Source organism: Molothrus aeneus, chromosome 18 (genome assembly GCF_037042795.1).
Source record: "Molothrus aeneus isolate 106 chromosome 18, BPBGC_Maene_1.0, whole genome shotgun sequence".
In the NCBI taxonomy this organism is placed as follows: Eukaryota; Metazoa; Chordata; class Aves; order Passeriformes; family Icteridae; genus Molothrus; species Molothrus aeneus.
The window spans coordinates 5,529,621-5,590,141 of NC_089663.1; the positions used below are offsets into that span (position 1 = coordinate 5,529,621).

At 46.2% G+C, this 60,521-nt stretch overlaps 2 protein-coding genes across 4 annotated transcripts; both read right to left on the reverse strand.

The window, feature by feature from the left end:
• Positions 1–1,747: 1,747 nt before the first annotated feature.
• LOC136564337 (carbonic anhydrase 15-like) lies at positions 1,748–8,550 on the reverse strand. 2 transcript variants are annotated; one of them, XM_066562230.1, is made up of 8 exons: positions 8,402–8,550; positions 6,792–6,827; positions 4,657–4,827; positions 4,291–4,451; positions 3,546–3,638; positions 3,198–3,264; positions 2,820–2,986; positions 1,748–2,202 (listed from the first exon to the last, which is right to left on the reverse strand). In XM_066562230.1, exons 1-8 carry the CDS (start codon positions 8,466–8,468, stop codon positions 1,984–1,986), a joined length of 981 nt encoding a protein of 326 aa, XP_066418327.1. In that variant the 5' UTR covers positions 8,469–8,550; the 3' UTR covers positions 1,748–1,983. The 2 variants fall into 2 exon arrangements, with proteins under 2 accessions (XP_066418327.1, XP_066418326.1); XM_066562229.1 differs by lacking the exons at positions 6,792–6,827; positions 8,402–8,550 and having other exon boundaries at positions 4,657–5,998.
• Positions 8,551–12,387: 3,837 nt separating this feature from the next.
• DGCR2 (DiGeorge syndrome critical region gene 2) lies at positions 12,388–57,840 on the reverse strand. 2 transcript variants are annotated; one of them, XM_066561969.1, is made up of 10 exons: positions 57,651–57,840; positions 37,599–37,721; positions 29,301–29,428; positions 27,934–28,151; positions 26,932–27,008; positions 24,881–25,057; positions 23,673–23,876; positions 18,781–18,933; positions 18,103–18,339; positions 12,388–17,318 (listed from the first exon to the last, which is right to left on the reverse strand). In XM_066561969.1, exons 1-10 carry the CDS (start codon positions 57,727–57,729, stop codon positions 17,077–17,079), a joined length of 1,638 nt encoding a protein of 545 aa, XP_066418066.1. In that variant the 5' UTR covers positions 57,730–57,840; the 3' UTR covers positions 12,388–17,076. The 2 variants fall into 2 exon arrangements, with proteins under 2 accessions (XP_066418066.1, XP_066418067.1); XM_066561970.1 differs by having other exon boundaries at positions 27,934–28,144; positions 29,303–29,428; positions 57,651–57,839.
• Positions 57,841–60,521: the final 2,681 nt, after the last annotated feature.

Consider the following 60,521-nt stretch of genomic DNA (forward strand, 5'->3'; position numbering starts at 1 on the left):
GCTAGGGACACCACAGTGAGCCAGGACAGGTCCCCCAGGTGATGGGGACCCTGTGGAGTCTCTGCTCCCAGAGCTACTGCCCAACATTTTGGTCCCCAATCTTTGGGAGCCACAGCCTGTGCCTTCCATGGTCCCCCTGGGCAGGCATCTGGTCCCACTGCCTGGGTGCCCCTCACACACTGGCCTGGCACTGGCCTGGACTGGGGGGCTGTAGCCACTTGGATCTCACCATGGCTGCCTGGGCCCCCAATTCTCACCAGTTGGGGCTGGGCCCACCCTGGGCTGGACCTGGGCACGTCCATGGGGCAGCTGCCCTGTGGCCTTTGGGCACAAGGGGCTGGAGCTGGGCAGTGCAGCTGGGAATGGTGGGACATGGGTGGACATGAGGGAACAGGCAGAATAGAGGACATGGGAACACAGAGGGGCAGGGAACACAGGGGGGCATGGTGGGACACGGGTGGAAGAGAGGGCACAGCAGGGAGGGTGGTAGGGCAGAGGGACCAGTGGAACACTGAGGCCAGGGACATGATGACACAGGGCACAATAGTATCCAGACGTGGGGGCCAGGGGCAAGAAGCCAGGGGTGCCAGTGGCACATGGGACACCGGGTCTGGGGTCATGGAGACACAAGGGACAGCAGCAGGAGAACATGGGGTACAGGGGCATGAGGACACAGGGGACAAGAACATATGAAACAGGGCAGAGGGGAAAAGAGAATGAGGACACAAAGGGATAAGGGCCCAGGGGACAGGGGCCAAAGGACACAAAGGAAAGGGCCCCAAGGACATGGGGACAGGAGGACACAGGCAGGACAGAAGGACACAGGTACATTGACACATGACGCAGATGGCAGAGATGAGGACACAAGAACAAGGGACACAGGGACACGATGGGGACAGAAGCACACGGGGCACGGGTGGCGGTGTCGGGGCCGTGCAGAGGGCGCCCCCTGGCGGCCGCCAAGCCGCTGCGGGCTCCTCTCCCTGCGCGTGCCCGCGGCGCCCCCGCGTGTCCGGCCTGTCCCCGTGTCCCGCTGCTCCAGCCCTCAGCTCCGGGGGGATCACAGAGCCACATCCCCCCGGCGTGAGCATCAGGGATCTAGGACGGGATCCCCTCCGCCCACGGAGAGCCTCGTGCAGCGAGGGTTTACCCCAGGAGCCTCACACGGGGGATGCTCGGGACCCACGGGTGGGGCGGCCACCACAGGGGCTGGGGGCTGGAGCCCGGCACTGGCAGCGGTTCCCTCCAGAAATGATGAAAAACCTCAGCCTGCCCCCTCTTCTCTCGGATAACGGCCTGTGCTCTCCACCCATAATTCAGGAGAAGATGGGAACATGCCTGGAGCTCCAGTACATTAATTATGAAGCACCCCGCTCACACAGCCCTGCCCTGGCAGCTGCAGTTATTCCTGCCAGCACAAAATGAGCTCCGTGGAAAGATCCCTGTGTCCTGCACAAGGGCACTGCAGGTGCTGTGCTCCCAGTGACACCTTCACCCCTCCAACAGGCAGCCCCAATCCTGGGGAGGGTGACAGGGCAGCGTCTGCAGCACAGGGACTGCATGCGGGGCCTGCATCCCGAGCCAGGGCCGGGATTTGGCTCTTTCCTCCTGCCTGCACCACCACGCAGGGAATATCCCTGAATGCCACCCAGACAGCAGCCTCAGCTCCCTCCACACTGACCCCGCAGTGCACTTGCCCCACCTGGTGAAGGGACACAGAGCCAGCAAAAAAGAGGCAGCAACCCACTGACGGGATCTTGGCTTTATTCCAGTCAATACAACATCCCCCTCCCAGCAGCTCCCACTGCCCATCTACAGGGGCAGCCCAGGGCAGCTCCAGGCTTGCAGAGATTCACCTCTGCAGAGATGCAGGTTCACAAAATCTTCACCCAGCCAAGGTTTCAAGGTGCTTTTTTTTCCTTGTTTCCCATTTCCCATGAACAAGATGCATCACCTCCATCTCCGCTGCAGCAGGGCCAGACCCTATGGGGCTGGTGAGAAGAGGCTGAGCAGGGCCAGGGGGAGCAGGGGTGAGAGGAGCTGGTGGTGGTCCCCGTGCAGGGACCCCCCGCTGGCTGTGGCCCCCCGGGAGGCAAAGACCTTGCGGCTGCGGAGGGGCTGCGGCGGGCGGAAGTTGTTGATCATTTTTAGGAGCGTGGATCCCTCGAGTGGGAAGTGCGGGGTGCTGACGAATGCCTTCAGCTGTGCAGGGAGAGAGGGAGGGTGGGCAGCTGCAGTGCCAGGCACCCCAGGCCCCTGCCCACTGCCAGCAGCACAGGACCCGGGGCATGGCCCCACACCAGGGGGTGTCCTCCCACCACCACCCAGTGCTCTGCTGAAGCCAGACCCAGGACCCTGCACAGAGCAGGTCCTTACAAGGATCAGGTCTTTATTTTCAAAGGAGCTAATTGTGTTTTGGTGCCAACAGTGAGCACTTAGAGAGTGGCTGGCCCATGACTCTCTCAAGAAAATACATCTACTAAAATGCTTGAGCAGCAGAGGAGAACTCCTTCCTTCCATGCATCCATCCATCTCCTTGGAACCTCTACTGAGCTTCAATGGATTCACTCCCATTTCTCTTTCTGAATGCCAAGGCTGGGCAGGAGTGCAGTATGGATGGGATTTCTCCCCACTGGCAGGTGGCCATATCTCCATTACTTAACCTTCATAAAATTAATTAATTGCCAAGTTGCCAGGAGCATTATTATAGAGATGACCTTCCCTGTGCTCTTGCTCTAGGGTCAGGAAGGACAAGGAGAGAGGTCACCCTGGGACCCAGCCTGTCGGGTGCTGGCACATGGGGCTGTGCATGCCAGTACCTGTTCCCGGCCGATCTCCACTGGCTCCTCAAACACAGTCCAGACCACGGCCTCGCTGCAGTCGGGGGTGGTCAGGGAGCCCTGGTAGCGGTAGTAGCCCGAGAGGCGGGCAGCAGGCGGCAGCAGCGTGCTCAGGCGGAACGTGGAGGCCAAATCCACAGAGTCCCCTGTGGGGCAAGCCAGGGGCACTCAGCCTGTCCCCTGCCAGGGATGTGGTGGGGACAACAGGGCCGTTCCCATCAATTTCCCCTCAGCAGGCGATCCCAGATGAGCTCAGAGACTGGCAGGTTCCCCCATCCAACCCACTGGGGTGCATCCCTGCCCTCCCACTGCAGGGTCTCCCCTTTCCTGCCCTGCCCTGATGAGGAGGTGACTCACCAGCATGGGAGACATTCCTCAGCCCTGCCACGATGGTGTTGTAGTTGGTGTTAGTGGTTTCAGAGACCTGTGTCCGGGGAGAATAAGTGGTTGAAGTCAGGCAGAGCCCAAGCAGGGCAGAGCTGGGTCATCCTGTCCTGCCAAGCAACCACAGGCAGAGCCAGCCTCCCCTGTTGCAGAGCAGTGGGGAAGGTTCCCAGCCAGGTTCTCTTGCAGTCAGTGGGTTCCCCAGCCTCTCCTGGCCTTGACCCAGCCTTCCTGCCCCTTCTCACTTCTTCAGGACACCCATACAACATTCACCTGGCTGCACCACCAGCACCCAGACCTAGGGGGCCCCTGCAGACCCACCTGGAAGAAGAAGCCGAGGACAGCCAGCCCATTGGGATGTCCCTTGGCCTCTGCCAGTGTCTGGTACTTGGCATTCATGTGGACAATGTGCATCTGAGGAAAGCACAGAGGAGGCAGATGTGCACAGCTGCCCCCAGCCAACACCCTGGCAGCAGGACATTCTGCTGTGGATCCTTCCAGCCAGCTTGGCCAGACTCTGAGCCACCCTCTCCCAGTAAAGCCCTTCTGGTCCTATTGGGACTTGTGTGGGGTGGGTGCTTGGAGGATCAAAGCACCCCAGTGAAGCAAGCATCCTTTGAAGGGTGTGCAAAAGGGGGCCAGCAGTCCCGGGGTGCTCGCCAGACACAGAACATAAATTCTGCTTTCCTCTGGCAGTTAATGAATATTTTAGAGGCGCAGAGCCTCTTTCATCCAGAAGGATCCCAATGTGCTTAGCACAGCACGCTCCTGCTTGCTCTCGCTTGCACTCACTAGCTCAGTGTGTGGTCCCAGCAGGGCACAGAGCCCCCAAACCCCACTGAGTGCCTTGGACGAAGCAGCTTGACCCATGCATGGTAAAGAAGCACCTCGAGTCTCACATCAGCTGCTTTTTCACCAGCCAGGTGCCTGTGCAGGAGCACAGTGCAGAGTCACAGAGCCCCATCACCTGCTGCACAACAGCCTTGGGGTGCCCCAGCATCTCCCCTTCCCACCTCACCAAGGGCTTGGGCAACCCAGAATGTGCTGGAGGGTTTTTCTCACATACCTCCATGGGGAGCTGGCGCCCATCGAGGGTGTGCTCGGAGCCGTTCCCAGCCGGGCTGCCCCAGTGGAAGTGGAGCTGGAGCGCACGGTACCGGCCGGGGAGGCCCCCCCCGCTGACGGCGATGTGCTCAGAGGCCGACTCGCCCGCCAGGCTCAGCATCACTGCAAGGGCAGCAGGACAGGCTGAGGGCAGGCTCGGGGTGGGGAACAGCCCTGGCACAGCTCCTTCCCCCCCGGCTTCATCCCAGCACTAACATTCACCTGCATGGGATCCTGCAGCACCCAGGAGTGGCGCCAGAGCCAGGCCCCAGTCAGGATGGTGCCTGGGGAACTGGGACAGGGGAAGGTGCCCAGCTTCAGCACGCACCTGTGTGCCCGTTGTTTGTCAGCCTCCACTTGCCAGGGGGAGCCTGGTCATAACCCTCGAAGAGGATGTCCCCGAGGCCACCATCCCGCTGCAGCCGGCGCCTGTCGATGTTCACAGGGGACTGCCTGTCGCCACCACACGTGGCTTTCAGCTCCTTCCAGTGGCTGGGCCCTGCAGAGGAGGAGCAGGGGCACCACGGGCAGCCACCAAACCACCGCTGCCCCCAGAAGGGGACACAAGCCCAGAGGTGGCTGTGTCCCCAACCAGCTCTGCTGTCCCTGCCAGCCCAGCCTTGCATCCCATGGGAACTGCTCTCCTGCCTGGCTAAGTTTCCTTCCTATTGATGAGCAGGGGCTTATTGCAGCCTCATCCATAATTCAGCAGGATTTCCTCGAGGGGCTGGGGGCTATATTTAGCCTGGCAGCAGCGTCCACATTGACGCTGGTGAGGGGCAGGCTTTTCTCCCTGCCCCTTCTGCCTTTTGTAGTATGTTCAACCTACTCACACTGGTTCTGTTCAGCTGTGACAGGGGACAGTGCAACTTGGCCACACAACTCATCCTGGGACAAATCCTACACATGTTCCAGAGCGACCACACGATGCCCATCAGCAGCTCCTGGGGTGGGGGGGTTAACCTTGGCAGGAGCTGGCAGGGGACACAGCAGTGCTGGCAGCTGACTGCACCCACTGCAAACCCACAGTGCTGACTGGGGGCTGTGAGCAGGGTCCCCATGGCTGCCACCACAGCCAGACCACACAACCAACCCATATATGTGGCTTGTCCCCATTGCCCCAGCATCATCTCTTCTTGCAACCCTTGTGGCAGCCCACAGCTGTAGGATGTAGCCAGCCAGCCACCCTGTTGTTCACTGCTCCAGTGTGGCTGCCATGGCACACCAGTCCTCCTCCTGGTGCAGCCCAGGACTGAGGTGTCAGCACTGGGCACAATTAGTATCTGTACTCAGTCCCAGCTGGGGAACAGGAGCTCCCTCAGTGTCTCCAGCCCTGTCCTCCCAGGGCATCTCCATTCCCAGGGGAGCTCAGCACATCCCAGCAGGCGCTGTTGGCTCTCCTCACACAGACATTCATGGCTTTGCCTTCAACCAGGATTTGGGGAACTGCTCCCCCAGCAGTGCCCCAGTGTTCAGCTCTGACATTTACCTTCCTCTTGGGCAGACAAAACCACAGACACTTGTGGGCTGTATCCCACCTCCTGCGCCCCTGGGCTCAGCCCTTACCCTTTATGTTCTCCTCTCATTACTCCAGGCAACTTTTTGCCTGGCAGCCCTGGGAGCTGCAGCCTGGCCATGCCACCATCCCACCGGGTTCCTGGCACGGTGTAACTGGGTGGCCCCACAGGTTCCCAGGTGCCTTCAGTGGGGGGGGGGGGGGGGGGGGGGGCGAGGGAACACTCCACATGGCCCTGCTGCAGGCACACAGCCGGCTCCACGTTGCTCCAGCCACTTCCCACCAGCCCCTCTGCCCTGCCAAAACCTGCCCTCGCTGCCAGCCCAGCAGCGTTGAACCGGGTGAGACCGAGCCCAGCAATCCAGGCTCAGCAGCCACAGGGCATGGAAACCCAAGAGCTATAAAACAGCTGGGCCGTAACAGCTGATTAAATGCTTGATGATCTTTAATTAACCTTTTACAAGCTATTTGTAATTTGTATTTATGTGTTTTGAGACAAAGTGCCTCCAGCCATACTTCCCTCCCCATCCAGGCAGGGCTGCTCAAAGGGATCTGTCCCTCCTCAGTTGGGCCCCTGGACCCTCAGGCCCCAATGCTGCCTACACTGCCTGGGGTTTCTAATAGAGTATTTTAAAGCCTGGACTTAATTTGTTTCAGGTGGAAGGAGGAAAGCTGGTGCTGTCCCAGGAGCACCTGGACCTGGCTGAGGTGAGGGGTGGGGCTGACTTGCTCCAAGGGGCTCAGGTGTTTGTCAAGTCTCTACAGCAACACCCCCGAAACTGAAGCTCCTCTAACCATTCCCATGGGGGGATTTACCCTCTTCCATGCCCCGCTCCCCACTGGGCCTTGCTGATGCTGCCCAGGGTGCTCTCAGCTGGGCACTGTGGGGAGGCAGGAGGGTCTGAGCCCCGCCCAGCCCCAACACACCCACACTTGGCACCACTCACCGCATCGGGGGTCCTGTGAGTCGTAACACCACTGCCCTGTGAGAGAAAGGAGAGCTCAGGGCAGGTGATGGAGACAGGCACCCTTTCCCAAACACACCTATGGCCATGCCCAACCCCCCGACAGTGAGGACATCCCCCAGTGCAGCCCGGGGTCCCGCCAACACTTGTGTTCATCACGGTTATTTTTGGCGCCAGTGTTTTCACACCCTCCCTGCCTCCCCCACACGCTTCACAGGGAAACCTCCCTCAGTATCGCTGCTCCAAGGCAGCCAAACCTCCTGCTCACTGTGCTCCTTCCCCAGCTCTCGAGGAGCCATCCCCCCTTTTCCATCCTGGGGAGCCAAGGCTCACCCCACGGCAGGGGCGAGCGGGAGCCGAGGGGAGCAGCCACAGCCGTGCCCGGTGTCCCTCCCCTCTGTGCCCCGTGTCCCTTTCCCCTGTGCCCGCTGTCCCTCCCCGCCGTGCCCGGTGTCCCCGTGGCTCCCGGGGGGCTGGCAGCGGCAGCAGGGGGCGGTGGGCAGGCCCAAGCCCACGCTGTGGAGATGGTGACCGGCCCCGTCACTCAGGGCCACCTCAGCCAGAGCTGCCGAGCTCCCACCAGTGCTCGGGTGGCGCTGGGTACCACGGGCTCCATGACAAGGGCTGGCGCAGCAGGTGCAGGGACACCGAGGGGATGCCGAGCAAGCCCCGCTCCTGCTCTGCTGGCTGCACACCCACCCAGGGCCATCAGCTCTGCAGAGGGGATGGAGTGCACCCCTTCCCTCCTCAGCTCCCCGCTCTGCTCCTGGCAGGAGGCCCAGAAGAGCCGGTGCAGCCCGGGCCCAGCCCACGGGAAGGGTCCCCGCTGGTGGCCAAGGGCGATGCCAGCGGGCCGGCTGCAGGCAAGCCGAGCCACGCTCTCGTGCCAGCCACAGCCGCTCGGAGCAGCAGGACAAAGGCAGCCCTGCCGGCCTCCACCTGTGCTGCTCAAGGCCCCAGCCTGCGGCACTGCATCCACAGTCTCACTGGAGTGGTACAGGAGACACCAGCCCCCGAGGAGAACTGCGAGTGGGACAGAGCAGGCAGGACTCTGACGGTTCTCAGAGCAGGGATCTTGGGGTCCAGGGGCAAGAAGAACTCCTGAGAAATCCTCAGACCTGCACGCACCAGCCCTCGAGCATCCTCCGGCAGGAGCCATGGTAGCGCTGGGCGCCGCAGCCTGGCCCGGATGCAGGTGAGCACCCAGCGCCCCGGGACGGCGGCGCCCGTTCGCTCCGAGGTTTCGTCCTCATTGGTGCTTCCCGGTGGTGCAGGTCTGTGGGGTGGATGGGCTGAAGCCCAAGACCCCACTGTCCCAAGGGGGCCCTGGCCCAACCACCTCGAGCCCCCCCGAGGCCGGCAGCACTCAGGGCCATCCAGCAGCGGGAGGGGCCGGTGGGAGGGCAGGAGAGGGTCCTAGGACAGACTAGGTCCCCCAGTCCCTGCTGCCAACCCCTCAGCCCGCATGACCCCTCGACACGTGGGAAGGGAATGGAGAAAGCGGCGCCCCCCAGCCCCAAGCCCCCCAGCCCCAAGCCCCCGTCCTCTCCGCCCGCGGGACCCCCGGCCCCGCCGCCCCGGGCGCAGCTCACCTCCCGCGGCCGCTCGCACGACGAGGGGCAGTGCCAGGAAAGTTATGCCGAGCCCGGTGGGGCCCATGGCGGCGCGGGGCAGCGGGGGGACCCCCGCACCTCCCCGTCCCGTCCCGTCCCTCCGCAGTGCGCCCGGTGCCGGGCTGGGGCGGGCGGCAGCGCTGGCAGCGCCCGCAGCCCGGGAGATGCTCGGCTCCAGCCTGGGCTCTGCTCTTACATATTCATCACCCGGGCTGAGTTTTTAACTCCTCGGCTGCTAGGAGGGAGCGGGGAGAGCCCGGCCCCCGGCCAGCCCCTCGCGGCCGCCGGGTCCCTGCCCGCGGTGACAGGGACAGGGACAGGCGGGGAGCGGGGGCTGGCGGAGCCCACGGGTGCGGCGCTCCCCGCCCCGCTCCCCAGCCCCAAAGCTGGAGGTCGGCAGCATCCCCGCTGTGCCCCGGCCCGCCCCCGCACAGTGTGTGGGACTACAGATGGACTGCAGGGGCCTGCCAGGAGGCAGATCGGGCTGGGGACAGCAGCTTTGGCCCGTCCCCTCCCCATTCTTTGCAGACACAGGCTGTGGGACATATCCTCCCCCCAGCTTTGGGAACTCCCCAGCCAGCAGCAGGTTCTGCATCTCTCATGAGGGAGGTGATGAGGGGCAGGCGGTGCCATGGGAACCCACAGACCAAACCCAACTCCTGCCTGCAAGCACAGGCCCCTCTCTGGACAAAGGCCAGCAAGAACCTCCTGGAAGCCCCATCCTCGGGGGCCCAGGCAGCCTGGACAGCCACGCTGTAGGTGACCCTCAGTCCCTGCAGTCACCAAGGAGCTGCACAGGCAGGTTCAGCCCTTTCCAGAGGGCACAAGGCTGCAGTGGCTCACGCTCTCACAGCCATGGGGCAGTGCTGGGGCACAAGCCTTGCACACCCATCTGAGCAGCACCACAGCACAGTGCAGGCATCCCGTGCTGGTGGAGGCAGCTGTTCAGCTCCTCAGCACAGAGTGAGCATATGCCATCCCATTGCACCTGTCCAGGCAGGTCCCACAGGAGCCAGGATCTCAGCGGGTAGGTAGGTAGGTGGGAAGGGGGTGAGAACACAGGAGCATGTTGTTATCACATTCTCCTTAAATATCCGTGCCATGCTCACACAGCAGAGGAAAGGAGGCCAAGGGGCCCAGCCCGCAGCTCCCCTCGCTGGCCCTGGCCGGGAGCACCGGCGAGTCCCTGCCAGGATGAACAAACCCGGCAGCAGCGCCCGGCCAGCGGGAAGCAGCCCCTGCTGCCGGTTTGGCCAGGGATGGGCTCTGGCTCAGCAGAGCTGCTCAGCTGCCAATGCCACAACGGGCTCATCCTCAGCAGGGATTCTTTGGGGCACCTTCTTCCCCCCCAGGCAGCACCAGCCCTGAGCCACGTTTGGGCCCCGGTGCAGGGCGCAGAGGAGGGTGGCAGCACAGGTGTCCGCTGGGCCGGGCTGGATCTGTGCCGTGGCTGACACTTGGCCCCTGCTCCAGGGATGAGGTAGTCTGCAGAGGGCTGCGGTCATCCTTCTGGAGAGCCGCAAGGGGTGGGCAGGTGCGGCAGAGGGTCGCACCAGCTCCTCAGCCTGCTGCCGATTGTTGCCGGGAAAGAGAGGAGCTACTCCAGCACTCATGGAATCAGCACCTCCCTTGGAAACATGGGCCCACCAAGGGATCCCTCTTCCTACACGCCCACAGCAGGACAGCCCGTATTGCCAGGAGTAGTAGGGTAGAAGCCCAAGACTCCTGGGGTCAGAAGATGAGACTCATTGCCCCATGGACACTTTTTTAGGTTTTCAGGCTTCTCTAGTGGTGATTTTCAGCAAAAGGGGCACAAGAGCAGAGTGTGGAGCTCTGCACAGCCCCCACAAGAAGCGGGAGCAGAGTGAGGAAGCAGTGGGATCTATAAGGCACATGGAAAGGCAGTGGCAGCACCACAGCCATGCCCTCCTGCCACCCATCCCCACTGCACTGCTCCCTAGGGTGCATGGCTGGCTGCTGGCACTCGTGCCAGGCAGGAGCAACTTCCAGTTTCTACAGGAACCAGATCAAGCCTTGAAACTGACGGCCTTGCTGATGTGGTGGTGGTGGTGAGCTCACAGCTGATCCTGCAGTTTTGTGCCATCCTCATAGGGCAACACCACGTCCATCAGCCTGCTGCCACTGAGCCAGGAGGTGGAGAGGTCCCTGCAGACACACACAGCACCAAGGGCAAGAGCCATGATAAGGGGGAAAATACCACTGAAAGATAAAAATAATTCCTTAAGCTGCAACCATCGATTGGTCGTGGGCACAATGCCACCCTGGTGGGAACCTCCACCACGTGCACCATCAGCAAGCCCTGTGCCAGCACAAAGCAGAGGTGCCAGCAGCTCCTGGAGGTAAATCCTTCACTGCCACCTCGGAGCCTGGCTGGAGACCCGGGCAGGCAGGGACAGTGGCAAGACCAAGACTTGAGCCTCCAGAGTGTGGTTCACATCACACAGGGATGGGTGCACGAAGAGAGGCAAAGTTCACAGGCAGTAAATACTCTGATCTTTGATCCCCATAATAAGCTGGTGCTAGCCCAGGAAGAAAGCCGGGAGCGGGGCAGGGAGCGCAGCAGGGGCCGGCCCTCCGGGGCACACAAAGGAGGCACTGTGGCCGGCAGATGCGCTCTGGCCACACGCCGCTGCACAGCCCCTTCATTCATGCCACGCTCCCGCCGCCGCCGGGGTCAGCGACATCTCCCCCCCGGGCCTGGCACCCCCGGGTCAGTGCCAGCACACGGCCCCGGCGGGTCTGACACGGCCCTGGCGCTCTCCCAGGGGCTGAGCGCCCCGGACACGCCGTGCTCAGCGCAGCTGCTCAGCACTCGCTCAGAAAAACGCATTTTAAGCTGCTAAGAGCTTACAGCAGGAGGCTGCCCAGCAATGCCCTGCCACAGCAGCCAAGGGTCAGCACACACACAGCTGCCTCTGGACACGCGTGTCCCCGGGTCAGGGCGGGGAGCCCCGGCTGTGCTGCGGACAATCCCCACAGGAGCTGTCCTGTCCCCAGGCAAGGGGCAGGAGGCAAGGGCGGGCTGTATCTGCACGGGATGTCCCAGAACCCGCAGAGCCCCACGAGTTCCAGGCCAGACTGAGCCCTCCAAGAGGGGCCCCTCATGCTGCAGCTGCTGCGGAGAGACGCAGCGGGGCAAGAGCTGCGCCCATCGGCCCCAGCTGAGCCAGCACCGCCCGGCTGGAGCCGCCGTGGAGCTCTCTGAGCTGCGCTGGCCATGGAGCTCTCTGAGCTGCGCCGGCCATGGAGCTCTCTGAGCTGCGCCGGCCATGGAGCTCTCTGAGCTGCGCCGGCCATGGAGCTCTCTGGAGCTGCGCCGGCCATGGAGCTCTCTGGAGCTGCGCCGGCCATGGAGCTCTCTGAGCTGCGCCGGCCATGGAGCTCTCTGGAGCTGCGCCGGCCATGGAGCTCTCTGGAGCTGCGCTGGCCATGGAGCTCTCTGAGCTGCGCCGGCCATGGAGCTCTCTGGAGCTGCGCTGGTCAGGGCCATGGAGCGGCTGCGGTGGCAGCTGCCCTCTGCAGACACCGGGACAGGAGCGGGCCCCTGCCTGGCCCCACAGCGACAGCGCCCGCTGCAAACACTGCCAGCCCGCCGGCTCGAGAAAAACCAGCGAGCTGGGAGTCTGGACCAGCCTCTCCATCCTGCAGAACACCCTGCCCCTGGACTCAGCAGCTTCCCATGGGGTTGGGGAGAGCAGTACGAATACACTGCACTTCATTTTCTTGGGTATAAACTCAAGACCTTCCTAAAATTACACTAATACAGGTGAATCCCACTGGAACCTGTACACATAGGAACTCTGTCAGACTACCTGCTCAAAGTTAAATGCATTTATTGATCTTTTTGCAAGATCACAGCTCAGAAGGGTGATTTAACAAAACCCTCCTTCACAATGCTGGGCAACCACAGCAACGCAGAAATCAGGAGACATTGGAACACAGCATTTCTCTTACAGAACACAATTTATTTGGCATTTGGATGAAATGTTTCTCACAGCATCTTGAAAAAAAAAAGAGATTAGTGCCAACCCCAAAGAAGTTAAAAACAAAAACCAGTGTCACAGGGACTCAATTATTATAGTATCAAATTTAAATTCTACATGGTATTTCACAGAATATCAAAATCTTTTATACACTGCCACAGTTAAGTCCAGTCACAAACCAACTACACAGGAGAAGCCTGCAAGTGCAGCGCTGGCTAAAATGATTTTCCAGAGGAAGGTACAAAGCAGTGTCTCATTCTCTCACAGCCTCCCAGGCACCCTCAGCCCAACACACAGGGATGGTGCAGCACAGCCACCTCTGCTGGCAGCAACCCTGACCCACTCAACACTCGAGGGGCACATCCTAGAAAATTAAAGCTATGTGGTACCGTAGCAGGCAGGCAATGCTGACTGTTATTAGGGGGAAGCACATCTTCATCACTGAAAGCATCTATTCCAAGGAAACATCTATTTCACTTGGGACTGGGGAACATGAGAAGCAAACATGAACTTTGATTCACCTCCTCTACACTCAACCGCTCTAATTTTATGGTCCAGCTCCCAACTTGCAAGGGAAACTTAAAAGAAATTTCTGCATATTACATGTTCCTTAGCTAGGGATAAAAAAGACGTTTCAGCAACTGAAAAAAAGAGATGCACATTATGGATTGTACGAGGCAACATTAAAACATCAGTGTTTTGCCACTGAGAAGTCACATCTGAAAGATAAAAACATCTTTAAGTACCAGGTTCAAATTCATTTAACATGAGATGGGAAAAGAATGGTAATAATTACTGGTCACAAAAAACATTTTCTTCCCCCAAGTACTGAAACAGGCCATCACCCCATGGCACCTGTGGAGGCAGAGCACCCACCAACTGCGAGATTCAGCCTTCAGAAGAAAATGTCCACCTACTTCATATTTCATCTAGATCAGTGTCCTGCTGTGCATGGCTGAAGGAACAGTCTGAGGCTCAAATTAAACAGGACTGAACACTACACAGACAAGCTCCTTGCACCCCTGAATGATGGTGCTGATCCTGCACAACAGAACCCACCACCCCTGTAACATTTTAACTCTGAACTCTCCCAGTACAGAGCCAGAGGCTGCTGTGGGACTGTGGATGGGCATCACTGACAAACCATAGTGTCTGGGGCTGCTCTTAGGGAATAGCAGAGGCCTCAATATGGCACCACAGAACAGGGGAGCTGAGGAGCAGCTTTGTCTGAGGCCACAGTGGGACAAGACCAGCCCAGCACAGAACCAAGTGCTGGGACTTGACAACAACTGCAGTCAAGGGCAGCCCAAGAAAAACACACCATGGACTCCCCCAGGCTGCTGGAAACCATGTGGCAATGCCATCTCCCTGCTGGGGCTGCAGGGACATTCAGGATGCACCAGATGTCAAGAAGAACATCCAGAGATGTGAATGGCAGTGGGGAAAAATCAATGCAGAAAGTAACTCCAAAGATCTCAGCACTGAATGGCAATCAAACCAGAGAGGTTTTCTTTGGGCAAGCACCAACTCTCTGTCATCAGCCCTTGGACAAACTGCCCACCAGTCACCTTGCCAAGGGCAAGGAAGGTTTGCTGAGAAGTCCACTGTTGTCAAGAAAACTTAACTCTTCCCCAGTTGGTCCAGCAGTCTGAGTAGTTGAGACATTTTCTGCTACAAAGGCTCTTACTCCAAGAGAAAGTACTCAATGTGAAAAAGCTGCATTAAAAGGGAGGAGTAAATGACAATTTTATTGCCAAATTAGAAGCTCACCGAGAGGTAAATGAGCTGTACTTAGTGAGCTGCTCCATTCAAGGCAGAATTTCCCTTGTTTACATTTAAGATGAAGAAGGATAGGAGAAAACAGAAAATAGCAGCCTCCTGCCAATATACAAGTGGGAAAGGCTCAGAAGCAATAGGGAAAATATCACACTGAGGCTTCTACAAAGAAGCCTCCATTTGGAATAGCTACAACCAGGAGCCACAATGAAGTTGCCAGTTGTAACAGAGCTTATTTGCAAATAAAATTCACCACAGAACCAAAAGTAAAATACAAAAATATTGAACAGATTCCCGCAGTGTTAGGAGAAGTGTGAGGTAAGGTATCTGTTCACCTCAGCCACAAAATACAGCCTCAGAGACTGAACCAAGCCAAAAGGCCTTTTGTTATTGCGCTAGGATAGTACAAAGAACAAATATTCCATCTGGCTTCAAAAGAAATTGGAAATTTTCTACTTTGCATTGCTAACAAAGTAATTTTTCAGGAACAGATTGTAGTAGCATAGACTCTGCATCCTATTTAAGTGTACGCTATCACAGCCTGTCCTACAAGAGAGTGTAGCCAGCTCGAGAGAAGTATTAACCCTAGAGCCTAATTTCTATCTCAGTGCTTAGCTTCACCTAGCTGGACACAGCACAAAGGTTACTGTCTACAGTATGTATAGATATATATATATATATATATGTGTGTGTATATATATATATATCACCACCCAGAAACACACACACGCACACACGCATTCGTACCTATAAAACTAAAGAAAAATCAGTACATACAATGTATAAAACGTATGAATGTGCTCAAAAATGCACAAAACCCGCTTTATTTTCATACTTCAGAAATGCTCAATAATTTGTATGCATGGTTCTGACTACTGCTATCCATCCACTTCATTAGACCAGGACTTGGAACTCGGAGAGGACTTGGTCAGAGATCCCACAGGGTGGAGAACTGCTCCTCTCGTTTCGTACCACTGCTGCTGGAGCCAGGCACAGCAGAGAGCAGGATGGGGTGGTGGAACAGCTCCAGGCAGAGAGAGGCTTCCTACCAGTGCTTCCTCCCACTCGTGTGCCAGCAGCGCTCCCAGAACTGCGATTCACGCTCTCACTGGAGTCAGGGCTGTCTGCAGTGTCTGCAAGTCGAGACACCAGATACGACCTCGATAACCAAACTCACAGTTTTCTGTGCAAAACGAGTTGAACTGTCAAGACCAATCCCCAAGTACAGTATAAGCCTATAGGCAAGACAGGGAATAGAAAGTAGCAGCATATTCCATGGGGAAAGAGTCAGCTGCACTGGGAAATCACAACAGTGGGTTAGGATTTGTCATACAAGTATGATTTCTCATCATTACTAGAAAAATAGATCACATACACAGCCCCATGCAGTGCTTTCTTCCTGTCCCTCTAGGCTTGTACCCTTCATAAGGTAACAGGAGACTGCTCACAAGAGGCATTCTTTACAAATTCCTTAAAATTCATCTCATCTGCTGACTATTAGAGTAAGTCAAGGAGAAGCAGAGGCAATGGGAGTATGGGAGAAAAGGGTAAACTATTTGTACACTGAAATCCAAACTTAAATTTAAAATTGCCTGTAAAGATTATTTTATACTCATTATCAAAACCAAGAGTGCTTGACTTTGGGTATCGTGAGGGATGGAATGAATCTTTGCCATCTGTAAATTAACTTAGCTTAAAGAGTTTAATACGAGGGGGAAATTTAAGTTGACATATCAGACTGAAGCAAACTGCTTTATTGATTTAAGTACACTAACCTCATTATAACCCCTTGTGGGACCTGGATAAATGACTTGAGGGGCACAGGGGAAATCTCTAGAACAGGGTTGGCTATTTATGGGACTGAGATAAGGAAGAGGTGTCCAATTAGAATTAAACATCACCTATAGTACATGTTGATCACCATTTTTAAGTGATATTTGTAGAACTGTAAAGTGAAATGAAGGGGAGGGAACACACATGCTAAATATAGCATGCAATAAGAAAAGCAAGAACAGTGGTCTTGTATCCAGGCCAATTTTGTGCAACCATTCACTGTAAAGAAGTTAAACCAGAGAGAAAATACCCCAATCATACTTATGGGATTAGAACAAACAGGGGCTTCACACAGTGAACTCAGGCTGTATCAAAGTTAATTGCCCCCCATCTCTTCCCTAAAATATTTCCTAACACACGTGAGGGTTCTACTAAAGGGACATCACACAGACCCAGTTTTCTTCATGGGCCAGAAGTTTATCCAACAATACAACAAATAACTGTAATTGCAAATCCCGTTTTTCTCAGTACCCATTTGTCACAGATTGCGTAGACCATTCCTGCTCCAGCTCCTCTGGTGCTCTGATCAAGGCACTGTGTTTTACACAGTGTAACTCTTGATGGCATGTGTCCCACTCCATAAAACAGGCCCCCAGCCCCGTCCTCTGCAGCTCCATCTTCTCTGCTTGAACAGTGATTGCCCCCACCCTTCTTTTCCATTGTCTGTTCCCTGGGTCCAGTGGTATCCAGCCAAATCCAAGCAGCTTTTTTCTGATGTAGATTTTGATTCCTCTCAGGTTAAGAAAAAAACCCAAACTACCCATACTTCTCACCTCCTCAGAAGTCAAAGGAATTCTCTGCTCTCCTTTCCATAGCCAATGGAAAAAAAGAGCAGTTGTACAATCCATATTTACAGGACAAATTGATTAGTGTGAATGAATAACGACAGCCAAAAAACAAGAGGCACGATCCTAATCTAGAACATAAAAGCAGTGTTTGAAAAACAAAGTGGAGATTCCTTCTGAAGTTCAAGCCACGGATTAGTGTTTGTCTGTGCAAACAGTTGCTAAAACTCTGAGCGGTGCTGGGCGCTTCACTCCTTTATACAATAGTATTGAGGGAACAGTGGCTGTGGCGGCTGCCTGTCAAAGTTTCTGCTGGGGTGTTTTCATTTATGGGTGTGTCAGGAGGGACAAGAAAGGTGCTGCTGTCAGCAGAGTCTTCCAGCTCCACTGGAGAAGGACCAACTGAGGGAGGAAGCGACCCCTCTGTCAGCTGTGGGGATACATCACAGTTTCCTAGTGATGGAGGACTGCTTTGCACAGCCTGAGAAAGAACTCCATCTGCAAAGGACAAAAAACCAAGCAGAATCAGAACGTGAAGTTTACCATTTCACATTCCCAAACAGATTTATGATCCGTATTTCTGGGAGCTCTGAGTTTTTCCTGGTTTTGAGCTAATGCACAACAAGATGAGACTGCAAAAGAGGAAAATTGTGTAACAAAAATAAAACTTTGACATATAAATAAGATGCTTGCACTAATCAGGCTCACTTATCCTGTGAAATATGCTGCTGTAAAATCCCAAATTGGAATGATTTCTACAGTATGTGAATATCACAGCTGCAAAACTGAAGAGCACTGGGTGAATCATTAGACAGTGGTATTTTTGGTCAATTTTTGGGGGGTGTGGGTGGGGGAAGCAGGGAGGAGAGAAGAGGCTGGATACATTTTATCCAGAATCTCTTGTACTTGACATTTGTTCTACTTCTTAATACCAAACTCTATCAACCTATCTTCAAAAGGCAAAAAATGGTAGCAGCATGTTAAAAAAAAGGTAACCAGCTAATCCATCCAAGGTCAGGCTCAAAAATAGGTAAGGTTTAAGAGGTAAACTGCTTACAGATTGGATTCCACTGCTAATTTAGGTGATTCAAAAAACCTTTGAGAAAAACCAAGCTTAATGATACATTTTAATGAAAGACTTTTCCATCACAGATATTGCAGATTTTTTGGTAAAATGTCTTTTCCCATCACAATTGCTAAAACACATAATTATAGCTTAAAAAAATCCATCCTCTAGCCAAAATGAAAAAGTGGGAGAAAAGAGAAATCATTGTCTGCGTACCTGGAGTGGAACAAAGGATGCTGTCTGGATTGACAGAAGCCTCATAAGGAGGAGGTGGGTCATCAGGATGTTGAATATCTGGGTACTTGTAAGCAGTATAGGGTGGAGGGGGATCATGAAAATGAAATGCTCCACCTTCCCCATCGTCTGAAAGATGCAGTGGAGTAAGGCCAGTTCCAAAACCATCGGGACCGTAATCAAAACCAGGCATCCTGCGGCCCAAGTTGAAATGGTGCACTATTTCAAGAGAAGGAAAAGGAGTAAGTGACTTTATCTCGTGCTGTCTTCTTCAGTTTAAGTCAGGTCTCAACACTTTTTTTCCACTTTTCACACCCCAGGAACTCAGGTCTCCTGAAGACCTAGAAAAGTTTACATAACCCATCCAAGTCAACTTGCTGCAATTACACAATACCCAGGCCCACCTGGTCCCAGTCTGTTTGTCCTGCATCACATCTAAATTTGACTCTAACCTCTTCAAACTACAGACTATTGTTCACACAGAGGTAATTCAGATTTGGAGCACATACAAACAAAAATATTCTTCCATTATCCACTACAAAAGTTCAAGTTTGAAGACCCCACCAAGACAAAGGCACAGTCAGGCAAGATGATGACATTTCTCCCCTTTCCATATCCCCATGTGTCAATATCCAGCACAAGGAGAGAGCTGATACCCACAGTTAGCTCCAATCAGAGACTCAATGCGCTCTCTCCGCCTCTGGCGCAGCCGGTGCACCATGAAGAGCAGCAGGGAGAGGATGAGGAAGGAGGAGATGCAGCTCACGATCAGGCGCATTCCACCGGCCATGGAGTCAAACAGGCTGTTGCCATCTGTTCATCAAACATAGAAAAACAGCTTGTTATTTTTGTTCAAGCTTCATTTCTCTTGATGTTCTTCTGTCAGTAATGGAGAGATGAACGTAGAGTGGAGATTCATTAGCCTGGTTTAACACTTCTCCGTATTTCAAATATATAAGAAAATCATGAATCATCAGGTGATTTATCTTTTTACTGCAAGAAGATCTGAGAGTTTCTAAGAATATCTTCCTTGGGAAAAGGGGCAAAACGTTGAAGGCTTTGGGCCTCAGAAAATTGGAAAAAAGAAAGGTTAGTGGCATTTTGCACATCCACTTGTTTCCCTTGCATGACTGATCATATTATACTAAAGAGGAAAAGGCTTGAGAACTGGCATATATATACACTACATAACTTCTGAACATCCTAACCCTTCCATTTCCACTAAAAAAATCTCTGAACATTGTCACTGTCTCCCAGATGTGGCTATCTAAATTCCACATGTCACCAGTACACTGGTCAGCACCACTAAGTGATTGGAACATGATAATAATCACTCATGAACTGAAGAGATTAAGGTGAATGGGGATTAAACCTTTACCTAGAGTCATACCAAAAGCAAGTGGCAGAACAAGAAATAGACCCAGAAGCTCAGAACTTGGAGAGCTTTATCCCATTGTTAACCAGACCCACACAGGGAAGGCTCTTGTGAATAAATTACCACTGTACTCCCATCACCAGGCACAAGAGGCACTAATTTCTCACAATTCAACTAATCCCCCTTGGTTATGCCTAAGCAGCACATGCACACACAGGTACTCTACACAAACAAAAATGACCTAAAGATGATGTACTGTGCTCTTTGCACTAACTTCCCACTGAAGAGTTCTGAATGAGAAACACACCCAGGTTAGGGGTGGATAAGAAACAGATGAGGTGGCTTGACAACATGGTCACCTACTGCTACAGGACGCCAGCACTAGCAGGGATGGCCCCTCTTCCCAGTCACTACCAGAGGAACCAGCCAGATCCTGGCCACCTCTCCACACCCACTCCATACTTTTCCTTTCACTAACAGCAACTGAAGTTTTAGCAAAGATTCCTCATAAAAGAAGGCTTTTAGCTCTACAAAAATTTTAAGTATTAGTTTGCTACACATGCTAGTAACAGAAAAATCCACCTAATTTGTATCATTCCAGTCCATGGCTAACAGGCTGGCATTTATTATGTAACACCTCCTTGGCAAGAAGGAATCCATTTAATAGTGCACCACGCATAAAGCTCCAACATTGCACCCGCTCAGATCCGGCTGTGCAGCACAAAAGCCTGGGTGCTGTCAAACCCTTTAGCAACTACCACTGACAGAGCTTCAACTGCTGCAGTCACACACCTCCAACCAGCACAGCCTCCTGAACACCACAGACCTGCCCTGCTCCTCCTCCATCTCACGGCCACACCGACTCCATCATCCCTGCAGAATACTCAAGGCTGTCAGTAACACTGAAGGGCCCTCAGTAAAATACACTCATAGGTGCAGAGGCCCAGAGAAGCTGACTTTAGTCATGGGATGGATTCTGGTGCTGCATCCCCCCTCTGCAGGCTGCACTATGATCTGAGAAATGCTCATTAGACCTTGATGAGTTGCACTTAGGCTAAGCCCTCTTGAGCTTATCAGAAACACTGTCTGTTCCCAGGAACTAACAGGTGTCTAAAGAACATCTGGTTTTTAATGAACAGCCTTGGAAACTTTTTTTTTTTTTTGCCTGAATAACAATCCACTTGGAGTGGTATTTTTGTTATTGTACCTTCAAAGAAAGTTAAACCCTGACTCAAACTGTAGCCAGGATGGAAAATTACTACAACTAGAGCCCATTCTCTTGTGACCCTATAAACAGGAGCCCAAAGTGGGATCCTTCTGATCTCTCAATTCCCAGATAAGGGGCTCATGTGTGTGTCTCAAACACCAACAACCAGGTAGCTGTGGAGCCAGCCAAGGACTGTTAGTAATAACAGAGACAAGAATTGTTGTTAATAACCAAGGACTATTGGTATTAACATGCCATGAGAGGGAACAAGATTTGTCTGGAGAAGAGAAGCTAGGTGGAGATAGGGCAGCACTTTTCTGTGAGAAAGAACCACATCACAGTACAGTGCAGGTGCAAAAATGTGTGGCAGGAAGTGGGCATGGACTCCAGGATGGGACTGAGATCACCAAAGACATCTGAAGCCCACATAAATACAAAATTAATTATTTCAGAAAACTTGTTTTTACCCTCAGTAATGCCCTGTAACTGCACCAGTTCAGTCACTAGAAAAGCTTCAGCACATCAGTTCTTTCCAAGTATTTTATTTCTTCTACTACCTTTTCACAGTTGCAGGTCTGTCTTAACAAGAGTCACAAGAGAAAAATTATTTTCTACCACAACACGGAGCAGCAATAGACAGACTATCTCGGTTTCAAAATATTCCTCTGCTATTTATCTTTGGCTAAATGAGAAGCATCTTTTAAGTGAGTATAGCTGGGATTGCTCAGCTTACACCTACCACTGAAAAATCCCCCTACTACCAAGTCCTTGAGTAATATTTGTTACCACTTGTAATCATTGCTCACCCGCTCACGCTGCAAGAGCTGATTACCTGCCAACCCAACAGTAGGATTTATTTCCCCCAGGTCTCTCCTTGGGTGATTAATTTACTTACTGTTGATTAGTAAACTGTTTTCTTTCCTTTGCAACAGAAGTTAGGGAAGATACATGAAAGAATCGGACAAAGATAAATACATGCTGATTAAAGAAAGTAATTCATTAATTTTTGTCATCTGGAATAGTCATTTATAACCACCCAGAAGGAAAACTGAAATGTTTAATTTAAAATTTTCAGTGTTTATCACTAGCTGAAGCAACTTCATGATGAAAGAAGTTGGATGACTGCTTGATAATTCCTCTCTAAAAAACTAAGTTTCTAAAAAATCCACCAGAACACTTCAAGCTAGAGTATAATGAAAGAGTCTCATTTAGCATCAATACAGAAGAAGAGCTTAAGGATGAGAAAGGATGTGGTAAAATACACTCTTCAAATCAGTATTCATGAAATAGTTAAGACCCACAGCAATAAGCAAGGATTAAAGAACATGACACGAGGTTATCCCAGGTCGTCTGATCCTGTCTGCTGGATGATGCTTTGCTGACACTGTTCCTGCAGATAAAAAAAGTGAAGCCCAAGTCTTAACTCAGCTGATAAGAGTGGGAGGAAGACTCCTGCTTTTTCCCCACTCTTTCACTGCAGACCTGCCACACTAGCTGCAAACATCTGTTAAGCTTAAAGCTCAGAACAAATGTGACACAAGGAGAGACAGTGGCCTTTAATGATTAATCTCTCTAGTTAGGACCAATAAGACTGCAAATTTGGAAGCCAATAAGCACCCCTTTATTCGTAACAGATTGAAATAGAAGCCTCTGATGGAAAAGCTGACCTTCTGTGTTTTCCACAGGAGTTCAGAAAAATAGTTTCTTAATGCACTCAGATAAGATTAGGTTCTTTTAAAATACCAATAAAACCAATATCACAGAATGGCTGAGGTTAAAGGGAACATCCTGAGATCATCTAGTCCAACTCCTGCTCAAGCAGCATCAGCTAGAGCAGGCTGTGCAGGACAGAGTCCAACCAGGCACTGAATATCTGCACAGAAGGCAATTCCATGATCTACTCCAGTATCTGACCGCTCTCACAGTAAACTCCAAGCAAGGTAAATTTATTTTCTGTACAGAAAAATAACCTCGCCAAAATCTGCACCCCAAAACATTCACTGACAAACAGTTCAAAGTCAACTTCATTGACTTAATCAATCCAAAACAAAAACCTGCACTGATATGCCAAATCCAATAATTAAGGTTGTAGGTCCTGATTATTACTGAAACTATTTAATTTTAAAAACTCTGCTTCCCACATGATCCCTGCATGAACACTTCCACACAGATAAATATGCTCATGACCAGAAAAATATGCTTAATTAGTGCTCAAGAGAAAAGTGTTTTGTTTTCATGACAACTAAACATGACAAAGGAAATGTACCAGATGCTCTACTAAAAACCCACAGTATCATCCCCCTCCAAACTGAAAATAAACTACTGCTTCTCCTTTCTAAGGAGCATCAGGGATAATTAATTTTTACCAGCCACAGCCTGAAATGTTTCCCATGATTTGAGACCCTTCCCCATGGGGTGGTTGTACCCAGCAATGTAGAGGCATGTAATGGACATATTTTATGAAAAATCCTTTTGCTAGGATTTTTCTCCTGAGAAGCTGAGAGGCCTCAGAAATTAAGTGTAAACAATAATTACCTGCTGCTGTGGAATGCAACTTGATTGGTCTCATGTGGTTGTTTTTAATTAATGGCCAATCACAGTCCAGCTGTCTCAGACTCTCTGGTTAGTCACAAGATTTTACTACCATTCCATTCCTTTACGTTCTTTGCTAGACGTCTGACGAAATCCTTTCTTCTATTCTTTTATTATAGTTTTAATATATAATTTTCTTTTAATATAATATATATCATAAAATAATAAATCAGCCTTCTGAAACATGGAGTCAAGATTCTCATCTCTTCCCTTGTCCTGGGACCCCTGTGAACACCACCACATTTGGTGAGCCCTGAGTGAGGAACATTACCACAGAGGCACTGCAAGGATGTGCTGTTTCAAACAAAGCTACACCCAAAGAAACCCAAACGGAGCACTCAGCTGATTTTTACTGACAAAACTGTAACAGAGTCATACCTGGGTCCAAGCAGGTGAATTTGCAGCACTCCTTGGGGTCCTTGCGGTACTGCTGGCAGCCCTGGGGCCGCTCACACAGGGCAGCCACGCACATCTCAGGCTCCCCGTTGTGACACGTGCAGCTCAAACAGGGATCGTTCCCCTTGGGAGTGAAGTAGTAGCCTTCATCCACAATGTTGTCTTTGATATCAACACAGGTCTGGCCTAGAACAGACAGGCACAGCAATGTCCATGGAACCCAGCTTCATTTGTTGTTTTAAGTGATTTGTAAACATAAGCAGAACACCAGTTAAAATCCAGGCCTTCACACTGAAGAACTCTGAAAAAGGGTCTCCAGGGAGTGGGAAAGATAATGGATGGTCCCAGGGACACAGAGACGATTTTCAGCTCATTGACAAGGGGAGTTTTAGGTATTTAATGGAACTGACAAACTTTCAAGCATCCTCTCCAAGACAGAGGAAAGCAAGTGGTCTGAGAAGTTTAACCTCACTGCCAAAGCCTGCTGCAGCTCCCTTCCTCTTCCATGGAATTAAGAAAAGCTGTATCTTTTCTAGACCAAATCTTTAGGCCTTTTAACAGGCCAGGACTTTAAAAGGGAGCCATGCAATAGTTCTTCTACTGTCCTAGCAGCATCCTGATCCCTGCCCAGCAATGTTTAAGGTATTATTATCAGGTAATGTTTAAGATTACCTGATAATATTGCAAAGACCTCTGCTGGTATCAAGGCTTTTGGAGTACAGGAATGCAGATAGAGAAGATACAGAACAAAAGCCTTTTTTTTTTCCACTTTTAAGTCAGTCAGCTCCACTTGTCTTTCCCTTCTAGGTCTAATAATTAGATAGAAAGAATTTAGTAGAATTTGCTATACTCTAAAATAAGTGTTTCCTCATTTTAATGTGAAATTAATAACTTAAGAGCAATGTTTACTAACAAGGCATTTAAGAAAAACAACAAAAAACTGTTTTTGCCCAAGTTTATTTTGGGGCTGATACAGCTGCCTAATGACTTTTTAGTAGAACTCTGTACTGTGTGACAGCCACACATTATGATGCTCTTATTTATTAAAATCAAGCAGAAATATAACTCCACCCTTTTTTCCTTAATTCACTGGGCCAAAATTAGAAAGGGTAATGAAACAATTTCCAGCTACTTATTATATGCATATTTAAACACACAGCACAGTTAACACTGAACTGAACCCAACTTACTCCTTTTGCAGAGGAATGAAGATTTCTTATAGCAGTTTTCAGCATACCAGCTGTGTAAACCGTTGTGCCGGAAGGCAGGAGAAGTGAAGTACTCGAACTGGGCACAGAAAACGTTTTCCTTTTCAGACATAGCCGTACCAAATTTAGGGACAGGGGGTAAAAACACTTCAGGAGAGCCTGGAACAAGATACATTGGCATTAGCAGCCTGTGGGTATGTAAAGTTTTAGAGAGTCTCTGTAACATCACCCATTTCCTGCACGCCAACTCCAATACAAAGAGTCCTCCAGCACCAGCTCCCATTACCAGCACTGCTCTGGGGGAGGGCAAACAGCTGGGAGGGAAGGGGTGACTCACATAGAAAAGAGGCTGCTGTTTTCAAAGTACTGGGTAATTCTGTCACTCTGAACCAGAAGCGATACTCCAACATCTCCACAAGTGCTGCTTCACAGAGCCCCATGGGGTTTGCCTGACAATAGTCATACACCTCCTCAAACCACGCTGAGTTTGGGCACAGTTGCTACCAGTGGAGCAAGAACCCACACAGCAATTTTGTGCATGGCACTCCATGCACCCACCAGTGCTTCCAAAGGTGTGCATCTGCCTGTGCAGCCCTCACAGAGCTGCTCCATGCTTGGGGGGATGCACTAGGGCATCCACAGTTTGGTCCTTTCAATCATGAAACAGCATCCTGATGGGCTCCAAACAGTGCAAAAGGTGCTGAGGACATTTTCTGGAGGACTTGTGTTCCACATGTCACAACAATAAATTAAAATTTTCAAGCTTTAAAAGCCTAAATCGCTTTTCAAACAGGTATTAGAAATTCAGAGTCTGCATCAATAAAAGCCTAAGAAAAGTTTTTCACAAACTACTGAATGTTACTATGTACTTTACTTTGTAGAGGCATCTCTTTGTTAAATACAAAGCTTAAAAACAGAAGATTATATGTTATTGAGAAGGTTTAAATTCATATAATGCATCAAATTAAATAAAACTAATGATAAAGTTACGATGATTTTTCTGTAATTCATGCCTCCTTGTTGTGACCATTCTGTCAGCAGATGGCAGTGCAGTCAGCTTTCCAAAGAGCAAAGAAAGGTCCTTTTAAGGGGAATCCTTGTATTCATGTGTCAAAGGAAGTCTTTTTCAAGACCCAACTGTTTGAAAATTCTGATCATAATTATGTGCCTGTATCTAAAGGAGAGTTTTCCTTCCAGATTATCCATGGCTACTGAAAACTATGCGTGAGAAAAAACCTATTCAGATTAGTTTTCAAATGCTACACTGGAATTCACAGTGCTGATGCTTAAAAAACAACACCTTTGTTATAATTTCTCCATTATCTAAACCAGTACAGGAATTAAACAGCAACTGTACACATAAGAGTTTGTATTATGACTTTAATCTCACTACTGAATTAGCTAATAATAAAGGGTGTAGAAACATAGCTTTGCATTTTCAGCAGAGGGAGCTGCTTGTTTTGCAATTGAAAGGGTTTAGCCAGTGACACCCATCAAATTAATGTTCAGTTTTTCATATAAAAGGATATATATTCCTGGGATTACGCAAATTCTGACATGGTTTAAGTAAACTACCTGAAATACTTTAAGAAAGAAAAAATTTGTGTAAATTCTGCAAAATTCAAGTGTGTTGTTTTAGTATGCAAAATTCTACCAATTTTTAAAAAGCTAAAACCTCCAAACATGCTCCACTAGTCTGCAAGCACTAGAACCAGGAATCAGCAGTTCATCTAAACATTCACCACAAAGAATGAGAAATTTCAGAGTAATTCCCCTTCTCTCATTTAATCAAGGGGAAAGCCCAAATAAACTGACATGTTCTTTCCATGCCAGGGTGAAAACCCATAAAACTTAAACTTTAAAATAAGATGTGTGTTGAGTACTAAACTCTTCCACTTCTACCCTCTGACGCCAAGCAGTTCACCTATACTATTTCAACATTACCAGTGAAAGAAGTCATGCTGTTCTTTAAAATCATATTCATGCTTTAATACAATTTTCATGGGCAGTAAGCAGCAATTTGAGAGACCCACCTTTATAAGCAACTTCCCAGTGACCTTCCAGAGAGTGATTTCTATTGGTGATCACATACTGATATCCCACCCAGAACCTGCAAATCAAGTTACATTCTAAAGTTACAGGCCAAAAACACAGTAACAAATTAAATTACACAGAATCTTCTGATGTCTTCCTATGTAAAAGCAATGTAGAGAGACTACAGTTGAGGAACAGAGGAAAATACTTGATAAAATGCTTATTAGTTTTCTAGGTTTACAAATTATAACTGACTGTGTCCTTTATTTCTACTCACAAACACCACCTTATTCTGTTGTCATGGCAGCATTTCAGTATCTCAAACCCAAAAATCACACAGCAGCATCCAGAAGTCAAGTATTTCTGAGCATAAACAACTTAGGTCAGACTGTTCTGGATCAAACCATTTAACTCTTCACAGACAGAAACACACCATTACTCAGCCACTCCTGGTGATCTGATACAGCAGCCAGGAGTGACAAAAAACCCATACACAGAAAAAGGAATTGTTTGCTGTGAACTAACAGAAAGAAATATCTAAAACCACCCAAACACAGTAGCTGCAACTCAAAATGCCTTTTTACTTCATTCCTATCTCAAAGTTGCTCTTTGTTAGAGCTACAGGTACTTCATAGAAATCAAAATTTTGTTGAAAAATTTACATAATTATTTCTATACACAGCAGTGCAGCAGCAGTCATTATTAAATCCACCTTCCCTGATGCAGCTCAAGAATACCTGTACCTTGCTAAGACAACCTGAAGATAAGAAGACTATGCTGATAAAAAGACTCTGCTGAATTGAATTATCTGTTAATAATTATTAAAACACAAACTAGAGATGAGGCACTGCCTAACAGCTAACCAGCACATTCACACTGGCTTATTCACCTGATGTAAATTTTATCATTAGATTTTCTACACAAACTGAACCACCAGCATTTGCAGCGCACAGAAACCATTCTCTGCAACATGAGATCTTTGTCCTTTTCTTCCTACTCACCTACGCTCGTCCTCCTCTTCAAATGCTTTTTCTTCCAAGCTCCACTCATGTGCCAGGATGAAGCTGAGCTCTTGGTCTGCAGTGAAGGTGGCGAGGGACCCGTTCACCCGCTGACATGTCTGCACGGCGTCCCAGTAGTTCTCCCCATTTAAATACACCCTGTAACAGCTGGCTGTGCCCTCATAGTGGTGCCATCCTGTTGGGCACTTCCCTAGGAAACATGAAGAATAGAAGGGAAACCATTCCCCCCAAATTAGGATCTTTAAGGTAATGCATCCTAATCAATTATCACTGGGGCACGTAAACACAACAGTGTATACACTTCACCTCCAGAGAAGGAGGTGCACGCATTACAGATCCCTGGAGAGTTACTTTACCACAGTTTCTGATAAATGTTGATTTTTTTACATGTTTTTAAAAAGATTAAGCTCCTAGTAAAGTCCCATCACATTGTCACAGCCTTTAAAATCTTTAATTAAGACTGATCATCTACTGTGGAAGACATTTCCTTGCACATCTTTATAAAACCAATAAATGTGATTAATGCAAGCAAAAACAAGCAGCACAAAAACGCCAGAGGTGGCCAATTTAATGACTGTCTTTCTATTAGATGATTAGCAATACACTCAACATGCTGTGAAGTGTTCAACCTACTCTTAGAGTCTCACAGTATTCATATAATCCTGCCCCCAGAGTGAATCACTGAAGACGATAGAAGTTCTGGGGAAATTCTTGGTTGCTTTGGAAAAATCACCACTGTAAGGCAGATCTTTGGGAATATAAGAAGGTGACGGTGTGAACTGCTGTCTCTGCTTTCTCTCAATTAACTCAACTAAGGGAACCTGAAACAAAAGCCTTGTGGCATTTCTAGACGATATAGGCCCATGGGCTAGCAGAAAGAATCACAGGACAGGAGGATGACCTTTAAACCTGCACTATTAATTTTGAATTGCCTAAGAAACTTAAAATTCAGAAACTCTTTTCTGTTCATTGCATTTCACAGTTCTGTTCTCAAGCCTCTTTATTCTGTTTTGTTTCTTTTGGTTTTTTAATCCTTTATTATTAATCCTTTTTTACAACTCTGCAATGAGTTGTAACAGAAAACTGCAACTCTGGTTTCACAAAGAGAGGATTAATAGGGACATAGTATTGTTTGCATGTACTGGTCTGCTATATAAACCATGCAGGACATATATAAAAGAAATGCACAAACACCTGAAATAGCATTGCATGTCAAAGTTTGGTCCAAAAGCTATGAAACAGAAAAGATTATTAGTTTTTAATTCAAAAATAGCCTAAATTTGTGAATTAATTAATTAAATTAATTAATTAAAGAAAGATGGCCCAGATTTCCCAGGCTGCAACTTACTGCTGAAGCGGACGGGCTGAGCCACGTTGACGGTGTGGAAGCGGGTGGTCTCTGCTCCTCTCCCCCGACTGTGCCTCGAGTCCACGTTCTCCTTCCCATGGTAAGTTCTCTGGTCCCCTGTCAAGCCTGGGGACCAGGAGCAATAGTTAGTACTGGTGAAAGATGCAAGCAAAGGCAGATTTCGTTTTATTAAACTTTCTCTGGGTTTTAATTCAAGACATATGTGATACCTGACTCGGGTAAGCAAAGATGGCAGGTCCCTGCAGTAAGAGCTTGGCCATTTTACTCAGCAGGTAACTGAATTACCTTCAATTGAAAAGAACCAACAAGCCATTACACACTCGTGCAGGGTAAATGAAACATTTTGGCAGATTCTCACCAGCCTGCAATTGTACACAGGACTTGCTGTTCATCATTTCAACTGCTGCAGCAAATGCATCATCCCCAGCGCATTGTATCTGCTCCTGTTTACAGAACTACCCACTCCCCAGCTGCTTTGTTCCTCAGCTGTGTGTTCAAGGACATAAGACAACTCCTCCAATACACTTTCCAACATGCTCTGAGATGTAGGATGTAATTAAAACCAGGAAAGGAGACTGATCTTCAGCCAGAAGAACGAGGCTTTTTTTTATTCACTCTCAAGCTTCTAAAGGAAAAGTTAGTTAATGACTTTTGAAATAAACCCCCATGCCCCCTCATCTCAGTGTCAGGGTTACCAGGTGCACATGACCACCAGATTCAGTAACTTAGGAAGAACACAGTGTAAGATGTTATTCAAGAAAAGGGGCTGGAGGGCTCCATGTGCCTACCAGGAGTAAATAAGGAGCACCCAGTTCAGGTGGAGGCAGGGTGGGCCATAGCCAGCACAACTAGCAGGTTCCTAAGCAGGAAGGCTGGCATGGTGGTGGGGAGAAACCTTAGAGAAAGATGGAGGTGGGCACCAAGAATGATTAATGTGGAAACAAGAGATTAACCTTAAAAAGAGAGAAATTAAAAACCCAACAATATAAGCATTAGAAATATCTGCTTGTATGTTACTTAATACTACTAGATGTTATTGAAGGTAATAGGGTTTAACCAGCACAGTGCTATGTAGACATTCATTTCTGTATAAAAAATCTGCTTATTTTCCTTTAAAGCTGATTAGCTCCATTTAGCCTCACTAAACCAAACAAACAAAGACATGATCCCAAATAAAGAGAAGCTACACAGTCTTCTTCAACAGGTTTAACTACATATCTTTGAAATATATATGAAACCACGTCAATAAAACTTTCTCTTTTTGGACTATCTTTGGAAAGCAAGAGGTCCACAGCAATTTCATGGTAATATAAAAACCCTGAGCTGCAGGCTGCTCACTGCATTACCTGGGGGAAAGACTTCCACAAGACCCAACATCAAACAGTGCACTCCATGGAACAAATGTAGGCACTGATGAGCAAAACAAATCCCTAGCTGGAGCCCAGGAACAGCAGAGTCGCTCTGCATTCATCTCTCTAGCATACTGAGTTTGCCCTGGGTTAATGGGATAAGCAAGGGCTATTTAATTATCACATTATCCTAGGAATTACATGTCTACAGAGATCACCCATTAAGGAATGGCTGTGCATAATACGCTCACAGGCCTTACAGGAATAAAGCAGAAATTCTGGTGTTCAGTATTAGAATATGTTATCTATCACAGGCAAGAAGTCAGTGCCAAGAAACTCAGCATACATTTCAAAGGACACAAAATGGTAAAATTATTTGACAGTGAAGATTACTGATTTTTTATTACTTTAAAGGCTAATCTATTTTTAGAATCTGTTTTTAATCCTAATGGTTCAGTAGCACTATTTACACTATGATTTTCAGAGCGATACTGAGACACTGAAAAAGCAAATCTTCAATTATAGCAAGGCTTTAAAAATAGCGCTAACTAATGTAGAATGCTTTATCAAATTCTACTGAGCTCAGCATGGGGAACTCTATTTTCCCATGGCATTAAATGGTAACAGCTAAACCCAAAGAACCAGTCAGAAGCAAACACATGAAGAATCAGTTCCCTCTCAGAAGTGAGAGCAGATGCAGCACCATATGGCTGACCCTCCGCAGCTAAACAGAACGCCCACGAGGACTTAACAATTTATCTCCCCCAGGAATAAAACAAAAGTTCGCAGGTTTTAACAAGCAAGGTTAAGGAAGGGTTACACAGGCTAACATCCTAAATTAACAGAATTTATGCCAGATGCTTTGAAAAACAGCTACACAGATCCCGCACAAAGCGAGTTCCATCACTTCCATCCAGGAAGCAGAACTCATTCCTTCCTCAGCATCTGCCCTTGTCAGCAGATTCATGCTGAAACCAGGACTGAAGTGGCACAAAGCAGCCACCACAAGCCACTTCTTCAAGCCCAACACTGTCAGCTGCTTAATAAACTGGTGTTCTTCAAATATTAAATTGCTTCTATCTGACCTGAATATCTGTCTCCCAAGAAAAGCAACGATGACAACTTTTTCCAGGGCAATAAAGAGATGCTAACAAGCCTCTAAGTCACTTGACTGGCATGAAAAGCTGTTGCAGATTCTGGTGGCAAAGGTGTAATTGGACTAGATTTCTATTCCACTTCTGCAATACTCTGCAGAAGAATTTTATGTGCTGTTCCTACTTCCTTTTTACAAATAATTTTATCTTTAAAAATAGAGTGCCATGGACTCATCTTTAGATAACAACTTAACTCAGAAGATCAGAACCTAACTCTGAGTGTTTCACAAAGGAAAAGCCATCACTCTCAGTGCTTACACTTCATATCCTGAAAAGAAATGAAACTTTGGAAGATCAGTTATTTTCCAAGATCTTTATTCTTCTAAATACTACAATCACAGGCAATAACAGCAACAGTGGTATTTTTACTAGCCAAGACATACAGAGATCTGTTTCTTTGACTTTACATAATTACTCCAGAAATGTCATTTGCTAGTTGGTGCAGAAAATGAAAAAATGGGTTCAAGGAAGAACCCTGGGGCACTATTTTTTTTCACCCTTTGAATATTAGAGTGGTGAACACAAGCATCCTCCAATGTGTTTCCCAATAGATCAAGTCATCATTAGTATTCACCCAGCTCCTTCCAATTTACAGTTGCTATCTAATTCACTCCAGCACAATTATAGTCTAAGTACAGGGCTATCCATCAAGAGAAAGTTGTCTAACAATGGTGATTCTGTGGCTATTTTCAGTTGTTTAAAACTTGAAGCTACCAATTCAGAATGGAAGTCTGCCATGCTGATGGCTCCTTCTACCTTTTGGAAAATTGTGTCATGGATGTCAAGTCACTCAAGCAAATCCCTTCATAAGGATGGATGTACTATGTCAAATGATGTCAAAATTAAACTGCCTGTGAAACAACCAGGTCTTGCCATATCTTATTAGTTCCAAGATTTGAGTTGTTCCTGTTTAAACACACAGATTCTCAGAATTTACATAAAATCTGCCTTGTCCCCAAAGCTTCAAATTTTCTGCCCAGCATATTACCTACTGAAAGCTTAGAAAGCTTCTAATTCCATCTGGTAATTTGAGAGGTGAGAGAACTTCAAGATTAAGTCCAGTTTTGTGCCTCAGTATTTGGAAATATAGTTCAGAAGCTCCTAGAGAGGAGGGATTCTTCTCAGATCAAGCAGCTCCATGCTGTGTGTTATCAACTTTATTGTGCAAGGACATCAATGCCAAGCAAGAACAGCATCCTGCTGTGCTGAGTGCTATTCAAAGTAATGGACTGGCAGAAAACAGCTTATAAATTAAACACCACAAGGTAGGGTAAAAAAAAATAGGAGTTCAGCAAGAGCTCAGGAAAGGTGTGGAAATGTTCAGAGGTTTTTATCATTAATACCTAGGTTTTAAAAAAGAGAGGTACTAAAAAGTGCACAAATGTCAAGAGTCACTTCAAGCATACAAAACATCCTTGGTGAAACAAAACACAAAGCTGTTTTTGATCACTTCAAAACAGGTTGCTGCAGCTGCTGCTTCATCAGAAGGGAAAGACATGAAACTGATATGGATAGGATTTATGAAGGGCACTCAAATTTAAGACATCCATTTTCATTCCTGGGCAACAGAAAAAAACATCAAGCCTGCAGTTTGGGAGGAAAACACAGCCAGAGCTATACTAAACCCTGCTCTGCTCAGCTTCCTGAAAATGAGTTACACCAGAAGGCCTGCAAAGAAGGCAGGATATCTGCAGAAGCTGATCTGATATTCTGGTAGAAGCAAAGCTGGAAATCCAATAAGCAGTAAAAGGTAAACTGCAGATCCCTTCTCTCTTATGGGTTTAAATACAGAACTTTTAAAAAGGTGAAAAAGTTATGTTTCTACTTTGATTGCTTGTGTAGAAACATGAGAGAAAGTGATTAGAAAGAATAAATTCCATTTGTAGAAGTCCTTGTTTAAGATATTAATGCCTGTTTCTACCATTTCATAAAATACACCACTTTGGGACAAACTATTTTTAGGATCAATTACTGTTGACATGGAAGAGTCCACAAATTTCTTGAAGCTCCACTGATAAGCAGAAGTGAGTCACAGGCACATGCTACATAATGAACCCTCCCAGCAATTTTTAGTATTGCTCACAGGAGTAGGCAGACACTGGTTTTAGTCTGTCAGAGAGATGAATTGAGGGTAATCACTGCAGCAGATTCCACTGACACATGGGTGCCTAGTGGGAAGGGCAGGGGGAACAGCACTTTGCACGTGGAAAATTTGTGACTGAGAGGAATTCCATGTTTTAAAGGAAAATGGTCATTATGATAAGAGACAGTGAGAATAAAAACAGCTATAATGACAATCTTCAGAGAAATATAGCAAAAAATAGGCATCTCACACACTTACTCAGATTGTCAATGAATTAAATGTCTTACTTGTGTTCTGAAAAAAATGCCAGAAGAAATTCAAACAAAAAGTATCACAATTTGGAATGTTTCTTGCACTTTAGCCAATATATGATTACCAAACTAATTTATTAATTATGGATCCTCTTCTTTTAATAGGACCTTTGTTACTAACACAAATGAAATTAGGCCTAAAAAAGGTGAACCAACAGTGGCAAACAATTTACAATGGCTTTGTAATAAACCTTTCAAAACACCAACATGACTAAGGAGTCACTGAAACACATTTTTAACACCACCACAAAACCCTAATTCACTGCCATTGATCTGTTCTGAGTTGCTCATGTTGGAGTGTGCCATTATTGGCTCAAAGGCTGAAGAATAACAAGCTTCACAACCAGATTCAGGGCCCTTTCTTGCATGCTTTCTTTTCATGCTTCAGAGAGCTTTCATGCCTTTTAATTTAAAGATGTTATAATTCTCCAAGTTTCACAAGTCCAGGTGGCTTCACTAACTAGCTCTTTTAGTCTTCAGACTGCCTTTATTGAAGGGAAGAACTTTTAATTAAAGTATTTACATTTAGCTGAATCATCACACAACTGCTCATCTAATCCAAAGGTATTTTCTACATTTAAAGCTGCATCATTTCTTGTTAATTTAGTGGCCAAAGAAGAAAGTTGCCACTCCTGGTATGACTGTGTTACTATTATTAGCAGCATTAGCTCCCCATCAATGTCCCAAGACAGTCTCTCCTGTGACTCCCCACTTGTGTACTGCTTTCCTCAACACAAGCACACTGTGCTATTCCAAACTGATTCTGCCCTCAGGTTTACTTTCATTGATGCTACTCCTCTTTATGCTCCAGTACAGCATTCCCGTGCACACCAACCTCTTCTATTCCTGACAGCTCTGAATAACACCTGCCCTTCAACACCCATTGCAGGTCACCATGCAATCCTACCCAGTTTATTGTTACAGGTATAATAGTTTTTACATCCTACACGAGTAGTTCTTGTTCCTCTGGTTTGCTGGCTGCACTCCTCACATCACTGTGCAAATACCTCAGTTCTTTCACAAACACCACACCTGCTTTCTGGCTGTTTTACTGAGCACAGCCTTTTCACCAATTACCTATCTAATTATTCCTCTCATCAAGTGGAATACTTTCCTCTCTCTGCTGTCCAGCATTTTCCCCTCTGGTATTTACATGCATTATTCTTCTCTTCCTGCACATAGACATGGTGGTGAATCAAGTCTCTCCCACATTTCATTTCTTTAACCTTCAAGTTCTTCTTATCATGTCAGGCTAGACAGTCTACACCCCAAACACAACACCAAAACCCGTGTATTGAGAAATATTACTCCCATAAAACCCTCCTCCTATCAATATACCAAACATTCTTTGGAACTCCAGTCCTTAGTCAACATCATCCTGGTGCATACTCCAGGCAATAACTTAAGTTGCTGACTAATACATCAGGAACAGGAGAAGATAAAAATAGTTTTCTATTAATGTGGAAGTTCAAATGTTCCCACAAGCAAAGTCTTCTGCTTTTTGAGTAAATCCAAACACTAACATGACTCTGCCCTCCCAGAGCCATCGAAATTCCACTATACTCCAGAATTTTATTAGGGCCACAGCTTTTTTACATTTGTCCAAAGTTAGCTAAAAAGGAAGAATAACAGCACAGCTATAAAAGCAATTTTCTTTAGGACATCCACATTGTAAAGAATATCTTTAAATAGACTATCAATGGCACAGCTTAATTTTCAGTGTCAGAACAAACTACCAACTGCTTTTCCCCTTTACTGCACATTCACACACCCACACTAACAAAAAGTTTTCTTGAAAGAGCACTGACATTCTTTCAATTATTTGTCCATAATACACACTGGGTAGATGGCTAACTCTAGCACAGCTTCAAAGTTTGAATGTTAGATTTATTTCTCTAATTCCTCTAGATAATATGAATATTTAAAAGAATTTGTTGCTGTAAAACATCAATGTTACTATTTTGTAGCACCTCTCTAAAACACCTGAGAACTCAGAATGATGAATGCTGTTATGGCAATGCCACAGAGTTCACGTGATTCTCTGCCAAGAAAATGAAGTAGAGTTCACTGGAAAAGAACTTCTTAAAATAGTTTTTGAATGTAATTTAGTTCCACTGTAAAGATAAAAAGTTTTCAATTATGCCACAGTTGAATTCATGCTTTCAGATACCTGTCTCATTGTTCTTAACAGAAAAAAAATTACAGGTTAATTCACTTTTAAGATACACAGAAAGAGCTGCACTAGCCTGTTTTTCAAGAACAACTGAAAACATTCAAAATTGTGATTGTACAGTCACAATATTTCTTTGTTTTTAATCACAGCTCAGTATCCAGTAGCTTTAGCAGAGATCCACTGCTGCTGACAGGCTCCTCAAAGCATATAGTCATAGGAGCTTATGAAGTGCAAATACACCAGCTTGTCTGGCAGAACAAAGTTCTCCACTTAAGCACAAGAAGCATAACCAGAACAGGGAGCAATAAAACAAGCTCTCTACCCAAGTCCAGCAATGCCACCCAGCACTGTCTGAGTGATATACAACCAAATAAGTAATTCCAAATTTAACCACAGGCCTATGTGTCACTTCAGTTTAACTGCAACATTTTTTTCTTGTCAGGAGAGTCTCTTTTCAGACCACAAACTCTCCTCATCCTCAGGATACCTGCTCTGACCATAAGAATGGAAGGATAACTCAGACAAGCAAAAAACTGTTTGTGGTATTAGCTGCTCAAAATGAAGAGAAGCCACCTCAGTCTTGGTTAATAATGGGTACAGTTCTACCAAACAATCACCAATTTCAAATAAAAAGAACCAAACAACCTTGTTAGGAAAATTAATCCACAAACACCAGAGGTTTATGTCCAAAAAGGAGACAGAGGAGTCCTTTCTGGCTTTATTTGAATAAAGGGAGAGGCCATGGGGCATCCCCCTGGGATCTCTCGAATTTTTGGAGGACGCAGACTCCTTTTTATCCCAATTTCCCAGCCACATTTCCCTTCTCTCTTTGCTCATTGGCTGAAGTACTTGAGAGGTACAGACTCCCCAAAATGCCTGACACTGAAGATTTCCCTCTAATGTATAACCCTCCCTTTTAATTTTTAATTCTTACTCAATTTAGGGGTTTTTCTTCCCCATTGTTTCTTTCATCTTTCAATGTCTTTTTTCGTTTATCAACAGACCTAAAGTTTATTTGTAAAAGTAAATATCAATCAGTGGAATCCTTCTCATTATTTTTCATCTCCCAGTGCTAGTTTTATCTACCAGCAGACCCACAGCTTGTTTGTAAAGACAAAGTCACTACTCCTTTCAACCTGAAAGAGTCAAAGTACTGCTGCAAAGTAAGCTGGTACAGGGCTGAGCAGTGTTTTAGATTTACTTACCTGGACAGTCAACTTCATCACTCTCATCCTCGCAGGTGGGCCACCCATCACACTGCCAGGTTGAGGGGATGCACTGAATGGTCCCACTCCGACAAGCAAACTGCCCCGGGGTGCAGCGCAGCTCTGGGAAAGGGAAAAATGGTGCTTTGTTTGAAATGTTATCTATTCTTGCAAATTTATACATATATTAATCATCTGTCATGTCATGGATCACTGAAGTGTAATGGATAACATCTCTGGTTAACTCAGCCTGTTAAAAACTCCTTCAGCTCAGATCACTTCATGCCTCAAACTGCGTGTTTGTGGTTTTAACACATAGGAGGGTATGGGAAATCATTCTCTCAAGACATCCGTGGTAAAACCTTGCTGATAAAGATAGCCTGTGAGCAGCTATTACCACAGCATTACCCATTTGCTTCTTGTGGGGCACTGAGAAGTGCTTGTTCAATTTTCCCAGAGCTGAAGTTCAACAAAAATATGCTTTGATAGGTGAGCGCTGCATTATGCAACAGCCTCAGAATCCTATTTCCATTCCAATCACTGTGTATGCCAGATCCCACCAGACTTGCACAAATGCCCAATCTGATTTAGAGACATTTCACAGAACTACTTGTAACACAATATCTATATCCATGAACCTGTTTTCACTCTCTAGCTTCAGCTCTTTTGTAGAATTTCTCCATGTGAACATATCCTTTACTAGCAACTGTCACTATCTGCAAACATGTTGCTCCTGCTTCTGTGAGTTCACTGCCTACTTGCCATCACTACACTGTCACACCTAATTAGCATTATAAAAAGTACAACTTTTTTAAAACCTCTTTTTTTCAATTCCATCTATCAAATGCCAGAACCTAATAACTCAACTTCATTTTATGTCCCTCAAAACATTTTGCAGGGAATAAAAAGGTCTGTCTACAAAAGTGAACAATTCTAAGCTTGTTCACAGCCGGTCTGCCAGTGCCAACACCATCCACAGGCTCAGTTTTGCACCTAACCATCATTGTCCATCTTTCTTCTAGACAGCGGTTGTCAATTTTCCAATCATTGTTTCTGAGCAATTTAGCACATTTTCCTCTCAGTGAGCTGCAGTAATCCCAGGTAATTTACATCTAGAGAATAACCACCTTTCTAAACAGAAAAAAAAAAAAGTTTATATGCAAAACATACTGATTTTGAATGGATCCAGTAGGCAACTGTCCTGCAGAAGGAAATCACTAAAAGAGAATTTAAAATACAGGTATGCATTCTCTCATCCACAGCTTACAACATAAGAGCAGACTGTAATTGCAATTGTTTCTTCTTGAAACACATGCCTAAGCTAAATCAAGACAGAGGTCACATTTAATGTTCAAACAACACGACTGGGCGTAATAAACCCAGTCACCAGGCATTCTGAATAAAGGCTGTACACATACACCTGGTAATTGGTATAACATATTGATAACAGGCCTCTAATTCCATGCTAGACTAAAATCCAGTCCTACTACTGGTTCCTCTGTAAAGCACAGACCTGCTCTTCTAGAAAAATAAAAGCAGGCACATCCTCTTAGCAACCACCTACTCAGAGCAAACATTCAGGTCACAAGATGCTAAGAACTCACAGGGACCTGCCAGACTACTGAGGGCAATAGACAGCACAACGAGTGCTCTCACCCATTTAGAGCTTTACTCAGCCCAAACAGAAAAAATACAATTACCAGTCATAATGACTTCCCCCTCAGATAAAAAAAAAAAGGCATAATTTATTTAGCCTGAAGAGGGAAGGAGGAATTAAATGGTTGGGGGCAGAGGGGGGCTGTGTAAAAAATAGAGGAAAAGCTTCACTTACCCAATATAGCAAGAGAGAAAATCTAAAATATATCTTTAAGCTAAATAATTTCACATCTAATATCTATGAGTTAATTAAATCTCCTTCTAAACTTAGAGGGAAAAACCCAACAACACAGAAACCAAATCAAACAAATACAAAACCTCAAGCTGAAATGGAAAGCACTCAGATTCCAAGTCCACAGAAGAGCACCACTTGGTAAATGATTGCAGCTTCTTTTGCCACTTTTGCACAAGGTCAGGACGCAGTGGGAGGCTCCTTAGAAAGTCTTGCTACTACAGTTTCAAGTACAGAATTTACACCAGGGCCTGTGGGAGATCTTTTAACACATCAAAGACTATTCTCAGCCCAGCTCCAGGTTTGCACTGCATCCACCCATAGTTATGGCAAAATTCAGTACTTTAAAATAAACTTTTTTTTTTCTTTTACTGCTTATTTTCAATGGAATTCACACATACACCCTGTGAACAAAGTTATTCTGCAGCCTTCTGGCTTCACAGGCAGCATCCACCAGGAATGCCAACCTGCACAAGGGAGAAACAGTCAAGAATACTTCTGTCTGTCTGCAATTTCATACATGCTATTACTACTTTATGTACAATTACATATGAGTGGTTCAGATAAAAGGATGACTCCATCTCAGCATTATGGGCATTAAAAAAATGCCAGCTACATGCTGTAATGTCATGACTTCCTGTGTTACAGACACTCCTCTCCGAAGAATGTGGATACATGGAAGAGTATAAAACATTTCTAGTAAAACACCTTTCAGACCAGCTGTACCATTGTTCCCAATGGAGATCATGCTGTCAGATGCACTAATTATTTCAGACCAAGGAACATGAACTGCTACGCAATTCTGCTGTGGAGGGGGGAAACGTGACACAAAGAAATCCTGTGAAATTAAAATCTCTGTCAATAAACCCTCCTAAGCCATCCCAACTCATAGCCATCAGGAGTAAGATACAGACATAAAAATAGATGGAAGTCTATAACAAAGCTGTAAGATACATAGCCCAGGAATGGAGATATTTGGGAGAGGCAAGGATGCACAGGGTACGTGCTGGTCTCCAGAACCCAGTGAAACATTTCATGTCAGTAGCCTATTTTTAAGTTAAAACAGCAGATAAATGAAAACATCTCAAGCCCATCTCCACCACAGAAAAGGGAAGTCACACTGCCAGCAGCAGGACAAGAGTCAGGAAGATGTATGAGCAGTACTGAATAGTACAACATTATGTGACCATCCATCTTTCCTGGAATGCAAGTAATCACTTAACACATGGTCAGACTTTGTACTTTCCAGGAGTGTGGTAAATAAAAACTGTTTCTTCACCCATATATTTTCAGTTCTTTTGAAGAATAGCAAAGATTTCAAAAATATCAGTACATTTCTGTCCTTAAAGCCAGGTATCTCTCACAGTTCACAGCTGTTGATGGTAACTCACAGCAAGGAAGGATGAAGAATGTACCTTAAACTATCACCTCCACACAGCACTAAAACCATACTTTCTACCAGCTGTTAAATGCAGAAACATTTCTTATTTTCAAAATCATTAGTAAATATGCAATGGCACAAGTTCAGCTAAGAGCAAGCAGCTGTTGGAGCAAAAGCACAAGACAACATTAAGCCAAGGGCATCAACAATTGCCTCGAGGTGAAAATGTGGAAATGCAACCTCCCTCAGCACTCACATATGATGTGATGAGTGACATAAGCAGTATAATGATTCACATGTGCAATTCTAACATTAAAGGCTTCTTTTTCTTTTCAGCATCAGATGCAGTCTTTGCTATGCTACACGATGAAATTTAGTACACTGAAACCTAACTGCAGAGCAATTAAATTTATCTGGCATTTGCTGGGAAGAAAGGAGACAACTACAACACTGAAAATAGCAGAAACTGTAGTTTTTGCACTATACAGAGTATAAGCTTACAAAACATCACAAAGTTCAGGCAGTGTGAGAACATGAAAACACTTGAAGCAGTGAGGTGTCATGACAGTCTCTTCATTTCACTACCTCAGAGCACTTCTACAACATTAACCCTCAACCAACCAGTGCATCCTCATGCCACAGTTACAACAAAGTACAGAACAATTCAAGAGTCTGCCAAAGGCTACAGACAAGATGAACCTGCAGGAACCCAGCTGTCCTGACTGCTGGCTCTGTGCTTTCATGATCACACTGGGTTTATTCCCTAGACCACAAGCAACGTGCTCGTTCACCAGCACACCTGCACCTGAACAAATGTCTGTCAGAAATATTAAGTAACAACAGTGTGTTCTCTGGTAACACTTCACCTTTTTCTCTACTATACACTGGATACAGAAAACAAGAAATTCCTTAACTTGATATAAAAAGAGAAGAAAAACTGAAATCAGATTCAGACCATCAATTCTACAAGCTAAATATATAACACAAGATAAAACTTACTGTCAAATGATGGCCAAAAAAAAAACTTATACCAACTTGCTTGGTCATGTTATTAGATAATATAACTCATCCACAAATCTCTCATCTGAAAGAAGTCTTACCAAGGCTACTTGTGGACTTATAATTCGAAATTTAAAAGAAAACTTACAAAACAGTTGGAAATTTACTTCCTCAAACCAGAAATGACAAGATTATAAATCAATTTAAACACTGCTACACAAACAAGAGGCCTTCATCTGCTTTAGCTGTCACATAAGCTAGCCAGCAGCAAAACCAACAAGATTTTTGACTAACAGAAAAACTGAGGCTTCACACAGGAAAAACCTAATCTTTCAAGGTAGCTGCTTACATGCTCACAGAAAGCTTTTGTTCTGAAGATTTTGCCCACTGCATGTTGAATGCTAGGTGTTTCACAGAACTCGTGTATTTCAACATAGGGGTCAACTAGCTTTTGAATTTTCTTTACATCTTTACAGCAGGATAGCTTCCTGATTTTCTGCGAAGTACTCAAAAAACCCCACATTTACAAGCAGCATTATCCACAGGAAGGACTTCACGATAGATAATAACACACACACACACACACACACACACACTCCCTTAATTTCCAGCCAGCTTCATCTGTTTCACAAAACAAACAGATTTTGACCACTACAGAATGATCCAGGAAGCCCTTTCAGGTTTAACAACCTCATGTACTCCCTCTGTGTAATTGAGAACATTTTCCTCCTGGAGCCCAAGCACTGAGAAGCTGCAGTGCATCCTTCCTGAGCAGATGCACTCTGGTCACTGAGCTGCCCTGAGCATTACACGTCCTGAAACCTGAATTTTCTGCATCATTTTAAAGAGGTTAATTTGGACTAAGACGCCTCCTGCTCACATCTAAACTGCAACTAATTTTTTATTAATCTTCCCTGTTTTTATGCAAGACATAAGGGATAAATGGTTACTCAAAACAATTGGTTTATTTTAAAGACAGGGAGGGAGGATCCATATCCAGTATGTGAAACTACTTTTTCAACACAGTACCTCTCGTTTTAGAGCTTCCAACACCAAAGCAAGGCTGTAACAGACATGAGACAAAATGTTGATTCTAAACAAGTTCACCTTGCTGGTTCAGTTTCCTAAATAAATGTGATCAGTTGGCTTTGAAACAGCAAGCTTTAGATCAAATTAGCTACTGTCTGTCCACATTAAGTCAGATCAGCTCTGGTTTGTCCCCTTGCAAGCAGAAAGATTCCATGCTCCAGCTAATTCAGCAGAAATATGGCTGTACAAATCCAGTAACATTCATGTGGAATTGGGGCATCATAACAGTTGTCTGCCACCAAAGACAGAACATCTCCTAATGTGTCTGTTGTTTTAAATATTTGTTCTAACAGCAAACATTGAAACAGTTGGGACCTTCACCTCCACAGCAGCAGAAAAGCCTGGAGTGAGGAGCAGGGTCACAGCTCTGAGGCACGAAAGGCTGGTCCCAGGTCACACCACTGGGGTGACACAAGGAGCAGGGCTGGAAACAGCTCGTGGCAATGAGCAAAAGCCAGCAGCTGGAAACATTTCCTGCATAGATAAGCTGCTGGGTAAATGAGAAAACTTTGATACTGTTTTAGCAGGATTATCTATCCTGCTTCAATTGAAGACAGAAATACAGAAGAAATTCAGCTGGAAGAAATGTTAGATGCAATAAAAATGATGAGGCCCTATCTCAGGCACGTGTAATAAACATCTGCTGAAAAGCATTAGGTGAACACATCAAAGTTCTCAAAATCTAAATTTCAACCTTATATTTTCAAGACACCAAAGATTAACACTACAGAAACCTGTGGAAAAAGGAGCAATAGATTCTAAAGTAGAAATGCATCCCTGACAAACAGAACATCCCCACACCTATATTCCTAGCCCTAAAATATAAACTCTCTAGCAATATAAAAACCTTGATATCACAGCAATTCACAAATTCAGAGGTACAGATGAGGAACCAGAGGCTAAAACTAAAGCCTCCAAAATATAACTCTCAATTCAGCAAAGTGCTTTGATAGAGAAATTAAACTCAGTGACTACAATCACTGATTATGAAAGTTTGGGTTCTTCTGGGTGCAATTACTGAAGTTTTCTTTATTAAAGGATTCACCAGATAGTAAAGTCTGATACATTAGAAGATAGTATTATAGTAGCTAAGACTACAGATGCACTAGGTGTTAGTGTTTACACAGCAAATATAGATTTTAATCTATTTCAGTTTTTAATACAAAGAAATGTAATTTTTTTATTTGCTACACTAATTGTTCTTGTCTGCTGAGCTTCATTTGTATGGAAATTGAGTTTTGATTAAATGTACACCCAGCATTTAATGTTATTTCAATTATAAGCTGTTACTCTGAAATTCATGTACTGGAAGAGATAAGCTTGAAGTACATGGGTTGGTTTTATACATAAGCTTTTAATGAACAATGGCAGGTTTCTGTGTACATCAAACTTACTTTGCTTATTTTGATCACATTTCTCAAGGTTGGACATTGTAGATCCTCTGGCATCATTTTTATTTACAGACCAAAGGAAAACAAAGGACAAAAATACTTCCTTCTTTCTCAGTGTAAGTCACTCATTGTCCCAGACCAGATGAACCAACCTGTAAGGGAATATTCTGTACAGATTTCAAGAGGCAATTACAGTCATCAAAAGCTGATTAAGCATTAACAAAAACTCTAACTACAAGTGCTTAGACCAGTAACTCTTCTTATTCAGATTTTAACTTGTCCAACAGGTCTTTCTTATGTTTTGTAATACTCAACCTACATACTTAAGACCTGTACCTACATGTTGCACTATCCTTTCATATTTTAACACATTTAGGAACAAGTTTACTAAAACTGAAATTTTTTTTTTTTCTTAAATCACTGTTTCTATATAACCTGAGCCATGCTACACTGCATGAGTATGATCAGATCCCATACCCTGCCAGCCAAATGCCCAACTCCCTAAGTCCTTCACTCCTGGAGATTCTGCTGAACACCAGTGCTCACCAAATGCCTGCAAACAAGCACCACAAACAAAACAGCAGAAGGAACACCACACCCACCACCATCAAACAAACACACACCACTCTATATCTAATATTTATGCTCAAGAGGAAGCACAACACAATCAATATTGCTCTACCCTGGTATTTACTGCAGTAACATAAACTTTAAAATACTCTTAATACTTCCAACACAACAACATAATGATGGTTATCATAATGTAGTCCTCAGCAGATATGTGAAAAAACTGTCCTTAAGGTAATCATCTGTACTTAAAAAGCAGTTTCCCTAACTTGGACGTGTTCCAAGTCCACAGGTGAAGGTCACTGGAGCAGGTACAGTGCACATCTCACAATATTCCTGCCAATCTGCCAGCCTGAAGGAGCAGGGCTGTGCTGCCCCACCTCTGCTCACAGTGGCCAACACCAGCTGCTGAACAGCTCTTGGGGACAGAGCAGCTCACTACAAACTGCACCTGAAGATGCTCTGACTCAGTCCTAAACAGGCTTTCTTGGTTTTAACCTGTCTTTGAGGTACCCCCAATCCCATACAAGGGCTCTGCTCTCAGGGAAGAGAAGCCATACATAAATGGTATTTCCCTCAGCTCCGGGTCTCAGAGAAGTCCCCACTAACCACTCATTTCCCAGCAGGTCCTTGTGTCACTTGGTGAATCTCACGTATTTTTGAGTTTATCATTATAGCACCCACTGCTGCGTTCAGTGTAGCAGAATAAATAAATACAGTACTTTATAATAAAGTCACAGTAAGAGGAAAGCAGACTACAACACTGATCTTTTCCAGAGAAGAAAATTATTTATGAAGCTCATGTGTCACCATCAGTTACCCATTTCATAGATAGTTTATTCATTTCTGGTTCTACTTACTGTTCTTCAAATTAAAAGCCTACAGAATAATTAAAATTTAAAACCTTCAGAAGAAATAAAAGCTAGAGAAAAACAGCATTCCATTTTCATGTCAAATTCCACAGAAGATAAAATGCTTGGTGATTCACCCATGATACTGCAAACATGCTTAGGAAGTACCCTTAGAGCATGGAGCTTTGGCTCATCAGGAGAGTATGAAAGCACAAGAGCACCTAACAGCACAAAGCCTGGAGGGAAAAAAAAAGGCCATGTGGTATGCTCATAGCCAAAACACAGCACACACTTATTCTCAAATCTAATTCCAGCTCCAAAAATTGGAGATTCTGAAGCTATAATCCCATCTAATAGGAATACATTAGTTCCAAAAATAAATAAATAATACATGTTAGAGGCACTGGCATTTTCTTCATAACCTCAGCATGCTGTTCCATGAAGTAATTAAAATTGTGACAGCATTCCAGCTGAAAACTGTAAATCCTTAATGAGTAACACTCATCAACATTCAGTATTACTCAGTGTTCTGTCATAGTAAGTTATGCTAGATCACCTCAACATCCATCAAAAAATTTTACAGCATAGTAAGGAATGGTAGCAGTCTCCTTCCCCTCATGTTTGTTCTGCAGGTACCCACTCCCCAGAGCTGGAAGGCAGGGACAGGGAGCAGAATGAAGCCCCCACAATCCAAGGGGAGATGTTCAGTGACCTGCTATGGCCACTCAGACACACTCAGGTCTATGGGGCTGGACAGGATGCACCCAAGGATCCTGAGGGAGCTGGTGAAGCACTCACTGAGCCACTTTCTATCATTTACAGCAGTCCTGGCCAGCTCAGCTGGTCCCAGCTGACTGGAAATCAGCAAGAATGACAGCCAGCTGCTGTAAGAAGGGTCCTAAGGTGGATGTGGGGAATTTCAGGCTGGTCAGTCTGACCTCAGTGCCAGGGAAGGTTGTGGAGCAGATCATCCTCCATGAATGGCACGCACAGGACAAGCAGGTGATCAGCCCAGCCAGCGTGGGTTTGTGAAAGGCAAGTCCTGCCTGACTAACCTGATCTCCTCCTAGGACAAGGTGACCCACTTAGTGGTCCAGGGAAAAGCTGTGGATCTCATTTACCTGGTAGATTTTAGTAAATCTTTAACAGCACTTGCTGCAGCATTCTCCTGGATGAACTGGCTGCTCCTGGTTCAGAGGGTAAACTCTTCACTCAGTAAAAAACCTTCAGTCAGTGAGGCCCAGGGCAGACCTCTCCACCCTCTAGAACCATCTGGAAGCAGGCTACAGCAAGGTGGGGGTCAGCCTCTTCTCCCAAGTAACAAGCAACAGGACAAGAGCAATGAGCCTTAAATTGCATCAGAGGAGGTTTAGATTGGACATTAACAAGAAGGTTGCCAAGCACTGGAACAGGCTGCCCAGAGAAATGGAGTCAGGATCCCTAGAGATATGTAAAAGAGGTGTTGATGTGACTTTGGGACATGTTTTGCTAGTGGACTTGGCAGTGCTGGGTTAATGGTTGGACTAGATAGTCTCAAAGGTCTTTTCCAGCTGAAATGATCCTATGATTCTATATTTATTACACCTACACCCTGCATGAGCTTGGAACTGACCCAGTTTTTCCTTGCTCACAAGTGTCATTCACTGCAATTCATTGTCTGCTCTTTGTCTGGAGGGCAAACTCAAGGCCAGGAAGGAAGGAAAAGAGAAAGAGAAATCAAAATAACTACAAAAAAAATAAAAAAGCACAGGCAGGGAACAGACACAGCATTCAGCCAAAGCAACAACATTAGAGCTTCCTGAATGGGAATCCTGGCTATAATTTTTTAAGACAGAAAATACAGACTTTGAGCTGCATGAAAGTGGGTACTTATTCCTAAAACTGAAAGAGAAAAAAAGTATTTCCCAATTCCCCAGCACCGCTAATACCAAAGAGAAAACAAAACTTGCTACTTGGACTAAGCTGAAAGAATACTGTGAATTAGGCAATGAAGCATTCCAGACTGAAAACCAGTTTATTTTCATAGTGAGAATACCAGGCTAAGCAACAGTCTTGCACTTTTCCCCCCAAGAAACTGTTATATTATGATAATAAGTAAAGAGGCAGAAGGGAAAAGCAAAATACAGCACAGGCACAAAGAGCAGTCAGTACAAACAAAACCCAAGCCATTGGTACTCAAGAAGCCTCTAATATAGCTCAAAATTCAAGCCCTCTGTCTCACTAACAGCCTTTTTCAGGACCTCGAGTGTTTTGTACAGCCTTAGGCAGGATTTCAGTGTTTTAGTACAACAGTGACAAGCGACTTACACCCGTGCAGCACCAAATTTTTAACGCTTTACCTAAAGAAAGCTGATCAGTGCAAGTGCCAATCACACCTCACAAATTCACTTAACAATTTCAAGCAAGCTTGAGAGAAGTAAAACCCAGGAAAATAGCATATGTCTTTCAAAAGCTTGCACAAGGGAAGCAAATTCTGACCTTCTTGAGTTTCAGAGGGCAGGAAAGCCCCAGATGGCTTGCGCTGCTCAGCAGGTGCCAGCCTGCCAGCACACCTGGTGTCACACTGTCACCACCGGGGGTGGTTTCCCAGAGGAGGGAAGTGGTGAGCTGGGCTAACTGAACCTTTGCAAGAGACCCTGCAGGACCCCCAGCTTTTTCATGCCAGAGAACATATTGTGGACAGGCAGAGGGACACAGGCAAGATGTGGCCTTATTAAATCAGTGCCAAGCAAGGGTACTACAGCAGAGGAGGGACAGAGGGACAAGCCCACTGGAGCCCAGGTTTCATTAAGCCCCACTGCTTATGAAACATGCTCACAGGAAATAGTGCTAAGTAAACAGCATTATTCCTCACACAGAATTTAAATACAGCCACACACACACAATACACTAGTTCTCCCAAGAAATGAACCAACAAAGAAAAAGTCCATTAAGAAGAACATCAGCACTGATATAATCAGCAAGACATCAATTGTGTCCAGAAAAGGGCACCAAAACCAACAGTGATTTCTCCCTACAATCCATACGCCAGGTCAGGGCAGATGGATTATCCCACACACACCACAAATCCTTCAACTACCTGGGTTCCACAGCTCAAAGTACTGCTGTATCTAAAGCTATTACCTGGTAGCTGCCCACCCAGAACTATTCCCAAAAAAATTCAGGCATGTGAGATGGTCCCTCTCCTCTTCCTGTATTCTCAAGATTAATACATCTCACCAAGTTAGCGTGGATCAGTATTTGTTCATATACAAAACAGTTTCACTAAGAATCAGCAGAGGAATAGGCTGTATTCCCTTTGACCAAATAAACTATAGGTGTACAAACAAAAAACAAAAAAATCCCCAAACAAATAAACAAAACCAACACAAACCCCAAGCCCACAAAAAAAAAAAAAAAAAAAAAAAAAAAAAAAACAAAAACCAACAACCAACCAAACAACTAAAAGCTAGCAAATAATCTACAGAAATTCATTTTCCTCAGAGGAAAAATTCATATCCAAAATTTGATATGAACTGAATTTGTATTGCTTTAGATCACGTTTCAACAAGAAGAGTACCCAGATGAAACATGATAACAGCAATTCAAGAACTGTCAGAGCAATCAAGGCTAATTTGTAGCCACCATTTAAACTGAAAGTAGGAATTGCCAGATTTCAGCAGTATTACTTAGCAAGCCCATTTACTTTCAGCAAGACAACACATGTTCCTTCTTTGCAGGAAAACAAAAAAGTTCCTATCTCATCTTTTTCTTTTTTAGTACACGATTCAGCAGTATTTAAGCATATTCCTTAAACTTTCAGCACATGAGCAATCCTAACAAATCAAATGAAAATACACAACTTAAAGCTAAGTATGTACTTTAAAAACTTTGCTGAACTTAAACATGAGGAATTGCAGTAGTCTTTAAAGCAAATAGGTGACAAAGTTCTACCTATGAAATCAGGTATTTTTAACTACATCACTCTCCGAAAACGAACATATTTTTTTAATTTTAAAACCAAATGAACATGGAAGAAATTCTCTACAAAGCCCTAAGAAAGTCAAAGGTCTTAAACAAGAATCTAGCAATTCAGGGAGACAGGAAAGCTGTGCCTGAGCACTATTCAAATGCAGGTCACACTAAAAAAAGCTTTTGCTCCTGTTTCACTTTTGTTCACATCTTGTACAAGACTCGATGAGCAAGCACCTAGAACAGTTAAGAGCAAAAATTCAATACACAGAAATATTATGACCTCAAATACAGAAACCCAGTTTTATCCTTGCACAGGAGCTGGTGCAGTGGCTGTCTGTACTGGAGCAAATGGCTCATGCTTTGAATAGCATTCCCCTGCTCCACTGAAGCCCAACACAGCAGGAATGTGGCCAATGTCAGCCACAGCTCTGGCTGTCCACACTGCATGAGATCCTGTGCTTCCCTCCTCTCCAGCAAAACAAACACCTGAGGAGAAATCCACGTATTGAACTCCCAAGTTTAATAGTTCCACCAGAAGTCAGCAAATACTGATCCAAGCCAGCTGTAAAAAGGCACAGAACCCTCTCAGAGCAGTTTTCTCATCCCCCATACCTTCTAACAACTCAAGTACTGCCAGGACTCTTCAATATCTGCTATGCCCACGTGTCAGGTACTATGCCACAAAACTTGATCTTTGCCATTTTTTAGCTGCCACCTCAATAGAAAAACTACATTCAATTCCATTAGTGCTCAGAAAGACAAAGATGGGCACTACAGCATTCTTGAATCATTTCCTCCAACCTGCTTACTGCCAGAATTGAGGTGGCATGATGCCTCTTCTTAAGTCTCTGATCTCCCTCCTGCAAGATTCCCAACATTTCATGCAGATTTTCCCAGATCTCATTAATAGAGTACTCTTATGTCACAGATTTTAACCAGTGAAGAGTAATTTAAGTGTATCAAATTTCCACAAATCCAACAGAGACAAAACACAAATGCAATTTTAACCATCCCTAGATTAAAACAAGCTCCAGTAAGTTTTAGAGGCTTAAAAAAGCAAAATGCTACTCATGCACAAACTCAAACCCAGCAGGTGTTAGAAACAGGGTTGTTTTCTTCTAAAGTGTATAAAAGATGGTAAATTACTTTAAAGTCAGAATAAATCTTTTTATTTATGTTGCTAAAGAAATATTAACACAAACCAAACACAGAAGTGCTAAGGGACAACACCAACCCAGTTTTGCAGCCAGCCCAGAACACTCAGCATCATTCTACTACAAATGGCACTTAATCCCATTTTTCTATTAGCTTTGACTTTCAAATAATTCCACTGGGCACCCCAAGTAACTGGTCCTATAGTGGGAAAGGCATGAGGGAGCACAACAGAAGCAGTGTATGAAAGAAAAGACAACACAGGAAAAAAGAGTTACACAAATGAAAATATGACAAGGAAAAATCAGTTAAAGGACAAAAGAGCAGGGAATATCCCAAGAGCAGCCACCCAAAAGCTACTTCTACATTTCCCCCCCGAGCTAGCTGATAATTCTCAAGCACAATAATCAATAAACAGAACAGAAGCTAAATATAATGTCAGACCAACCAATTTTAATTTTAATTAAGTAGGAAGTTGAATGTTATTTAGTTTAGTTACAGAGAATGAAGTAACTATCAATTGCCATTAAACTTAAAACCGTATTACTAAATTCTCTGAATGGCAGGAAAATACTACAAATAACTTTCCTAGGAGATCCATTTAGCAAATACCATGTAAACCCTGTTCATGAAACCCAGAATTAGCAGGCTCGCCCTTTAAAACAAAGAAAAAGTTAAAGTTTCACAGGAAACCACAAGATGCCAGAGGATTTCACAGTTCAGGGAATATGGATTAAAGGTTAATCCCAAACTCATGGTTTTAAGCAACTAAATTGCTCGAGTCCTGCTGCAGCAAATCAACGACTTCACCACCCAATCCATGTTTCCTCCTGGACTCGGGATCCTGCACAAAACCACCTGTGAACTGCAGGCAGACACGTGAGCCTGCCATGCAAGGATCCAGCATGAAACAGAAACCCTTGAGGGAGTGGAGAGCCAGGAAGGATTGGGCACTGGCAGGCACCCACCACACTTAGTGCTGCAGAAAAACTGGCACCTGAACTGTCCTGGAAAACTGAGAATCTGTTCCTTAAAGCTGCAGCTTATGAGGGACCCAGGCATTAGACTGCATTTATACAAATAATGAGCTATAGATGCAGGACAAACAAACTGGTCACTAGAGTTACCAAAAGAATCTGGTGTTTGGAGTTTATCATAGGAAATCATTAACAATGTGCTGGACAAACACCTTCAGGAGTTGCCTGGGTTTGCCAGATTTTCTTTTGGGACAGGAGGACAGATGACCCCATCTCTTTTACTCCTTCTAGCCACAACTTTCTATCAGCCTACACAGAATAAAAGATTAGCAAGGCTCTTCCCACCACAGGTTAACCCTTCAGATCACACAGGCAAAGATCTGCAGAGCCTCTCATTAGCTGTGCTCTGTTCCCTTTTTATCTAAGCTCTTCCTTGTCCAAGCTATCACTGCAAGAGCCCAATGCACTTGTCCACTTCAAAATACAGAACAACCCTGAGCACACACATTAAGGCTTGAAGGGCAGGAGCTGTGATTCCACTCAATTCCTTCCTTCAGGTATCAGAAGCTCCACTCAGGGTACACAGGTCTGCACTGCACAATGGGAAGTTCTGCTAATCACAAAAGAAGTTATTCATATGCACCTCACAGCATCAAACAAGAACTTATAAAAGTTGCAAGAAATCACCACGTAAAAACCCAGAGACCCAGGCATTACTCAAAGATGGACCACAGAGGTACCTACTACTCTTACATTACAATTCAACATCAACACCAGCCCTAACAAAGGTAATGCCAGGGGACAGAATGATTCATTGAAGTCTTGACTGGTTTTCTGACATTCACCAGGGGATTTTACATCTTTCATACTTGGTATCTAAAATTCCTCTCTTCAGTCTAGCTGTGCCTTTCCCCTCACATACCAAGAAAGAAGCACAGCAGCTTCCTCCTGCTGCAGAGAGAGGCTGCGACAGTGCTTTATCCTCCATCACTTCTGCTATGCTGGACCAACCTTCCCCTGCCCCCAGACCTACTGTAGGGACACAGAAGTCATGTGTCTGCAAACCCCCAAGGTGCCCCTCTGGTTTACCACTTCTCAGAGCCAGAGCAATGCAAACAGCCCTGCCTACTGACTCCTTTTTTTCTCCTTTACTTTGTAGCCACAGCTAGCAGCAAATCCACTTGCACCTCAAAAATTTTGCTTTATACTTAACATCAGGAATTACCAGTCTTAAAGTATCAGACCTGCTAATAAGGTCTGATACCTTCTGCTTTGTCTCTCTGCTACACTGAGATCAGCCACAAAAAAGATTTTTTGCATCCGTCAGCCTCGCTCTGCAGCTGTAAAAACAACAAACAGCAGAGCAAGGAACATCAGAACAAAACTCAATAATAGATAACAGTAGGAAGAAAAATAAAACTTAAAACCAGTAGATTAAGAAGTAAAGGGATGAGGGGGAAATACACCAGATTGGAAGACAGGCCAAGCCCTACTTTGAGCAAAATTAACTGAGGAGGTGTGATAAAAACCCTTCTGCCCCTCACTCCTAGAACCTTCCTCTTGGGAATTCACCTAAATACACAGACAGGAACTGCAGCTAGCAATGACATGAACCTGAATAAATATCACTCACCACAGCTCCCACTGACGTGGAGACAGTGAACAAAGAGCAAAATAAGGGTTCATGTTTGCCTACCAACAAAGTCTGTCCAGAGCAGAGGAGCACTGGCCAGAGCAAATTTTATGACTCATATATTTGGGTCTCCATTTGAATTAATCAATACACTCCAACTGGACAAAACCAGACCCATCCAGTCACAGCACACCAGTGGATCACCTTGAAACTGTGCTGATTGTGGGTTTGCTTAGACCTCTACTCTGATATTTCTGCCTTGCATGTAAGACCAACACCCCTTGACTAAAAGACAAGGAAGAGTTAGCAATTTGAGCACATTTGTCAGTTGTATTGTGTCAAAACACCAACATCCCACCCGTAAGAACACAACCACAGCTGCCAGCAAGCTCCAAAGCGTATGGGAAGTTCCAGCTGGGAGCTGGATGGGGGTTTTTAACCAGACCACTTGCACTGGAAAGTCTTTCTAAGCATTGCAGATTAAGTACGTTGTGCAATATTTTTTTGAAACAGAACTTGGGTAATAAAATTACTTCCTCTAGCTGGCTTTGAAGTGGAGAAAAAACACTGCAAGAACAAGAACTCAATTGGCTTTTAGCTGCCTGGCAAATGCTCTAATAAGAAAGCCCGATGACCTACATTCACAAGGCTCTGTACTAAACCACTATTACAGAATCCAATATAAAGCCTGACCATGTTTAAGTGTTTTCCATTAGCAAGCAGCAGTATCTTGTTAGAGAAATATGAAAACATGTTATTGTCTTTAGTGATGATGACCTTAATTAATCCTCTAAACAGTATTCTGAAACATGTCAGCGTGGTCATTCCAGACTGCTTAAGCTCCCAACACTACAGAAAGACACCAAAACCTCCACTTCTCAGTGGGATGCACTGGGGTGTTAACAGAAAAAGAAACTTCTTAAACATTCTCAAGCTGTGAAAGACTGAATTTATAACAACTTACATCTCTGATGCTCTTCCAACAACCAGTAGAAATGCACTGGTTCAGAAACTCGGGCAAAATCTAAGCTAGCACCAGAACAGCTTATTGCAACTCAGTTAACACACCACTGAAATATTTCCTCACACAAAGACATCAGCTATCTCAGCCAGCTAGTCAGATAACCTGAAGCAGATGGGTTTGAGTTGTCCTGGAAAAGATTTTATTAAATTAAACCCTACTGTGGTAAATATCCCAAAAAGCAACAGATAGAGTAAAATCAGCAAGTGTTTAAAGGAAATAATAAGTTAGTCTTCCACTCTACACCCATATAGTTGGAAGAGTTTGATACATTCAGCTTCAATTCTCATTAGCAGATTCCAAAAACAGTGACTAACACAACTCAAAGAGAAATGCCTTACTTTGAAAAAAAAGAACACTTTCAAAAATGCACTATACAGCAGGCAACTAGTCAAACCAAGAAGGATATGGTCAAAACAGAATGGAAAAGATGGAAACACTGGGAAAAAAAATCTAAGTGGCAATTCTCAAGGGCTCAAAATTACCATTACAAGTTCACAGGTTCAGAAAAATCCAACTGCCCACAGTGCCTTCAGGAACCCCAGTCTGCACAGCTGGGGCCAGTATCATGGTATGTTGGAAGTACCTTGTGCTGTTAGTGACGGCAGTAGCACAAAACAGACTCATGTAACCAAGAGAGAAAAAAAACTGAGGAAAAAAGTAAATTTTAATGAATTTCTTCCTAATTTACTAAAGCCCACCTCACCCTAAATGCAGAAAAAAATAGATCCGTGTAAAATCACTGCTTTTCAGATTGCATGAAAAGATACTACAGTGGAGGAGGCTTAAAAGAAGGTTTTATTTGTCTGAAGAGCACAGCAAGAACATGGATACAAAGCTAGTGTCAAATTAACATGGAAATACAAAGAGATGCCTGATCTGCCGGGACTGAATTGTGAAGGGACTACACATTCATCTCTGAGTACAAAACCTCCCAGGGCTCTGCAGCACTCATCTGATAGTTCCAAGTACAGATTTAAGCTAAGCAAGCTGCAGGCATCCTTCCTAAACCAAAAAGACAGTTGCTACAACACACAGGTTTAAAGAAGTAAAAAGGAAAGCAAACACCACCTGGGAAATAAATTCTAAGTCCAAGTACTCTTCCCTTTCTGCTGTCTCTCCCCAGAGTAGACATGGGAGACTTCTTCACCACTGATTAAAGAGGTAAATTTGGTTCTGTGTGTCCTCTGTACTTGAATGAGCCAGGTTTTCCCTACTTGCACCTCATGTTTCAGGATCAAACCATGTGCTCCTAATCTATCAAATGGGTGATTTGTTAGAGACAGCAGATTCAAGATATAAATTATGCAAACCAAACAAGCCAGGTGACATCGGCTGCGAGGCCACCCAGAAGTGATGGACTCTGCTCTCAGGAAGAGGGAGAAGCATCACCATGGACAGCTCAGCCACCACGTAAACAGGATGGATGAGTCTATTCCACATGGAACTCAAACTCCTCACACAGCAAGGAATTCCAGCTGCAACACCACATCCAGATGCATCACCTTGTGCTCAGGAATACATATGGTTTGAGCAAAATTCATGGAATGCTTATGGAGCTGCCACAGGGGAATTCTAACACTCCAAGTTTCAAAGCCAGTGGTGTAGAACCTGAGTAGATCAGTAAAGGTTTGCTCACAAGGACACTTCTGCCAGTGAGGCTACAGCACCACAAATCTCTAAAGCAGGTACATTACAGGTACAGCACCAATGGAAAAATATCATTCATGTTAACAAAGTAAATCTAAGTGAAAAACTTGTGTTCATCCATCAAGCATCAGCTCTTGACAGAGGTACAGTATCAAATTGGAGTAACAAATGTGACACAACATGAAAAAGGCCATTTTTGAATTTCTAGGAGGCTCAACACCAGCAGAGTTCAGGGTCAAGTCTACCCACCTATAAAAGCACAAAGACAGCTCTGAATAAGCTGAACCTTTTCACCCAGCAATGTAGCAGCCTGTAGCACTTAGTGCCAGCCAAAAGGAGCTGGTTGAAATCAGTTTTACATAGTACATTCTCAGCCATAAAAGCCTCTAGCTGTAATAATACTAGGCTACCAACACAACGGGGGCTTTTTGGCTACTTAAGTGCATATCATAAGCCCTGTACATACTGCACTGCCAAAAAACCAAGCTAAAACAAAACAAGGCAGACACAGAGACGTTTCAACACCCAAGTTAGTTATTTCAATAACTCTGCCTACACTGACCCAATTGTGTTTCAGCTCTGCTGGGAACTCGCTTAGACGCAGTTCATTAATACTGTTACATTTTATTAGTCTGGGTCATAAAAGTTATTTCGAAGAGAAAGAACAAGGGGGTTTCAAAGTAGACTATGGTTCTTACTCTCCTATTTTCTAGGAGCACGTATCACCCAGGAACAGTCTCTTGGTGTGATGGGAGGGCGATTCCCAAACCTGCAAAGCCACCCCAGGCAGCCTCACGCTTTGGCTACTGATGCTCTTTGGCAAGAGCTGCCCATGATAGCCGAGGGCTTTGCCAAGCTCCAAGAGAGTTCAACACCCAAAAAGAAACTCCAGCTGAGCGATATACCTAGAAAAACTGTAGTTTTCTACCCGCAAACACCAACCATTTCGCTTAAGTTAATCATCTTAGGACTTTAAGCACCATGTTTAGCAGCTAGCACACAAACTCCATCGCTGAATTATTTCCCTAAAAGAAGCACAAACAGAACCAGACAGACGAACCAGGTGCGGCAGGTTTTTTTTCTCTATTCCTGGCAGGATTAAATGGCACTTCGAAAGCAAGCATTTTGTCTGGCCGTGTAGGCATCCAAGGCCCACAGCATAGGAACAGGTAAGCAACAAGCACCTGAAAACTTCGTCACCACATTTTCTGCGCTCATTACCCGTAGGGTTATGCAGATTTCTAGCCAAGCTTTCACACTTTGACACCAAGGTTTTACCCCGACTCCCAGGGTAAATCCAGGCTCTCTCGGATGCCGGCACAGGGGACCGATGCTCGGCCGCGTCCCGGCTCTGTTCAAAGGCACAAAGCAGCGGCACAGCCCAAACCTGCCCGGCGGGGCCGGCTCCGGCCACTCCGGCCCCCGATCCGGGCTGACCCCGGGGGCTCTCCCTGCCGTGCGCCCGGGCCCGGCACCCCCGGCTCCGCCGCCGCCCCTACCTGGCCGCAGCGGCTCGGTGATGCTCAGCACCAGGAGGAAGAGGAGGAGGAAGGTGCCGCTGTCCGCCTTGGGCACCATTTATCCTCCGTTCATCCTCCCCCGGCACAGCGCCACAAACCCGCGGGGAGGGACGCGCGGAGCGGCGGGAGGAGGGGCCGCCGCCGGGCCCGCGGGGGGCCCCGGTCCACACAGAGCTTTTCCCCTGCCCTCCCTCCGCCGTTCGCCGCCGCCCCGGGCGGAGCCGGCGGCCCTGGCTGCGGCGGGAGCGGCGGGAGCGGCGCGGGTCGGGCGGCCGCGCTGGGGCGGCTCGCAGGGCTCCGCCGGCGCACAAGATGGCGGCCGCGCCTCCCCGCCGCCGTGCCCGCGCCGCCACGCCCCCTCCCGCCGCGCGCCGCCCGCCCAATCGGCGCTAAGGGGGCGGGGCCGAGCGCGCGGATCAGGTCACGCCCCGCCCATTTACGACGGTGGGCGGGGCCAGGCGGGGCCGCCGGCAGGGGGCGGTGGCGGGGCGGCCCCCGGAGCGCGCCCCGAGCCCTCGGTGCCCCGGGATGGCGCTGATGGGCACCACAATGCCCCCAGCACGGCCTCTGTCAGCCCCTCCGTCCTCACCAGAATGGAAACCCCCTTACCCACAGGGTGGTCTTGCTCAGTTGGCTCTACCTCCCCAGGGCAGCCTCTATCACTCCCCTCTTCTCACCAGAACAGCATTTCCCTGTCCTTTCCTGCTCACATCCATCACTCCTTCACAGCCTTTTCCATTCCTGCTGGAACACCCCCAACCAGCTTCCTTTGTACCCCGGGACAGCCTTTCCATGTCCCCTCCATCTCTGCTGCCATGGCCTCTCCCTGCCTCTGTAGGGACTTCCCCCTGCCACCACCTCGCCTGCCCCACAGCAGAGGCACAGAGCTCTGGCCTTTCCCAGCCCCAGCATGCTCCCAGGGTTGATCAGCTTTTACTTCTTCATTACTCTGGTCGCCCCTGCCCACAGCGGGATGAGACAGTCCCTGTTCTCATGTCTGCAGGGTGACAAGGACAAGCAGCACCCGGGGCTGGACATTCCCACAGTCAGCACCCCGCAGTGCCACAGCCAGCCAGGTGTTTCCATAGCTCCTGGAAACATTGCCTTCCCCGTTCCCTGCCCAGACAGAGAGGAAATGCATAAAGGGAACTAATTGTGTGGCTCAGGTCATTGCTAGTGGCCCTGCAAGTGACAGGTGCCTGTAGGAATTTGACCCTGGGTGTTGCCAGGCGAGCAGGGTGGTGGCTGTCCCTGGCTGCAGACAGTGGCCTGGTGCCACAACTCTCCTGACACTGGATGGTGGTCAGCCCAGGTGGCATCTGGGATCATAAAGGCAGTTTTAGCGTAACATCCACTTTCCAAATTCATCTGGAATTTCCACTGACTCGGGGAAGTGTTTGGGCAGCAGCAGAACATAGGCTCAGCCAGAGGCCAGACACAATGGCTGACCCACGGTCAGCAGAGAGCTGTCACTTTCCTCGCAGGGAATTCCAGCTTTTTGGTACAACCTATTCAAAGTCAAAACCTGGGAAGCTGCCTTGGAAATGTTTATGTATTTTTAATATTTACAATGAGGTGTTTTCTACTCTTTTGCAACACTAGTACAGTAGAACTAGTAGTTCTCAAATAAAATATTGCAATTCCAATAAGGTCCATTTTGACCCAATTTACCCACTTCCCTTTTCTCAGTTAATACCAATTACTCGCTATACCCAGCAGCAAACTTTTCTCAAGGGTTTTCCAGATGGATGTAGAGCTACTTCTCCTTTCATGGCTCCTGCTCCCCCTCAGTCACTGACTGCCCCATGGGTCAGCTGCCAACCTGCAGGCAGGGAACAGGGGCTTCTGTGAGATTTCTCAAGCACTCACTGCCTCTGTCCCCCCAGGAGCTGTTGCTGTCCTCAGGTAAGTAGCTCCAGGAGGTGCCTCTTTCAAACCTAAATGTGCAGTTTAACATGGGAGGGGAAATTGGTGCCTGTCAAGAGCTCCTCAGAGCTGGGGAGCAGCAAGCAGGAGCCTGGAGCTGTGAGCCCGGGGGCTCAGGAGCACCGTGTGCCCAGGAACGTGCCTGGGGACCCGCTGGAGTGCGTCACAAGCAGCAGGGCACTGCCTGAAGATTTAGGCCAAAACCCACTTTCCCAGCTCTCATGAGCTGCCAAATACTGCCATGATCCAAGAGCCTGTGGGGACCTGAAGTATGACAACGCCCTTGAGCACAAAGTGTGAGCATCAAACTCGCCAGCTTTGCCCCTCCCATGGATGCTGTGGGCACAGACTGTTCTGAGCCTGGTTTGTACAGCACTGCCTCACAGGCCTGATCAGGGTATCCTTATCCACCCCAGGGCCAGGGCATTACACCACACAGGGTGATGCATAAATAAATATCCTATGATGCCTCCCCCATGAGAGCAGGATGCTGATCCCTGGCTTTTGTCCCAAGGCAAGACAGGCCTTGTTTCCCCCATGCCACATCCCACAGCACCCCAGCTCTGAAGAGGGGGGGCCCAGAGCACACCCATGTGCCCAGCAGCCCTCAGCACCTCTGAGCAAACAGGCCATGAACCAATGGCCCAGCAGCACCAAAGTGAAGGGTGAGAGGTGCCCAGTGCCCCAGATTGTGCCAGGTCAGCTGCTGGGGCAGGGAGAGGTGGGGAAAGGAGCTCATGGTGAGGGTGGTTGAACCCATCCCTGGCCCTGGCCTGACCCTGAGCTGGGGCTCACAACCAGCTGCTGCAATCCAGCAGCCGTGAGCTGGGATTGAGACAACACGTGCAAATATGAGGAACTGAGAATTGCTCCATTTCCCTCTCCCCTGAGTGAGTGGACCCGTTTCCTTTACTTTTGCAGAGA

Coding starts and splice junctions, on each gene's coding strand:
- LOC136564337 (XM_066562229.1), bottom strand. CDS start 4,954: ATGCAAGGCTGGGCTGGCAGGGACAGCAGAGCTGGTTGGGGACACAGC. Junction 4,452..4,656: donor GACAAACAACGGGCACACAG/GTGCGTGCTGAA, acceptor CTGCCCTTGCAG/TGATGCTGAGCCTGGCGGGC. Junction 3,639..4,290: donor GGCGCCAGCTCCCCATGGAG/GTATGTGAGAAA, acceptor TGCTTTCCTCAG/ATGCACATTGTCCACATGAA.
- DGCR2 (XM_066561969.1), bottom strand. CDS start 57,729: ATGGTGCCCAAGGCGGACAGCGGCACCTTCCTCCTCCTCTTCCTCCTG. Junction 28,152..29,300: donor AGCCCGTCCGCTTCAGCAGT/AAGTTGCAGCCT, acceptor TATTCTTCATGT/TTCCTAGGGAAGTGCCCAAC. Junction 17,319..18,102: donor CATCCTTTGTTCCACTCCAG/GTACGCAGACAA, acceptor TGTCCTTTGCAG/ATGGAGTTCTTTCTCAGGCT.